Genomic DNA, 72089 nt, shown 5'->3' on the forward strand with positions numbered 1-72089 from the left:
GGGCCGGGCCGTGGCGGCCGTTGGAGGGGGCGGGGCCGCCGTCGACGGCGAGCCGGGGCCGACGGCGGCCGCGGGAGGGAGCTCGGGCGGGGGCCGTGGGAGGGAGCTCGGACGGGGGCGGGCCATGGGAGGGGGCTCGGGAGGGAAGAGGCCGCGAGAGGGGGCGAGCAGGGGCCGGCGACGGCCGCAGGAGGGAGCTCGGGCAGAGGCGAGCTGTGGTCGGCGGCGGCCGGGCCTTCTTCTTCTTCTTTTTCTTCTGAGAACGGGAGATTAGGAAGGGAAGGGGCACGGGAGGTGGCGGGGCCGCGGGATGGGGCTCGGTAGGGAGCGAGACGGCGCCGGTGGCGACCGCGGGAGGGAGCTCGGGCGGGGACGGGCCGTGGTCGGTGGCGGCTGCCCCTGTTTCTTCTTCTTCTTTTGGGAATGGGAGATCAAAAGGGGCAGGGGCATTTTAATATTCTTAGGGGGCGTTTTCGTCTCATAATAAAGTATTGAAATATGGCTGGACTGATCGTTAAACAACCAGTCAACAGGGATTAAACGTTAAAGACCGGTCAATAAATGTACCGGTGATTAATTTCCCCAAAATAGGGGAAATTAATCACCCACCCTCTTTTAGACCACCATCCATGTACCGCCCCAGGTCATGTGTCGAGCTGCATGTAATTGGAATCAAAACAGAGCGCTGTTAATACCGTTGACAAAGTGGCGATGCCGGTGGCGGCAGCACCTCACCGAGTTTTTCGCTGCAGCAAAGAGACAAAACGCCATCTACCCCACTGGCCACTGCCAAGACTTTCCCAACACTACCACAATTACCATTACCATACAATATACATGTAAAAAAGAGAGCGGAAATAAACAAACAAACAAAATCTCGTCACACTCTCCCAATAAGGACTCTCCTATCCACACCCCCATGTGACCACCCCAGCTAAGAAGAATGGCGGACTCTGTCTCTCAGCAGACTCTGCACAAGTGCAGAACGGAGAAAATAAGAGAGAGAGCATCTTCTTCCATCCCCTCCGTCGACCTCTGCTTCTGCTTTCTACTACTGCTCCCACGTCGCCTTAGCCTATAAAAGAGCGAGCACCACTGCTTAGCTAAAAGTCTTCAACTTCTTATAAAGTGCGTCTCCAGTAGTCCGTACCATCTGGGCCTCTTGGCGCTTTGCTGGTGGTTGTGGTGCTGGAGATGGCAGTGGCGATGGGGGTGGCAGCGGCGCTGGAGGAGGCCGGGTTGGTGCTGGAAGGGGGGAAGAGGAGGGTGCGGAGTCTCTATTGGAAGCTGAGGGCGGAGATCCGGAGGCTAATGGAGAGGGGGAAGGCAAGGAAGCAGCGGTTCAGCTTCCACTACGACCCCTTCAGCTACGCTCTCAATTTTGATGATGGGGGCTCCACTTTCCTCTACTCTGTCGGAGGCCAGTATTCGATCTCTCTCTCTCTCGTTTTTTTTCCTGAAGGGACCTCCTGATCTTAATCTCTTGGAAAGAAAAGAACGAAAGCTCTGTGATGTAGAAAATGGCAGTGACTACTGTGGAGCTTTCTTGGTTGTTTTGGTTAAAAAAAAAATCAACTTCTGTTAGTTTTGGGTGCATCTGTTTTTATGGAGTTAGAGAAGCAGAAATGCAGTTCGGCGCTTTCTCTTTCCAAGTCTGAAAGGATCTTTCGGACGCTCCAAAAATACTTGCCATGATCACGATTTTGACCGGCTTTTCAGACGTTCATGCATGGCCCCGGTTCATTTAGAGGTGTCTCCTTTTTTTTTTTTTTTTTTTTGCTAAAGAAGAAGGGGGTAGGGGGGAGGAAGGGACAAGCTAGCCCACCCCCGCATAGCAGCCTTCACTGGGCCCCCGCTCCGTCAAGAGAATGTTCGATGCGGGCAGAAATGGCCGTGTGTTGGGCACCCCGACCGGTTTTACTCATGCTTTCCCCACCCATGGGCCCGGCTCAGCTACTCCTCTGGGCTCTGGCTCGAGTCCCAAGTGCGAGTACATCACACCTGGCACCACTCCGGCTACTAGCGGTCCAAGAGCGGTCCTATACCTCATGTCCACTCGAACTTGGGACCATGAGGTTAGAATCTCCGCCCAATACCACTAGGCTACCACCTTGGTGGCATTTAGAGGTGTTTGGTTTTATAAATCCCTATTCTTCCCACCAAATCTATGCGAAAATGATGCCATACTTAGGCCAAATCTAACCTAATTATGCACACCCAACCCCAGGCCCGAAATTAACGAGAAAGCGAGGAACAAACCTTATGCTTCTAAAGCCAAATTACAATTTGTAATTGTACATTGCACTGCATTTGTTTGATATAGAAACCTGCATAAAATTATAATTCATAGCAAATGTAAGCACCTTGGGCTACAGTCACCTCTAATTGAAGACTTATGTCATAAAACTAGTCCACCGCCAACCGGCCTTGGGTCCTTTGGGTCTGGCGCTCTTCTCAATCGCGTGCACACTGAAAGTTTCAGTCGGATGGTGGCAATCTCACTATATTTAATTTTTTTTAAAGAAAATCTATATGACCATTTCTGGACCATGTATTAAAACAAACAGAAGCTTAGTAGCCGATGAAAAATAACAAGAAAGCAAAAGGCATTTGATGTATATGGTTCTTGCTACAGCTTATCAGAAGGTTTAACTAATTAAAACACATTATGGCGCCAAAATGTGGTAGATCAAGAGTAGCCACTAGACAGGCCCAACATCATACCGCCGAGCTTACATATCAGGAGCTCTCCATAGTTGGCCGCATCCTAACCGAGAGTTTTAACGATCATCAAGATTCCACCGATGTTACAGGCATGACATCATCCGTACACGAAACATGCACGCCCAATGTCCAAGCCGTACTCAACCTAGTTACTTTCGGTCGACCTATATGCCTTAATTCTTTGATGGTAGGTATGCTCCTCCACCATACATACACGAAAAAAAGAGACAGAGAAGATAAGAAAGAAGAATGCCATAACAGACTGAAAGACAATCTCCTTTTATTTTTGATTACGGCATTGACTATCAGCCATTGAATACGTTCCATCCAAAAAAATTCCGTTGCTCTGTACCATTTCAAATTGAAGTGCTACCATTTGATGAATACCTGGGCTGTAGCGATCAAGCGCGGCTGAGCTTCTCTAGTTCTGGACGGAGCAGGAGGCTATCAATCTTTATAACGTTATTGCGCTTCTCATCCTGGTGTTTAGAGCCAATCAGTTCTTAGTGACGTCACTTTTATTTTTTATAATTCTCCCTTCAACGCCTTTTATTTAATGAACATTCTTTTATAACGGACAATTTTAATTCCCTTCCGGCATCAATGAGTGAGGCTGCTGCAACGCTAGCAGCCGCTGCTACTAACTACAATATGGGTGCTGCTGCGTCTGGGGAAAGCAGAGGAATCCCAGCCGGGTCATAATGGTTGCTTTGATTGATTGATGTACTCGGTACTGCAGCTCTTGTTACCGTGTCTCTCAATCTACAACCACCCAATCTCTTAATCATACTAATCATATCTACGTGAGGAGGAATCTCAAAAACTATACCCCATTGCGCTCCTGCTCTAATTTGGAAGGCTGCCCTCTTAATTTTACTAGTACGGTGCTGTTTCAAAAGAATTTGGGACCGTCTATTTACGAAAAGAGATGGTGACTATGCTTCGTACCCTGCATCATCCCCATTTAATTGGTTTGCACTATACTAGCAACCACAGTAAAATATCTAATGGATTTGAGAGTGTCGCCTACTTCTGTAGGTCGGGTTTCGTTGGAGTCATTGCGTGGAGTTTTTAGAGCCTAGAAATCCTAGGCAAACCTAAAGAACAAGGGGTAGGGTAAGGATCTATTTTAGTGTAGGGGAAGGACCACAAGGTAAACTCTTCAACAACTCTCCATGAAGATCCTAAATTACTTGGTTAGAATTAGGCAATTTGGCGATTGGAGACCGGTCGGCTTGGCTAGAGCTGAGCTGCACAATGAGAGATCCGACTTGCAAAAAAAGAAGCAATCAGAGGTTGCCGGAATGTTTTCGGCAAAGAACCTTCTGATGTTTAAGCTAGGCAGAATTTTGGTGGAACAACGAAGATCCAAGATGAAGAGCAGCGAAGGTCCCATACTTAGGATCCCCTGACTTGGTTTATATAGAGAGGAGGGCGAGAGTCCATTGTGATCTGGTCATGCAATCTTCGGATGAGCTATTATACTCTTTTCTTATCTGGCTCTTTAAGAAGGTACACCCTTCCTTATTTGGTGTGCGGAGATCGTGCCAAGCTATAAACGCCTGCGCACTATTTGCTTAGAGGTTTGCTTAGCCGTCGACTCTACGTGCCACAATGCCACACCCAGTCATTAGTCGGTCGTGCTGGTAGGTGCGATTTTAGTGGGCATCGAATCTAGGACAGACAATAGTAACAAAAGTATATCCGAGTAGTTCTCAAACAATATTTTAGTAGATCCATCAAAATATAAGCTTGTAGTCTGGATAGTTCTATTTTTTATTTTTTTCCTTCTAGTTAGAGTATCCTAAGTTTCCTTCTGCACATCATGAAGTTCCCGAACTGCAAATCCTCTATAAACCTGCTTGTAGGCAAATTCCAACTCTAGGTGAAATATGCGCGGGCAGAGAATCCATGCACAGCTGGGACGTGGCAGTCAGCAGTTAAGTTTTGTCAGCATATTCCATCATCTCCGAATAAGGCCATACCAACAGAAAGATAGGCCCCACGCATGCCGTCGGTGGAGAAATTCTTACAACCGTTCCTTTTTATCTCATCGTATTCATACCTCCTTGACATTAGAATCAGCAAGGCTAGATGTGATAAGAGTATAGATTATGTTGATAAAACTAGCGAATCTTATGAGAATCCATGGAGACGTATGTTTAGAACGCTAGGGCTTAAAAGGAGAGAATATGTGAGGGTTCATGCGGGTGCGTGTTCAATCATATATCAACTATATACTAGGTAGATTTTGGTATACTTATACAGGGCGAATGAACCCAAATAACACCTTATGACTATCTTTTTTTTGTGTGAAATTATGAGCTTGATTCCTCTTGTTTTTATATTTTATGAAATGCCTCTGTTTTATGTACTCCAGAGGATGTCGAGGAATTTTCTGGATAGTACTGTTTGTAGTTTGTTAAGTAAGGTTGAATCGAAGTGCTGTCAATTTTGAACATGAAGTTGTGAACAGTCTTATAGTGGAATGCAGGTGGCTGATTCGGCCATCTCCTGCAAGGTGAGCCTAATCCACTACAACTTGTCGGCTTCTTTTCCTTGAAAAGTTCAGGGTTGCGGATGAAGGCAATGCCTTGACTGCCACATGGTGGTGGCCATTGTTTAATGGCACAATCCTCCAGTTCTGCTGCAACATGTGATGGTCACAATTGTGTGGGCCAATTCCAGCAGTAGGTTTACATACAGAACTTGAGAAAAGTAGCAGCCTAATGACTTATATATCTATGATGCACCTCCACCTCAAAACCAGGAAAATAACAGGAAAAAGATAGTTTTACAGATAAGCATAAGGGTGTATGCATTTTCTTTTCCTTTTTGTGTCCAATGAGATTCGCCTTCTTTTTGTCGGTTTTGATTCTTGGAGTAAAACAAGGAAAATGCACCGACTTTTAATGCAAGCCAGAAGTTATTGTGACGCAGGTTATCCCAAGTGTTGGGAGTATTTTTTATTACTTTACTCCTACAATTTCGCTTGCACTATTTCGATCATTATTTCGTTCTCTCTCCTTTGCATGAGAAAATAACGTTGGTTGTTTTTCTGAAGCACTTGAAGAAATATATATGTCAGCTCCTGATCCTTCAATTTGCCGGAGTCTTATCCGTTTTATTAAATAAACGGTCAAGCTATCTATCACCTCCATATCCAAAGAAGCTTCTCTTGTCAACACCAGATCTCCAAACACGTAATGAAATGCTGACTCAGTTCTGCGTGGGATGAGATCCCGACTCATTGCTGCGTCAGCCGACGTCGGTAAATGCGGTGCAAAGCTTCGAGGAACCGAAGGGAAAGAATAGAATTGGAAAGGTGGGAAAGATTATCTTATCCGTTTCTTACCTCAATCCTATGGAAGGATGGTCTTACACATCATATGGGTCCAATTCCACGCCAGCCGAAGACTTGTGGTGCATAACCCTCGACGGAAAAAGGACCCTTTTCTTGGAGAGCAAGATCCATTCTTTATCCAGATACGTGTCAGAAGTTGATCGATCAGCTGAGTTAGGTCGTGTTCATGGTTTCATCTGCGAAGTGGCTGCCTATGTACGAGGCCATCCATTTTACTGGCCTCTCTATAGACATGCTCAGCTTGGAAGGCCATTCTGCCGGAGACCATGGCTCGGATGTCACGGATTAGGAGGTGGCGCTCCTTTTCAAAGATGAACAGGACAGAGAACTTATTCACCTAACTTGGTCATTTGGTCAGTATCGAAGTTGTTGCATGATTAAGCTTCATCAGCTCCTTTGATCATGGAAAATTCTAGAAAAGGGGGATGGATGGCACAAAAGCAGGGGGAGACTTTTCTTCTCTCTTTCTTTCTGGGTTGGTTCATTACATTACAATTCTTTTATATCGGATGAGCTGATGATGACTCTGCAAGATAAAAGAGCTGATTCGGTCAGCCACTTTATTCCTGCTGAATGCATTCACCACTTCCTAGATTTCTCCACCTTATAAGGACTCTCTGCCGGGCGTTTGGAGCAGGGAGCGGCTCTCGGAGAGAAACAACCTCAAGAGTGAGTGGTCGGAGCTAAGAAGGGCTAAAGGAGCTTCACCCCCAAAAATGAAGAACCCAAGCCATGGCCATGTCCTTGGAATTCCTGTCAGCTCTGTCACATATGCAGCAGAGGAATTACCAAGCGAGCCTGCTTCTGTTGCCGAGCCTGCTAGCTTATACCTGCAATCCGATTCATATGGGTCCATGTACTGCAAACACAGTAATGATCATCTCCCTCGCATTCTCATATCAATTGTTCTGAATTTTTTGTTTTTTGTTTTTTTCATCTTTTTCATAGCATTTGAAAGACATCCTTCAGCTGTATATTAATGGGAATCGTCTGGAATTGTAGGTAAAAAGGATTCAGCTGTCGATCGGATGAGCAAGTTCAGCAAAAAAGCGGACAATTATGTGCAAGGAATCCGAGAACATGGTAACCATCCACCCCCACCTTCCTACCCAAATTTCAGTACAATGCAATTATGTTTTGTTTCCATAATCCATAGAGTATATTATAGTAAATGATAATAACTATTCCCCTACGAAATTGCAGTGACCTTGGGGCCTAAGATCACTGAAACTATGAAGGGGAAGTTGAGCTTAGGGGCAAGGATTCTTCAAGCGGGTGGCGTGGAGAGAGTTTTCAGGCAAGCTTTCTCTGTTGAAAAAGGAGAGAAATTGCTGAAGACCTTCCAGTGTTATCTGTCAACCACTGCTGGCCCTATTGCAGGGATGCTCTTTATCTCAACCGAGAAGGTTGCATTCCACAGCGACAAGTCCCTTACGCTAACTTCTTCCAAAGGAGACCTGGCCAGAGTGCCTTACAAGGTAATTTCATTTCCAAAGGCTCTCATGCACAAGATTAGAGAATAATATTCTGAATCTTATTTCAGTTTCTAACTGAATCTGGTGTCTTCGATATATAGGTTTTGATTCCGTTGAGAATGATGAAGAAAGCCACGTCGAGTGAGAATCTGGACAAGCCAAACCAGAAGTACATCCAGATGGTCACCATGGATGACTTTGAGTTTTGGTTTATGGGATTTATCAGATACCAAAGATCTTTCAGATACCTACAGCGGGCAATCTCAGAATTACGATGACCTTTCGGCAGAATATACTCATCATATGATATGTTCGAGAAATGAAAACAAGTCTTTAGTGTACAATGTCTCGTTGTAATTATCACGAAAACTGCGACACGTTTTTCCATCAGAGCATGTTCCATGCAGTCTTAAAGAAAAAAGGGTGTCGATTTTGTTTCTTCTTTTCTATGACATCATGCAAATTAAGAGCAATGCGTTCATCGTACTATGAGCGAGGCTTGTATGCCGAACTTTGACAAGGTTTCGATGTATTACTCAACAAATAAGTTGATGATTAACGAGTGACAAAATTCTATCAGTATAAAATACACTCGGCGCTGAATCCGGGTGGCTTTCAATGCTGAGATCTCCATCAAATTCATTCAAATGAGAGAGGTGGAAAGCACAACTGACCAAGAGCTGGTAACAGAACCTGAAAACAAGAAAAATCAAACCCAGGTGGTCCGAACCTCTCCGGCCTGTCCTTTTAGTTTGAGAAAGCTACTCCATTCTGACAACATAGATCCTTTGAACTCAATGTTCCTCTATGAACATTATTTCATCCTCGAACATAGCTTGTTCCAGGAAACGATGATCTTCCATGTCTTCTTGGATCTCATATACTAAAAGTATAACTTTGGCCTTCCTGATCACTCTCCAAAACTGTGAGCCACTGCCATTCCTTGTGTCCAGCATGCCTCAAACTGAAGCACTGCAGGTGTACTCAGCAAGAAGAAGCTTCCTCCATAGCTCTTCCCTGTTAGAAAAGGAATTCCGCCACCATTTACAGAGCAGAGCGATGTTCATGTTTCTAGTGTCGAGGATTCCTAGACCTCCCTCTTGTCGGGGTTTGCAAATCAACTACCAACTCCCAAAATAAAATTCCCTTGGTTCCATTCGGTCCTTTCTAAAAGGAAGCATCATGTATGGACCCAATCCCTTTAATCGCCCACGAGGAAGCCTGGTGCTAACCACAACTCATCCGCTGATTCTTCAACATCAGTCGGTTCGGATCTCTACTTAGTTTTACCCAAGCTTCATCCTGGTCATGGATAGATTACCCATGTTCGGATCCATAAGTAGTGACAATCGCCTATGAAGACTTGCTTTCGCTGCGGCTTACCTCTTGCTTCCCTTCAAAAGAAATAGGAATCGAGAAAAGGAAAGATTTGGGCTACTTGGAGGGAGCCTTCTCATTGATGTCAAAGAACTTAAATATGATTGAGTTACTAACAACCAAAGATGAGAATATAAGAACATTTTTTGATGTCAAGAGAATATAGGAACTATCTAGCAGAGAGCATGGATCCTCTACGGTGTGCAGTGTGTGCACGGCACTGTAGAGTGTTGTGCAGCCGTAGATGGCTGCCATCACAAAATGGATGACCATCAAAGAAGGTAGTTTATAAGCATGTGCATGGCGCCCATTGTTTCATAGCCATCCATCTCATGATGATGGCCATTCAGGGACGAACAATATTTTATGGTACGAGGCCGCACCATGGAGGAAAACTAGAACTACTGTTGTGAAATATTGGACGACGAACGTGTGGATCAGCAGCTAACTACAATTTTGAATGCTAGGGATCTAGTTTTCTTGAGCATTTTGAAGGGCCCATGGTACCTTCACCCTTCAAGCATTGATGATCTACCATAAAGAATGATAAGAATAAATTTTCTGACATATTTTTGAAATACTATGTTCTTCAATGTTTGGAAGATGGACAGCATGTTAAAAAGAGCAAATGGCATCACTAAAAAAGCTCATGGCGGCCATGAGGTATCTATCATCTTAAAGGCAATTTTCTCCATAGATACCCAAAGCGTGGGTCAAGGTTGGAGAAAAATTTCATCCAATAATTCATCAGTCATTGGAACTGGAAGTTTTCTTGATGGTAATTTTGTTGACGCAACGATCCAGGTGATGGCAATTTCTGTATCTCCATTGAGGTGGGATAACTGGATACGCAATAATGTCTTTCAAAAGATTGGCTCTCATGACATTAGTCTAGTGGTTGCCTAATTAGACAATGCACTGCTTACATACTGAAAACAGAATTTTAATTGACATTATTATACGTCTACATATATCCAGCAGTGTAGGCTTGAGTTAAGAAAAGAAAATCCACAGAATACTTACCGGTCAGGGTTGCTTTTTACCAAAGAATAATATAGTCTTTCTTTCAGGAAGAAAAGAAAAAAAAGAAACTTTGAAAAGAGATCCCAAAAGGCGCCCACCGTGGGGCTCGAACCCACGACCACAAGGTTAAGAGCCTTGCGCTCTACCGACTGAGCTAGACGGGCTCGATGATTGCAATGCATAAAAAAGCTATTAGACAGAGAGAAGCGTATACCCTCTTACCTTCACAAATGATATCAACCTAAAACGACGTCAAAACCCTCCCTAGCAACTCGAAGCCCTTCTAGCTGCTGGCAGCATTGATGGCGATCTGCTTGAACAACATAAAACCGGTGCTAGCAGATTCGGGACGGATCGATCCACTAAAATCAGCTTTACTGAATCCCAACGAACAAGGATGTGAAAATTCTGAGAGGTCCAAATGTACCAGAGACAAAGATTGATTTCATCTTAATAGTTTGCAAGGAAACAAACATTAGGAGATGCCAAGAACAAGACAGCCTGCTCCTAACGAGTCTGAGATATGCTGGGAGGTCTTTAAAGGCAAGTTATTCCACACAGCTGAAGTAGATGGGCACGCCGAAAACTAGTGACGAGTGACTCGATCTCTCTCAAACCCGGTCCCTCCCTCCCTCCCAAATCCCTCATCAGGTCACATCGGAGTTCAAGCTCCCGCTTGGTGCCGAATACTTTCAAACCAAAGCCGAACTCAGCTTACTTAAGGAGCCCGGCTTGGGCCAGGGACGGACCAATCATGGCCATGCTCATTTCCTGTCCTTCTTATATAGCTTTTGTTCGTCTTTTAAAAGCTGAGGCGAACAAGCCATGATCAAGTTAATATGTCAGCAAATATCATATATTTGATGTGGCACTGTAGCAATCTAACTACAAATTTTCAGCAAGTATATTATATTCTGCCCATGGTTTGTCGAGGAAATTTTAATGCACAGAGAAATCCTAAATATCAAGATTTATCGTCTCGATACCGAACCCGATACTGTGCCACACTAGTTCAGTATTGATGGAGTACAAAATATTTTCAGCCTACACTTTTTGTACCGTGTATCAATGGTATGACCTGCGCTGCCCGAGCCATGCTAAATATAATGTGGATATTTCTTATTGGTTTATGCAGATCATGATCCAATGCCGGATAAAAATCTTGTTCGTTGTAGGATAAAAAAAACCCATCTTAAAGTCGAGCAATTCATATCAGGAGTTTTAAACAGAAGCTGCATGTCACTATAATAGGCTGCACAAAAAGCAAATATTGGATCAAGGCACACTGCAGCCATCAAAACAGCCCCTCTCTTCCATGCGTCCACTGTAGAATCAGGCAATGCCCTTGAATTCTAAAGCATGATGTTCATATGTACTAGCTAGAGCCACTATGTTTATTCTCATCTATTCTAACGCATCGTCCAAGTGACATATTCATCAAAAACAGTAGTTAGCTCTGAAAGTATCAAAACATATTTACATAAATCCACTGAGGCATTTGTGTTTCAATCACAAAGATTGACAAGCAATATAAATCAATGAAACATGATACGAATTCACAGCACTGCTAAGCGTACTTACTACTCTCACTTGGCTGCTAAACAAATTGGGAAGCTGATTATGATGTGACCTTGTACATGAGCAACTTTCGGCCAAGAGCCTTCCCTTATTTTGGTCTGGCTTCAAAAGAAGCCACCAATCATAGCATCGCTCTCTGATAAGCTGCCATCAAAGTTCGTTCGACAGCGTTCTGGAAAATGCAACCCAGCTTGTTCGCAACCAAGCCTTGTAACATTTGGACAGGACCGCAGGTCAAGATACTCCATGGACTTGCAGTACTGCAATATTGTGCCTACTCCAATAACCGTGATCCGCAGGCAGTTACTGGCCTTCAAGACCTTCAAATCGGACTCAAACCCTCCCATTCCTAGTGCCTGAAATGCTGAATCTGTTACTTTATCGCAACAACCAATGTCGAGAGCCACAAGATATCTACAATTTGACAACAAGCGGCTCAAGGATAAATCGGTGATGTTTAAACACCAATCCATCCGTAAGTTCTTCAGGCTGCCACCACAGGCAAGTGCTAGGGATTTCATTGATTCATCAGAAACATCACGGCATCCACCAATAACCAGGGTCTCAAGGTTATGGCAGCAGTTAGCCAAGGTAAATATGGATTTATCACCAACCTTGTAGCAATCCAACAGCTTTAGGGTCTTCAGAGATGATGAAGAGACCTCAGCAGTTCTCGAGACTCCCAAATCACCAATCTTGCTGCATTTACTAACATCTAAAGATTTAATATAGCGACAGCCATTTGCAAGAATCGAGAGCCCAGCATCAGTTATGCTGTTGCATCCTGCTAGTCCTAGCTCTTCTAGGTGAGAGCAGCTCCTGGATAAAGCTTGCAATAGATGATCTGTTATGGATTTGCAGCCAGCAAGGTGAAACCTTTTCAAATTGCAACAACCCAGTACAAAGGCTGCCAATCCCTTGTCTGTGAGTTTTCTGCAGTACGAAACATCCAAGGACTGGAGCGACGGAAGGCCATTTCCCAGTGTTATCATCCCAGCATCAGTAACACCTGTCCAACAGTGCACACATCATTTCTATTACAGATAGAAGCAATGCATGATAGCTAGTTGCTCAAAACCATAAGAAGACCAACTCATGAATATAAACATATGTCGGCCTAGATGAAGAATTTATTCTCTTAATTTTTCAGTTAAATTACTGATTTAATATTGAGTTACATGTTAACAATGTAAGACAGTTGTGATTCTGGGTAACTTGTTAAATTCCATACCACAATCAAACAAATGTATCAAATGGATAAAAAAGTGTGTGATTGTGTGTGTGTGAGAGAGAGAGAGAGAGGAGAGAGGGAAGGGGGAGATTGAATCAGAAATGTGTTTCTCAAATACTACATTGAAGCGAAGTGGTTCTACAAAATGACTTCATGAAATAAAAGCAGAAGACCCTGCCTTAATACAATTACTGATTCCCTGTTATTAGAGCAAAATGCTAGGCTTGTAATACTCTACAGAGCAGCGTAAAAGTTTCACAAAACTAATTCTCATGGAAAAAATCAATAAAGAATTCCTCACGCTAAATCGTTCACGTGGATCCTGATCATTCAGTAAAAAGAGATTTTCATTCTACAACAACATTTTACTGTCTAAATAGACTGTCAACTTCAAATCCAAATGAATGGACTACAATTCAAAAAGCTCATTTTGAGCAATATATTTTTACTAAATTACATCAACGACCTTAAAAAAATGCAATCACGACTCAGATTCCAGAGCCCAACTAAAAACATTATATTTTCCATACAAACAGTTTCCAGAAAGCAAAGAATAAATATCATCTTATAATTCTAACCAATAACCGCATCATTTACATTTAAATAATCAACAACAACCAACAACAGATATTCAAATCATATTAGAACAAAATGCAACCAACATCATTCAACAATAACAAGCAAATTAAAGTTTCATCCTTTGTACCAAGATAATATTATAATAATGTGCAGCAACTTGGAAAAAATGCTATTCTCTTTCTTAAGTAGCCTCAAAAGGGCATAACCAAAGAAGTTTTTCGATTCTGAGTTCTGAGCTTTTTTTTTTTTCTTCAAAGAAAGTAAAAGTCCACTCGGTCGTATCACCAATTTTCACCATCATCGCCAACAAGAGTTACAAAATCTCCAAAATAAATCGAAACTTAAATGCCAAAAAAGCGACCTCAGTCCAAAGCCTAAAACTGGCCCCTTTTTTTACCGCCCAGTTGATCAACACAATCAACAAGCACGACAACAGCACAAAATTCGTAAATTCAATCAAAATTATCCGCCGAAAAACTTAGCAAAATTGGAGAGAAAAGGAAGAAAATTGAATTCCCCCCTCCAAAGTCAAAAAATCTCACCTTTACAGTTGTGGAGATTAAGAACTCGCAAGCCCCGGAACCCGTCGACGATAACCGATAGATCGGAGTCGGTGACGCCAGGGTAGAAGGACCGGGAGGCGGACTGGGAGAGGTCGAGCTCGACGAGGCCGCAGAAGCGCTGCGCCATCTGGCGGAGCATGGCGGGGCCGGCCCGGGCCCGGAGGCGCCGCCGCTCGGAGCTCTGCAGCCGGAGCCAGCGCTTGCAGACGAGGCCGAACGTGTCCTTCTCCTCCTCTCTGTCCAGCCTCGCCAGCACCGCTCGGAGCTCGTCGTCAGTGAGGGCCTCGTTGATGCAAACCCTCGCCTCCTCCTCCTCGCGCTCGGCGCTTTCCCGCCTCGCCATGGCCGTGCCGGATATACGGATTCGGGCCGGCCAAAGATGGGGACTAGGGTTTCGTCCGCCCCAGCGTCCTTATCAATAGGCCGTTGAGCTGCGACCACGTGATAGCTTTAGAATTACTTCATTATTCAGTTACGGAACCACCCGAATTCAGGATAGGCTTTAGAGTCCAGCCCCACTGCGACGATCTGAGTAACTTTTGTGAATAATAATAGAGAAATAATGGTTCCTAAAGAAATAGAATAGCCACTAATAGAGAAATTAATCATCATGAACAATTAGAAGAGCTTTCCTCCTAGTCTTTATGATGATGAGGCCAAACTTACCCATGCGATAGTATCCAGAACTACATGAAATCCTTGCGTACAGGTTTGAAACACATTTAATTCCTGCGTGCAGGTCCACAGTTCATAGATCCACGGAATCTACGGCTCTCGCTGTTGGATGTGAGGGATCTTTTCTGATAATCTGATCTATGGAATTGGTTCCCTCTTGGACCTACGTGAATGCCGGCCTGCAGAAATAAAATTTGAACCAAGTCTCACGCAATCACGTAATTGGTTCTGGTCAACGTAGCGACCATCTGGTTCAAAACGCATGGACTCTCTCTCTCTCTACTAGTTGTTGGATCCTGGATATAGAAAACCAAATTAGAGTGGGGATAGATTCCATCTATGATTTTGTCTCAAAAAAGCAAAAAATCATAGCCTACTTAAGAATCCGTTCTTTAGAGATAAAAAAACCAAAATTCTATAATTTTTTAAATAAATATTTTTCAGGCAATATTTACGTAAAAAAATAATTTATTCATGCTCTTTTGCTCGACTATCTGATGTTTCAAGTTCTATGCGGACCATAGCAGACAACAGACAAACTGTTTTATTCAAACTGGAAAATGATGAAGTGTGCATGCCCTCTTCTCTGCAACCCTACTGGTAGCTAATTAATGCAGCGTTCTCATGGTTCCCAACTAAGCAGCGAGCAGCATAAATTGTCATATATTGTGGACCCATGCAACATTGGCTTGTTGCTACCTACGGACGCTGAGTTGAGGGCTTCCCATAATAAGCAGCAGGGTGGACTATCCTCGAATGTTTTGAGCTGCACTGACATACGTGGATTCTCTCCGCAGATGGTCATCCAACAGCATGAGAGCTATAAGAAATGGTATGCATGTACGTATGTTAGAATGAGCTACATAATTTTTGTGCTGTTCAACCTTGCCCACCATTTCCTCTTTGCCTTATCTGAGCTTGCAGCACCATCAGCTTCAAGCTTGTGCGCGATTGACTTGGTCTCTCGGAGTCGCATGCTGAAATCCTTCTTCCATGATTCAAAGTTCTGCTTCAGCCTCCTCAGCTCTTTTTCTGGATTTAGATTTGCCTCTGCCTGCCCAGACTTCACCTCCACCAAGAACTTCACATCATCTGCAAAAACCTGGCTCCGCTGCTCGAATTCTTCAGCAAGGCGGCTGATAGCGCCAAGGCCTGCACTCATATCTCGGTCCAGGACGCGGGACCCCAATCGCGTATGACTCCCCTCCCGCCCTCTGGTTCCAATATGGTTTCCATTACTGTCCCAGCTTTGATCCACAGATGCATCGGATCTTCGCGCAGCATCATCGGCGGCAAGGCTTTTCTTTGCGATTGAGAGGCTCGACTGTAAGGATCTCATTTGTTTCTGCCACACCTCCTCCATGGATCTCATTTTCTGCTCATACTCCAACCATCGGCTCTCATACTGCTGGAGCCTCTGATGGAGTATGTCGTTCTCCTCTTCCTTCACTCTAAGTGCAGCCTCAGCCTTCAGAATTCTTCTTTGTAGCTCTGCAAGGAAAGATGCCTTCACCTGCACCTCATCGGATTCCTGAAGCAAAAATCTCAACGTGGATTTAACCAATCAAACCAAGTGCAGGAGCAGCATAAGATTATGAGTTGTTATTGCTAAGAAATAATTTAAACAGGTGGCAAGGACAGAGAGGCTTTTTAAATCCATCAGAAACAGGCCAAGCGTTGTTTTTCTTTCATCCTGAAAGTTGTTGATGGAATTACAAGCTTCTTGTTTAACTTGACAAAACAAGGTTGGCATGTCAAAAAAAAAAAAGTAAACGAGAAAACAATAGAATGGCAGCATAATAAAGGGCTGCACTAAAAATCACAAGACTAAGGATGGTGACTTAGAAGGCATAGGCATCTGCTTTAATGTACATGTGCAAATACATGAGTTCAACTCACATATGACCAAGTTTGAAAACTTGCATGGGCTTTTGGTCTCCCCTGGATCTTGTGGAGTTTCAATTTCTGGAGCCTCATTTTTGACAGCTTCAGAAGTTCCCCTCAGGGTTTTCGAGTTTCAATCAGAAAACCCGACAAAAATTCAAAGAATTAAAAAAAAAGAAAATTAAAAGAAGCCAAGAAACACAATCAGCCAAAACTTTAGAGCATTTTGTACTACATAGGTTCTTCATTTATGCAGTAAATTTTAGGCTGAAGTTCTATTGCATACAAGTGAAATTAATATATTGTCAATTGTAATGTGAATAAACAATTGCATGTTGTGCAAGCTTTATACCTTTTACAATTCATGTGAAGCTCATGGAATATTTCGAAAAACTACAACTAATGTTGAAGCTGGATTCTATACTTCCTATATAAGCAATTGCACCAGTCATTCCCCAAATAATGGAGCTAAGCTATGATTTTTGAAAGCTTAACTCTCACATTCCACTTCCCTCTGGACTTATCACAATGTCTTATGATGCTGCATGCGTAACAAATAGCTTGATAATAATATGCAATAAGGTTCGGTGTCACCATCCAAATCAATGTAACAGTGGCTCGGCTCTTTGATCAAATAACAAGCTTGGAAAATATCTTGATCCAGTGTTGAAACCATCACCATGTTATCCTCCAACCATTAATCCGATATCTTATTATAATCCATTCAGCATTACCAAATCATCAACCAAATGTGGAGCTAGATTCCATAACATTGACTAATTGAATCAAGATGTCTCATATTAAATATGAATCAGTGTAAATTTCATGCCCAACACTTTACTCTTTCTTGTATTATTTATTCTTTTATTATGTTTTTATTGTTTGTTACGCTTATTTTACTTCATTTGTTTCCTATAATTTTTCCTTCGTTCTAGTTTTAAAGTCATTTTGTTTTAATATTTTATTTTAATTTTGCTCTTTTCCATTTTTTACTTCATCTTCTATGCTTATTATTCCTTTTCCTTTTAATGGATAATTCTATTGCTATAGTTCTTCACCTCTTTATTCCATTAGATATAATGCTGAATCAATGGTTTGGTGATCATTGGTGGCTGTGTTGAATTGTCTATTTACTAGGAACTACATAGTCTTTAATTGTTCAATAATAGTTGCCAAATATATTTTCGCTTACCTGAATATATTGAATATGTTACTGAGGTATATTGTTGCCGATTTTTAAAACATAGTGTTGAATCTCATATTCATGAATCATGACTTCACATATAATTGTCGAGTCTATGTGATTATCTATGTAGTAATAAGAATCCACTCGAGTGATTAGGTACATTAAAAATTAAATTACCTTTTCTATTCACTAATAACTTCTCCATAAATCTATGATATGTCTATGTCAATGGTTATTAGTTCTTATGACTAGTTTCCTACTCTCATTTTTTTTTTCTTCCCACGTTATTAGATTTATACATGCTGCATTCAACCTTTTCTTCTATAGCTATTAAATATTGACCTCAGCTTTCATAAGTGTAATTTTTGTGCCAAAATCACAAAAGCAGCAATACATCATGAGAAGATACATCTTGCTCATAACGGAGCAGTGTCACTGTTTGTCAAAAGGTCACAACAAGTATTGGACAGGAATTCGTAGAATATACGGATAAGTTGTGTAAGTCAAAAGCCACAAGGATTGCTCAGTTGGTAGAAGTGGAAGGAGATTAATGAGGGAAAAGGAAGAAAATAAGGAAATGAGAGAAGGTTTCGTAGGAAGTGATAATGCAAGCATTGAGACATTCCATAAACCAAATGACTGCTAAACAGCCAAATGAAGTATCAAATATGATTCTCGATATTTTAGTTGGTCAAGCATACCTACATTGATGATACATGATAGAAGAATTTAACTAATCTCTGCAGTTGAATATTGGTGAGAGAGAAAATAAATTGAGCCAGAATTCTTATTGCAGTGAGCCAGTGACAGAATACTGCAATTTTGTATACATGTGGACAATTTGAAATTAGATTTTAGACTAGAAAGAAAAAAACAACAGATGAAATATTAGATGATGAAACAAAAGGATGCATATTACCTTTGTGCCTTCAAGTTTCTTGGCAGTGGTTAGTAAACCAACATCTCCAGAACACCTTCTAACAAGCCGTCCACGAATAACTGATTAATATAATTAAAGAATTGATAAGTTAAATATTATGATCTGCCAAACCAAGTCCACTGAAGAACCTAAAGTAGAATGTGGAGGTTCTTACCAGACTGTATTGTAACTGTAGCATTACGAACATCGATAAAACTTTTCCTAGCAGATTGGCATTTTACATATCTCTGTAAAACAATTGCAGCTCTGTGTCTCTGTAGCAAGCCTGAGTAAATCTGTCTAGTCTTCTTACCTCGAATGACTGGGAAAAGATATAAGAAAAGCTAAAACTTTCATAATTTCTTAATGATATCAATAGACAAAAATACTCCATTGTATATCTATAGCCAGATAAATAAATAATTTCCCAATATAGAACCAAACAAATAACTAAAGAGAGATGACAAAATACATGATTGCAATGTAACAATTGCTTTTCTGCGCTCCTTCACAAGACGACGAGCTTGATGGCCTCGGAAACAGCTCTGAACCCTCAAAATACCATGAAGGGTACGATTTCTTGTATCTTCAAGTGCACCGATCTATAAATTGCAACAGTTCAGAGAAGAAGAACAAGACAGTTGATATACTTGATCTAATAGGCACATAAAAGGGAGAAAATAAAAGGAATCAATGGATTAGTGACAACTTTGCCACAACTCTTGCATGTTATCCTTTGTAAAGCTGATATTACATCCTAACAGAATAGTGGCTATGGAGCAAGATAAATAAAACACAAGCAATCATTGTAGGAAAACAGAACACAAAATGACATGCCTCAAAATAATTCAATATTACAGGATTACATGAATAATTTGAGGAAGTCGATAAAGATAAGGGATGATTGAGCACTCAAGCAACTATATACATTCTATTATCTAGAGTATTTATCTCACCTGTCCAGTACGGAAGAACAATTTTGTGTAGCCAACTTGATACATCTCTGGGAGAATATTGAACTGTTGAAGAATTGCCACTGAAACACTAAGCGGGTCTTGAGATGCAACATTCTCAAGAAGAAGAAAACCATACCTGATAAAAATTAAAAAAATATATTTGTTCCCTGTCAAATTAATAGACGATATACATTCTGGTAGATGCATTGAATTACCTCCTAGCAAATTTTTGGTGAGACATTCTGGTAGGATAGCCAGATCTTGATATCCGAACAACTTCTAGAACTCCACAACATCTAAGTTGCTGGAGTACAAATCCTTGTTCATAAGTTGTAGGCAGCTGTAAGTTATTTGGCTTAATGCAGCGTATGAAATGGGGTGTGGTGTTTTCAAGTCTTTGCATCAGTTGAAATAGTTGCCCCTAAACAAAGGGAAAAATGGGAATATTAAAGAGTGCGCTAATTTACCAACACCATTCTGACATGCAAGAGAATTTTCGATAGTATATCTTAAGACACAGCTTCGGTGTATAAGTTGTCAATTAATGGACAAGAAGTAATTTTCACCTCACTATATACATTGGACCAATATCGGAAGGTAGGCTTTACATGAGCCACTACGGGTCCAATGTATAGCTTGAGGGATAAAAAATAGATATAAAGGAACCCTGCTTTCCTAAGATGAGAAGGGCTCCAATCATGATTGAAAACACTGTCAAGAGTCCCTTGAAGAGAATAATCCATACAAAAATTAATAAAAACTAAAAATGAAAGAACTTATGAAATATGAGTTTCCAGAACTCCATTTTCAAAGACCCTAAAACTTCATAATTGTTGATCACAGAAACCATAAACAATGTAAACCAACCAATACCTGTGATATGACTCTTTCATAGTGAACTACACAAAATAGGATTTTAGAACTACCAAAAATTTAGCTCCTTGAAATCAATATGGAGCTTTACGGAAAACTCAAGTAAATCTACATAACAGAATAGTGAAGGAACACATTCTTCTAGCTGACGTTTGGTTGCAGCATAGTGAAATGTAGGACTTCTATTCCTACTTCTAGTCCTCACTAAGCTTGCTTGTGGGATAAATTATGTTTGGTTGCCTTCGAATAAAATTAGCTAGAATTAGAAAATTGGATGGAAGAAATTTCCCCTTTGTTTCAGGAATAACTGCTTACACCCCACCTGAAGGAATGGCTTATCCCAAGAAGGCATCATTCACACAGAATAGAGGGAACTGACCTAAATAGTCTAATCCAGAATAAATCAAGATAATGGGATGCTATTTGGCTAATTAGGGCGTATTTGGCCACTTAATCTTCCATGTTATTGAACCAAACAGGGTATTGGGACATACCGGGTGCCCTAAATTATAAGTACTTCAAAAGAGGTAGAAGTGAGCCTGGTCAAGTAATTTATCAATTGGTTCCCCTGCTCTACAAGGAGTACAAGCTTCACTTGTATATTAGACCCACTGGCTTAAATGTATAAAGCAATGAGAAGTGTTGACTAGAGAAAAAATCAAAATGTGTTTTTTTTCCGATTATGCAGATAAAATTGTTTTAAGCAAATTCTAAGATGTAAGACTACTAATGACTTATACAGAAGAGTATGTCCCACAAGACTTAATCAAAATGTTGAAAATATATAAGGAGGAACAAACAATTGCAATTTAAATTAGAGTCTTTTCACAAAATATGCTAGTAAAGTAATGCAAGTAGAAGACAGTTGCTAACTTTCGGGCAGTAGTAATAATGTAGCATATGGTTTCTCTGCAAGATACCAGTTCACCAGGGCTCCTAAGACCCTGATGCCATGATTGGGATTTTGAACTAGGTATAGACTGCCATATTTGCAAAAGGCAGTCACCAGTGAGATAGAATTAGAAGTTTGTTTCTTAGAACACTCAAGAACCTGATACGGAAAACATTAGAAATTTTAAGCACAAAGAAAAGTTATACATCAAAATCAAAAAACAATAAATCATACTGCAATTCACTGTTTTTGGCATCATTCAAGAATAAACAACCAGAGAATGAAACACCCATGACTCCTCCAATTTGTTAAACACCACTCCATCAGCTAACCTTTATGTTTATATCATGCAAAGAAGGAGAAAACGAGAAAAGGCAGCCATATCCTGTTTAATATCTAACTGCAGAATGTATATACAGAAAAAAACTCCTTACCTTAAACTTTGTTGCAACGCTTAGCTTTTGGGAATCTCCAGCGCTGCATCTATATGGATTGCCAGCCACATTGTCAGATTGAGAGAGCATTTTGGATGCAAATGTTGGAGGAAGACGGCTTTTGCAAGAAGCAAGAAGTTGAATAGAGTCCATGTGCAATAAATCCCGATTCTTCTCCAAGAATCCCGATGTGTCATAGACCACCTGATTATAGGAGTTGAATATCAATAAATTTGAACCAAAATTTCAAAAACCATTTTGTGTAGAGTTATGAAGGATATCAGCAACAACCTCCCCAGCATAATGATGAACAGTGAAAGCTTTGCCTCTTTCCCCTCTGAAGCAAGGATTCGAATTAAGATGCTGCTTAAGCTTGTTCGCAAAAGTTAGATCAGTACCATTTGGAAAAGTGGACTCCTCATCCAGAAGAGTCAATAATCCTAATGGCTTCTGCAGTGGAGAGAAGACAGACAGGAGATATAAATTAACAATGAATTAAGATCCATACTCGAAAAAATTAAATAATAGCATTTTTAACATTGATACTACCACTATAGAAGAATCATAATATAGGTTGGTATGCTCCATAGACTCTTAGCTCTTCAGCAGTGGAGCTACCTTTTGGCCATACATGAGAATCAAGATTGGTGTCTACATTAGATTTTCTTTTTTTGTGTGTATTAGTGTATGTCTGGTGCCCAATCAATCCACAAGGGTACCACTTTGTCTTGAGGCATCCATGGCCATAAAGTAGTTAATTATCAAATAGCACAAGTGGAAGGAAGATGAACCATAACCCCTTTAGGGCCCCTGATGGAATTAGCATGCCCATATGAAGATACATGTATGTAGCGTGTATGCATGTCCAATATCTCCACAAGGTCCCTGAATATTCAACAACGAATAGCATCAGATAAGTAGGATAAGGTTGTATACTGTTTCTATGAAGTGATTCATGTCCTTAAATACTTCCATTCATTGGATGTCCATAACTCCTGTAGCTGGCCATGCTTAAGAAAATAGGATTAAACCAGGCTACCTGCGACAGCATGCAGTCTATTGAATGGGAATGATCTGTATAACAAAAATGAATGAAGTTGACTCCAAATAGATGAAATTAGGCTTGTTTTGTATGATTATGTAAGTATATGGGTTACAGAAATCACTGGGGAATGAAAGTCGAGACATATTTTCATACCAAATATGTGCAATATCTCCACCAGGTCCCCGAATATTCAACAAGGACTAGTATCAGATAAAGAGGGTAAGGTTGCCTACCAGTTCTATGGAGTGATTCATGTCCTTATATACTTCCATTCATTAGACGTCCAAAAATCTTGTAGCCTGTCCCGATTAATAAAACAGGATTTAACAAGGCTACTGTGACATTATGCAATCTTTTGAATGGGAATGAGATGTATAACACAAATGAATGAAGGTGACTCCAATAGATGACTTTAGGCTTGTTTTTTATGATTGTGTAAGTATAAAGGTTACAGAAATAATTGGGGAATGAAGGACAAGACATTTTCATGCCAAACTTCGTCCATCATTTATAGCAAAGTTAGCACAACCATTACTGTTGGAGAATAAGAGATCAATCAGACACACATGGCAAAAGATATGCCAATAATAATCAAATCTGAAGGAGTCCAATGAAATCCAATATCATGGTGATGTAACAGAAGACTAGGATCAGATCGCTCTTGTTCAATATATCACCATGAAAAAGCATACATTTCATGCTTAGCAAGATATATTAATACCTGAAGTGAAGATATGAAAACAATAGAAGATAAAGGAAGATGGATGAAGACTTCTCTAGGCACCATATAGAGTTCTCGCACCCGACAAGCCCTCCAAGAGCTACTTGGAAGTCTCCTCATCTCTTTCTTGCTTTTTTTTCCTTCTATATCTCTTTTTTGGGCAGCATTTGGAGGTCTCTTACTTGAGATATTTGTGTGAGATAACAAAACATGCACTCACAAAAATCTCTACACCCTACTCTCCTATTTATAATAGAAGGGGACAGTGCCAGGGAGAACCTATAGTGTATCAGACAGCCACCTAGGAAATCCTAAGTACGTGGCTGGTGCCCAAGCTTCCCTCTTATGGTCAGCAACCTAGAGTGAACCCTATGCGTCGATTTTGGCCTAGCATTTAAAGCCAGCTTTTGGGACCTTGCTAACCCCCATGAACCAATCCTTATACCAAAGTTTGGTCCATCTACTCAGTTTGATTGAGCTTGTATTTGGTGAGGACTCAAGAGACATTTTTTAAAAAAAATAAAAAAAGATGGCGAACAAGCATGAGATCTTGAGGTAAACTTGGGTTTCTAATTTGCCATGTCCCATCTTACTTGATAGGTGTGCACAGCCACAATGAAGCAAGCTAGACTAGGCTTACTATAATATAAAGATGTATAATTGTACTAATCTCTGATAGATAGCATGGAAAGAAAAGTCTCCCTCCATGCACAGCAACTGACATAGTGGGAAAAGGAAGAAGGGGCGATTTGATCGACGAGGTTATATTTCGAAGATCAACACGTAAATAGAAGAAAACTGGATTGAAGTATCCTTCAATCGGTCAAAGAAATTCTCTTGAAAAAGAATTTTATTAATATCTCAAAAGGTATCCCTTACAATACATTAGATGCATATTTGTAGGACATGGTCACGTAACCCTAATTCAGGTATTAAATTTGATATAAAATCATATTAGAAATAGGACTCGATAATGAAGAAACATGCTAGAGTTATTCTACTACAAATAAGAAAACCTGGCTAAAATTTGATATTGCCCCTAACGAAAAATTTATAAGAAAATCTGAAAAAAATTACTAAATCCCATTTGCTCGCACAATCACTCACAGAATGGAAATAAAACAAACATTAGCTCATTGTAGTCTTCGCCTGTGAATCCGCTAGCTCCTGCGATGCTTAGCTTGGTCTAGCTGGTCATAGTACCTGCTGGCTACACCTCATGCTGCATCAGCAACTGTTTCTACAATTCAGTCCATCTATCTCTTTATCCTTGATTGACCGTTGGGAAAACATAAGTAATGTAAAACCCATAGTTAATTGATTTCATAGCCTGTCAAACTAAAACTTGATGTACGTGCAAAAGCAATTTGAATAAAATATTTTGGTTATATCCAAAATAAATAATCTTTATATTATATGAAATAATGAAAATGATTTAATTAAATAACATCCTGATACCAAGATTTTTCAGTTAGACATGTCTTTATTCTATTAGACAATCTTTAGTTCTTAACCTTCATTGGTGACAAGACATAATAAATAATTGCGCTCCCTATCAAGGATAAATCCACATAACATATCCATGCACAGTTTGGCCCCAGATTTATTGAACCAAATCATAGTTAGTAGTTGTACCTTCAAATTAGGGAACCACAGGCATGTAATATATACGAGATCGTCATCTTCAACTTTGACAATGGTTTCGAAGAGATTGTCTCGTCTCATTGACATTTCAGTATATACCGATGTGCTAGTACAAAGTCAACTACTTCAATGATTACAAGAAAATAGCTACTCAAATCCATCATCAGACAATATATACCATGGCAGATATATGAGTATGATGCCTAGCTCACCCTTAGCTGTGAACAATTTTCAAGTGTCTAAAATGATCCAATTCTCCTTAAAGAATACACAACCAACCACTTGGTCATTCTACTGATAAGAGATAAATAAACTCTTCTAGCTCATAGGATAATGTGTGACAAAACCTTCTAACTGTTTAAGACTCTGAGTAGGAGAGATACCCATGAAATATCTTTAAATATCATGCTCAATATGCAAAAATTGCTTTTACAGCATTTCCTACTTCCGATAAGCTCCTACTTGCACTTAAAGCCATGTAAGTGCATGTTCCCAACATGTAGTAACCTACCTATGTGGCAGTAAAAAGTGTACACTCACATTGTTATAACCTCCCAAGCCACAAATATCTTCTTGTAACATTAAAGCTAGCCAAGAAAATACCATTGCCAATGCAAAGTAAGACCTTATCGTATTATATTACAATTTTATCATGATTCATTGAATGAACTGAAAGCATCTCAAGGATAATTTATATAATTTGTAAAAACATAACCACTAATTTGAGCAGAACGAGGAATCAATTATCTCAAGTTCTCCCTTACTTCATGCATACTTGTGTAGAGAACAGCAACCAACTTGTATGCACAAAACCATGAAGGGCAATTATAACTCCTACTAATGTGGATTTGCCTTTTCACATAGGAAAGTCTAACTCTCCTTTTAGATTTTTCTTATAAATTTAGAACACCCATAGAGATTCAATCTAATCTAGCCTCTTTTGGCAGAAGTGTCAATTGATAGCTATAGAATTGATCATCATCTATGAATATGGAATAACTTAGATCTGTGCTAACATATGACATCTTCTGCTAGGTGGAGATTATATCTCTCCTTCTCTAATTAAAACACTAGGAAACATTTATGGATAATTAATCTCTTTGCTCAAGATAATTAATATATATGCTTCTTAAGAAATCTTTGAGTTCAACCACCATGGACATATGAATACTAGTTGGCTATCTCCTAACTTCAATAGACATGTTAAGTAGGAAAATCTTCACTCAACATACTAACTTACTAAGTATATAAGCCAAAAGCATATGTTTTGAAGTCTGACTCATTAACACTCATAGATTCAATTCCACTCAATCCAACACTTGCACCTTAGGTATAGATGGTCATCTCATGAAGATCCCATCTTCATAATAAATCCAATCAATCCCAGCAATCATGACCATGAAAGCATGTCATTATACTGGTGAAACATGTTGCATGATACATATCATGATATCAATGTAATCAAAGGAATTTAAATTACCAACTGATTAAACCATCATTAAAAATTCCAAGGACCAACCATCCACAACTAAAAGTCATGAAATTTTAAATAAAGTCTATAATATCTTTTAGACCACTTATCCACTACCACGAATCTAAACTCCCACTACTCCAGCTGAAAGATCCCATCTTCCCATCAGCCCAAACTCGGCTTTGGAGCACTCCTTGCAAAAAAAGAATAAACAAGGACCAATCATATTCATCTGCAACCCAAGATAATGAGGTTCCACCTCAAATAAATAATGCAAAACTATTATATAAATTTTTTTAGTTCAAGGATAAATGACAACTTAATCTAGTGGAAATGTACAATAACCCTTGCATGGTTTGTTCGCAAACTTGTTAAACCAAAATCACAGTGGGTAGTCGTGCCCTCTGGTTAGGGGACAACTTACATGCTACTTTTATAGGATCATCATCTTCAACTCTGATAGTGGTTTCCAATAGGTGGTTTCATTCCATTGACAATTCGGTATGAAGCATATCTATGTAAAAGTGCAAAGTCAGCTACTATAATAACTATGAGAAAAGTCATTCCAATCGATTATTAGACACTGTACACCATGGCAGACATATGAGTGCAATGCCAAACCTCACCTGTAGTTGTAAACAATTTTCAATATTTAGAATGATCCAAATTCTTCCCATGGAAATGTACAACGTTCCACTTGGTCATTCTACCCATAAATAACAACTTGTAGCCTCTTTTCGAGCTTCTATGCTAATGTGTTACACCATTCTCTAACTATTTATGACCATGTACAGGAGATCCCCATAACATACCATGTTCAATATGGCAAATGGCTTTTAGGGCATACACTACTTCCAACATTTTTAATGCTGAAAATTAGAATAATTTAGAGGCGAAAGATAAAGCATCCTCTTTTAAGGATCATTAGTTTTAATTGGCATTTAAAATAAAAACTATAAAAAGTTAATCAAGAAGTGCAATACAGTGAAACCATAGAAAAAACTTACTTTCTCAAAAAGATTTAGACAATCCTGATTGTCTTCAAAGTCAACTTTTGCCCAGTCAATGCCATCTTGGATATATTCCTAATACAAGAAATCAAAACCATGTTTAAATGTCCAATGAATATCAAGAATTTAGGATATAAAAACAGATCGAAGAAAAATGTGGTACGATTATGCATGGAATAATAGAAATTGTTAAATTCTTAGACTAATAAGAGATAAATATAATGGATTTATATTAAAAACTAATTCATACGGCTTTGGATCCAATGATAAACAACTACAGCATCTTAATATACAGGATGAACAACCAATTAGAAAATTTACTACTAAAATGCATGTGAACATGATTACACAATGAGAGAATGTGTAGCATCAGCTAGGGGCATAAAATTGTGATGTTTGAAGCAAATTTAAAAAATAAAAAACAACAGAACATATATTTGTTCAGTTTTTGGCTTGCTTAAGACCTGTAGTAGGGATAAGGTTCATGGTAGCTAGGGTGACAATAGATAAGAATATCAAACATCTTTGAAACGAAAATAAAGACTCAAGGTATTGAATCTATATTCAAAAATTAGAAGCAGTCCTCAGACCTACTGACACAACTAACAACAGTTCGTCCAAGCAACTTCAAGGTGAACTAAAATAATCAAGTGAAATATAGATGGGGAAGCCTCATGGCTAGATTAGATTTGAAATCTGGGTAGGTCATCCATAAATGGAATCCAATGTGGCATATATCTAGTTTGGGTTGGTGATTTCATCAAGCATGATCTAGTTCTAATGCTTTTGAAAGGTTTGACAACTCATGGTTTCATTTGAGGCCCCATCCTCAGTCATGTAATCATTTCCTGCATGCTAATGGCCATGGTATCCCTAAATAATGATCACTGGTATGAAATAACAAATGAACTAAGTTATAGCATAAGCTTATGTACATGAACTCTTCCAGTAGGAGTCTAGTTATAAGATCACAGTAGGCAGTATCTTAAGCATCTTATTTGGTAGTCACTACAAGAGGAGACTTGAGTTGACTTAGGCTTTCCTATACCTCCCCTACTCATTATGGGAGTGCTCCAAGGATCTCCCCTCTATACACTTAAGACCCATTACCAAGTAATGTCTTATGCCTCAGGTTGACCAGCACTAACACAGAAATAAAGTGGACTTTACAAGTATGGAACAAAGACAAGTAGAGAAGCTAAGGGTTCGAGCAAAGAAACAGAAAGTTCGGCATTAACACATTCTCATTATTCAAGCTCAGAAGAGTCCTCTTAATCAAGTCAAGCTTCCAAATCATGCTATGGGCGAGAAGAACTTGAAAATATGGTCACGTTAATCTCATATGATTGATGTTTCAGGTGCAGCTTCAGTCATATTCATTTTCAATTTCATTGCTCATCTAGATCTAGCGCATGTAGTATTCATATTGATATAGGATTCTTGCCCCAAACACAAATGCTTGGCAAATGATAATCCAAATATCGAACCCCCAACAATTGGGACAAGGCTTGATGGTTATAATCATGGTATGCCACATCATACCGAATCGGGCGGTACGGAGCGTACTGAACTGGACGGTATTAAGCATACCATACCGTACTGGTACGGAGGGTGTACTAGACACTCAGTATGCCAAACCAGCCCCTATGTCAAGCATTCCGACACGGTGACAAGGTGGCACCGGTACAAGGCCCGGTACCGAGATAGCATACTTTGGTTATAGTTATTCATACGTTGCATGAGAGCATATTGATTCAATATGATTACATGTAGATCACAATGTTCTCATATCTACATGATGGATTTTCCCCAAAGACACTCATAGTTTAATCCCATTATGTAATATGTATCAAGCATACTATCTGGCTCTTAGGATCCAGCCGTTGTATATATTTATATTTTTCTAGTGGACCTATGCTTTGTGCAACATAAAGCAGATCAACCTTATGAGGCATCTTCAATGGAGTAATAATAAACAGAAAAAAAGTATCATATTATTCATATAGGATAAAAGAGGGTCCATGTGATACTGAAGACATGTCACGGGAGCTATTTAGAATGTGATAGAAATATAATTTACTATCACTAAAAAATATTAAAATATTCAGACTTAGCTCTCTGGAAGAAAAAAAGATTGTAAAAACAAACCAACTTTAAATAAGCACCACAAAACACTGCAAAAATGACTTATGATAATATATCACTACTTTCGGCATTCCTAAAACTGGTAAATTTTCATGATTCCTTGGTTTTATATCTGTACTCTATCACCAAGTTCAGCATTTGTAAAACAGGTAATTTTGCGTAAGTTCCTTCTTTTATGTCTGCGCATTCCCAGTGTTTCAATCAATTAAAGACTGCAGAAACTTACTTCCTGCTCCAGCTTAAACAAGTGGCGGTTAAAATGTTGTTGCAGCCTTTCATTGGCGTAATTAATACAAAACTGTTCAAAACTATTCTTCTGCAAAAACAAGAAATTTATCATGAGAGTATATCCAATATAACCAACTGGGACAACTAATTGCAGAAGAGTTTTACATCAAAAGATTCAAAGCCATAAATATCAAGAATACTGATGGATCTGCCCGTGCGGCGCTTGCCTACAGCAAGTGAGTTGTTGATCTGTTCTACAAGCCACTCAAAAAGACTAGCATATAATGATTTGGCCAATGCATCTCTTGTATCGATTGCCTAGAGAAAAGGAATTTGAATGAAAATCTTCAGAAACCAGAGATTAAAATAAATCAGTAATTCTTCTAGTTAAGAATTCTAACAAACCTGTGAAAGAGTAAGTTTTTGGACAATATTATCATTGCCAACTTTCATTTTACGAGTTGACAGAGCTAACTTTAGATTACCAATACTGCATCCAATAAGTTTTGCAACAGTATGTGCCCCTGAAACAAAATGAAATATTATTAACTGAAAAACAACTAGAATATTGAAGTTCGCTATTTATATATTTCACAAAAGATGCAAGTAGAGAATTTTTACTGACAATCTAGTTTTAAGGTTTGAAACAATTTTTGTACGAGAATTGATTTAATTTAATTTGGAAGTATAGACGACAATCAATGAATACCAAAAGTGATGGCAAAACAGACAAAAGAATGCTCAAGCGTCCGAATGGATAAACCATATCTGGCAACCCATACCTAAGCAAGAAGACACCATATAGATATCATAGATCTTTCCTATTTGATTTTCTATGCAGATATTTATTTTAAATACTGCAGTGAAAGTGTGTGCATACATGTGCGCAATTTGATATTCTATGTAGATATATTATTTTAAATACTTTAGTGAATCAGGCATGCATACGTGCAAGCATGTGAACATTCAAAAACCTGATGAATTAGACTTTTTCGAAAACTCGACATCACAGTCCAAATGTAGGAGGTCAGTGCATCAAACAGGTCATTTAGACTGCCGCCACTTGTATTTTGGGCATGCTTGCACCTCACACAAACAAGATATCTTTTTAGCATTGCCTGCATAGCAGTTGCCACATCATGATCCAAACATGTATGAGATACTCGTAGATCTGACACATTCAGAATGATGGGCACAGAGCACCCAAGGCTTATTTGTCCCTTAAAATAATCCATTTTTCATCTCTCACGGGTTTTGGGCTATCAAAAGAATATAGGCACAAATTGAAAAACCTATCATGATGAAGCATCACAAACTAGAAATGTTGTCATATGGCAATTTAACTAATTTGGATGACCATTAGTATACAGTATTAAACTCTTAATAATGCTGAACTTATTGTAAGCCCCAAGATCTTAAAAGGCAGCCACATCAAGGATCATAGCTAGAATGAGTCAGGACCATTTTTTCCAAGGATTTAAAAACTATCTAAATGGTACGGTAGGACCATCAATACCATATGATTCCAGAAAGAAACCAGCAAAAGCACTGTGGTCAGAATGCCGAAACATGTTGGTGCTGGTGCATGTCCCATTGGTACCGATAGGTGCTGGCTGGTATGCACTAGTACCAGAAATGGTTCAGCTGGCACTAAGTCCATGCCAGGGAGCAGGATTTCACAAAAAATAAGTGAGAGATAACTAGCCAGCTAGGCTGCCTTTCACTTATCTATCACAAGGAGTTTTTTGGGATCCCATTTAGTGCCTTCTTGACTGAGAGAAAGAGGGAGAGATGGAGAAGAATAGAAAGAGAGAGAGAGAAGGGAGAGAAAATAAGGGAAGGAGGAGGGTGGGTGAGGTGTTTCCACCCTAAAATCCAGGTTCCTAGATGCCGAACACCCGCTGGATCCGGTGAGAACCCAATCCCACACCCTTTTTTATTTTTTGCTCGTAAGTTGGCAATAAAAGGGAAAAATAGGGGAATTCATGCAAAATTTTTCCCTTTGGCATGAAATTTGGATATGTTGTGGGGTGGGCATTATCCTATGCACACTAATTTCATTCTTTTGCACATATTTTATTTTATAAATAATTATTACTTTTGGATTAAATTAATTATTAAAAATAAAATTAGAAGAATTTCAGGGACAGAAAGAATATGTGCATCAATAGAGTAGAGTGCACATGCTACTAATTTATTGCTAGGTTTGGATGAATTGAGGGCACATTTGGGAGCAACTGAGCCTAAATTTGAAATTATGAGAAATTTAAAATTATCCTAGTAAATAAGCTTTTGTTCATCTAATGACGAATATAGGTAGTACACCTACGGGCAAGATATGCGGTACCAATTGTAGCGACGTACCGGTGGGCATCGATACCGGTATGGTACTGAACCAAATCGAGCCGAACCGGTACTGTACCGATGGGGCTAAAAGCCAAAAAAAATTTGGAGCCGGTACGGATGGTACCGGATCGGTACGGATCGGTACAGGTCGGTTCGGGCCAGTACCGGTTCGGTACGGGATGGTACCAAATCGGTACGGGCCGGTACCGGATCGGTACGGGCCGGTACGCGCCGGTACGGGCCGGTACCCGTCGGTACGATTCGGTACCGAAATATATAGTTGTACCGTACCAGTAGGGTCCGATACCGGTATGTACCACCGGCCGGTACCGACCCGTACCGACCGGTACGGCAGACCATGCCTACGAGTGCCTATAAAAGCTCTCAAAATGATTAGTTTTTCAAATTTAATATAATTTGTATTTAATTTTCAATGAAAATTAATTAAAAATTATAGAGATTAGCCTAAATATTAGAAATAGGAATACAAGAAGCAAGATTTTCTATGCCTATCGGCTAACGACACGACTTGGTATGCCCTTGTGTCATTCCATGCCAAGTTCGTTTCGACACAGCAGAGAAGGAGGGGCAGAGAGAGAATAGGAGAGAGGAAAAAAAGAGGAGGAAGGGAAAGAGAGGGAGAGGGAAGAAGGGAGGGATAGACGATGAAAACCAATGGAGGCCTGTGGAGCATGGCTCGATGTAGCAGAGAGGGTGGGGGAGAGGAAGAACATGAGAGAGGAAGAGAGCGAGATGGAGAGGAAGAGGGAGGACAAGAGAGATGGAGGCTGCCAGAAGGCCATTAGAGGTTGTTGGAGGCTGCCGAAGGCCTGCAGAGGGCTAGAGGTGGTGCAGAGGGGTGGAGTAGGGGCTTCTCCCTTCGGATCTCTGTTTCTTTCAAAATAGGGGTCCATCGGGACTCCTTTTTTCTCTCTGGGCCCCTCCAATGGCCTCCATCTCTCTCCCTCTCTCTTCCTCCCTCCCCCCCTCTCTCTCTCTCTTTTCCTCTCTTTCCTTCTTCCTTTTTTTCTCCTTCGCTAGTTTCTTATTTTAAATGCCGGAACCATCTCGGTCCGCCGTCGGCACAGCTCGGTATACCCAGAATCAAGTAGTTCGGGATGGTTTCTGCATTCCTTGATAAGAAGATAATCTATAGATATTTTTTAAGTAATTATTATGCATTTTACTAATTTTTAAATTTTAAGAATTAAAATTATATTTTCAAGAAACTATTTAGAATTATATGAAATTTGATTAAATGTAAAAAAAAATAAGAAAATGTGTAGAGTTGAGATTTACTACTAGAAGAAAAGTGGTGGAGAATAATAAGAAGAGAGACATATTGGAAGGAAAGTGAGGATTAACAGGATGATCTTATTTTCTTTTCATTTATAATATTGTCCTTATAACATTTTTCCTTTTACAAGTCATTCCAAAAAGAGGCTATCACATAAGAAGGGAAATAACCCCTTTAGAAGTTATTAGTTGGCCATATCTTATTCCTTATTAAGCCCCAAAGTCTGCTAAACCGGTCGGAACCAACCGGTTCCGCCTGTACTGTACCGGTACCGGCCTCCACCAGTACGGTACAACCATAGAATTCGGTTTCGACCCTAAAGAGGTCGGAACCGAACGGTTTCTTGCCCGTACGAATGCGAACTGCACCGGTTCGCACCGGTACCCACGAGGAAGAAGGGAGAAGAGGACCTCTCTTGTGCTACCAGGCCTCTTTTCTTCCTCCCGAGCGCCTCGTGGGGAAGAAGACCTTCTTTGCTCGCGGGAGAAGGGGGAAAGAGAGGAGAAGAGAAGGGAAGAAGAAAGGAGGAGCTCGGAAAGAAGAAGAGGAGAAGGGGAAAAAAAAAGAAAAGAAAAAAAAGAGAGAGAGAGATGCCGCGGGGAGCACGCTTGCATGCGGGGGCATGGGCGTGAGTGGAGAAACGCGCCCCGACTCGCGCCCGACTCGCTGCACACGCACGGTTCCCCGCACGGGCTCGCTGCACAGGGCAGTGAGCCCCCGCGCTGCGCTGCGTGGGCTTTTAAATGCCACTCTGTAGCATAACGAGGATGCGCGCGTGTCCGCATGCGCGTCCGCACGGTTTGTTTCTTTTTTTTTGTCTGAACCGGTACCGAAACGGTACCGGCCTCCATTGGTACGTCGGTTCAGTCGGTTCTGCATACCTTGTTAGGCCCCATACACATATAAAAAAATCATCCCTTACATATGGAAAGGATTCGCCCAATGAAGAAAATTATCCAATAATAGAGGGGAATCAACTAATAAAGAAAATCATCCACCATGAAGATATTTTAGAAAATGTTATTAAGATAGCTATCATTCATTTTAGTAATTTCAGAATTTATATGATTTTCACTTGTTTCTCAAAAAATATTTAAAAAATCTAAAATTTTTATTAAAGGTAAAAGTATGGAACATGTGTAGATAATTTAGAAGTTGATTTTTAATAAAACAATCATGAATTTTACTAATTATCCAAATTATTTATTTCAAATCACAATTAATTATTAATAATTGTTTAAAGGCAAAAAAAGTTAGGTTAAAGTTTAAGAAAATTAACACAAAACACCACAATTTTTCAGACTATATTGGAAATTGTTTATCGAATGTATGGTAAGCATAGGTCTTTCGGTGGCCAAATAGAGTCTAGTAAGAAAAAACAAAACAAACCCGATATCGGCTAGCTTCATGGAAAGATAGGCATGGAAAGACATATTGGATATGCAACTATTGTAGGATGACAAATAAAGGAGGTGGAGTCATCAATTGGCTACAAAGATGTCTAGAAGTGTACTAAGGTGTCCAGGGAGGTCTGAAAAGCAATGAGGAACCATTTGTTCAGTTTGAATGAAGCAAAGAAACTAGCTAGAGATCAAAGGGCTCACATAAACCGCAAGGTAGACGAGAGCCATTCTCACAAAGATAATGAGAAGGACAAGGACGAGCTGTCCGATCTGGATGACATGGAGGCAGCTGAGACATGCATGGCTATACAAGAATCCAAGCAGGCGCAGTTGGCCCAATGCAAGAGAATACTTTATAGGCACAAATTGAAGCAACTATCATGATGAAGCATAACAAACCTGAAATACTGTTATATGGTATTTTAGGTGATTTGGATGGTCATTAGTTCACAGTGTATTAATGATGTTAAAACTTATGGTAAACCCCAAGATCATAAAAAGCAACCATGTCAAGGATCATAACTAGAATGAGTAAGGGCCACCTTTTGAAAATAGCATTTGGTAAGCACCTCTGCAACAACCTGGATTGTGGATGGGTCTTAGAACACCCATCAATCCTTGCCAAGATCAACATGAGTTTAAATATACAGGTATTAGACAGGTCATGACAAGGTTGCACATGTAGCCTTCTATTTTGTTTTATTTATGAGTTAAACCTAATTGTCTTAGATTACAAAATATCTGAGTAATTGTTTTTTTGATGAATGAGGGGCCCATATCACAAATAATGTATAGCTTTTCAATTTTTCTTTTTAGTTTATGGAATTCTTTTCCATTAGAAAGGGACTGAAAAGGACTTGGCCAAGGTCCGTCGAACTGGTACCAGGACCCGTACCAGTCGGCATCCGATACGGTTCGGTAGCAAACCAAATTGGTAGGGCAGTGGCAGGTGGTCCATACCCTACCCGGTTCGAAACCAGGTTGACTCAGTGCGAACTAGCCAGTTCGCACTGAGTCGGCACCGAACCAGCTGGTTCCGGATGATAAAGGACCGGTTTCGGCCAGTCCAATATCGATTCCGGCTGGTAGGAGCTAGAACCGAATCTGAATGACGAACCGACCTGGTTTTGCACTAGATCGGTTCAGTACTGCCTGAACCAGGCGGTTCGGCCCGATTCAGTAGACCTTGGACTTGGCCAACCAAAAAGTTACTAAAGAATTCCCATTACTATAGCTTTTTAGTGGGAAAAACTAACTAAACTCGTTCCTATTTTCTGATCCCTTCTATATTCATCATGGTCATCTCCATGTTATCAAATTAAGTGTCCTGAATCTTGATGTTCATGTTTGAGATTTAATCATCAAAAGATTTTTTTCCCATCGAGTAATTATTTCACCTCCATCAGAAGAATAATAATGCAGCTTCAAAAAGATGAGAGAATGACATGCCATACTCAAAAGGCAAGGATCAAAATTGTGAGGATGTACTTCTCAAAACAAAGTAAGAAGGCAGTTCTCAGATCAAGGACAAGGGATGCATTCAAGACCAAATATAGGCAGCAAAAATACCATAGGGGATAAAGGTGAGGGGTCATGGACAAGTTTTTGAATCAAGATTCTTGTGAAGAAAATCATTCTTCACAACCAGCAAGTTAAAGGGCCACAATGAACTGCAGCAATAGCAATCAATAACGCCACTATGATCAAGCTTGGTCACAAGAGAAATGTTCTCCCAAAAATCAACACATTGCTCCTAGAAAAGCACTCAGCCACTGAGCAATATTATTGCACAACTGAAGTATCAGCAATAGTTTTGATCTTGTAAACCTACTTGCATGAAATAAAATTATGTCAGCTGCATGAGGGATGTGATCCCATTCTTGAGGAGTCTTAATGAACATTTATCTTCTTAGCTATAGCATCCTTGCAATCTAGTGACAGGTTTTCCTAATGGAAATGGTTTGCATTTGTAAGATATAACATGGCCAGGACTGAAAAAATAGAGGGAGGTGTTGGAAAATCAGGATTTGCTCCTTTTTAGTCTAATATCCATACTTGACAGATTTCTACAAAAGTTTGCAATGAACATGAGAAGATTTAGGTTTTATGGTCTTAGGGATTATGATAAGTGGAAGTTCATGAAATATTACATAAAAGGGAAAAATAAAGAACAATATTGCAAGAATTGTGCTACTATTAGATATTTATCAATTTCATAAAAATCCAATGATCTGATGGAGACAAAAGAAAGAACAGGAAATATGGAAGGAAGTAAAGTGGAAAGACTTCAATAGAGACGAGGAAATCAAGTATTATGAGCAAAGTAGATGAAGAATGAAAAGGAGAGAAACTAGAACCACATTTTCTTTTACAGCATGAACAAAGAGACAGAAAAGGGGAAAAAAAGGGAAAAGAAAGAGAATTCAAAGTATAATCTTAGACATCAATCTTTTAAATGGGAAAACTCTTGAACAGCGAAACAACACCTAAATCTCTTAAATGGATCACAGTACACATGAAAGACTTTACCTTCATCTGCAACAACTTCAACATGGTTTTCATTATCTAGCACAGTAAAGGAGATGTTGCCCAACCACAAAACTGCTGCTAGCATTGCAAATACATTATCCTGATCCTCTTTGCTGATATGAACAATACTCATAGCTTCCTGGAAACAGTTGAAGTTTTTGAGCATGATAATGATAATTATGAAGATTAGTGAGAAAGGATCGTTTATTAATAAAGATATTCATGAATTTGAAAGGCCATCAGATGTACCATCACAGTACGGAACCTTTCAGCATCATCAACCCCCACAATAGAATAGCAATTGCTCTGCTTCAGATATTTGTATTCATCTGCTTTTCTCAGATTCAGTTTCTCTGTTTTCAAAAAGAATTATAAAAAGAAAAACAGCAGGTTAACAGGTAGGAAGTGGAAAAAGGAATAAACAATAGAGCTCTGCATTATACACATATCTATATGAATAAACACAAATAATTTACAAATCACAAAACCCATGAATAATGTATCATTATAATGAGAACATTACTCTTGGGAAGACAAAAGTGTCAAAAAGCTAATAAAACTTATAATTAGTAAACACAAAAAAATGACTAAATTTAGAGGCTTAACTCACCAATATGGACATAAAGGACTAAAGGAGAATTAAAGAAATCATGACTGGATACCTCTAACTTTGGAAAAGGAAGCATGCAGTGTTGTATTGATTAAAGGAGCAATAATAGTGATATTCAATTTACTCTCACTAGTTCAGTAATGATGTCAACACAAACAAACATTGCACGCCATTCGCTGGCGTTTCCCCAGGATTAATTATCTCATAGATCAGGTAAGTATCAAAAGTTTGGAGGGTTAGATGTATGTTCACCATCTTTGAATCATTGAATAACTGAGAATATATTGTATAAGCTTAACATATTATCTGAGAAGACTTTTTTAATAAAGGTTAGGTTTGTAGCTGTTCAACTAATAAACAAGTAGATGTGGTGATTTATCTCGATACATGACATAAATGCAGGCAGGAAGCTGCCAATTTATCATTGTCAATAAGTGAAAAAGATAAGCCAGGGATAGTCTATTACATTTGCCGAACAAATAAAGCATATCTACTGCCTGCATACATAACACCCTAATGAAAGCTGTCCCACGAAAGAATGAATTGTGGCTGACATCAAGTAGGTTGTCAGTCATACAACATAGTTCAAAACATAGTCTGCTGAACCGGCCCGTACTGTCCGGTTCAGCATGTACTGTACCAGTATCGGTGCCAACCGATACGGTTCAGCCGTGGAAAATGGTTCCGGCCCCTATGCGGCTGGAACCGACCAGTTTTCATTGCATACGGGTGCGAACCGGACCGGTTTGTGCCGGCCCGCGCGTGGGAAAGAGCGTGCACTTAGCTCTATCAGTACTAGTTCATACCGGTCCGAACTGGAACCGTACTGGTCCGGTAGGTGACCGGTATGCCTACCAATACCGGTGTACCTTGGTTCAAATTATGAAACAGTCAATTGAATATGGATCAAATTTCAAACAAAGATGATGTTATGATCATCTTCAGAGAAGGAGGAATGGATTGATCTTCTAGGATTCCCACAAATTCTTTGATTTCTTCCAAAAGCTGATGATTACTTGTCTTCTTCTAATGTTCTGTGAATAGCTGGTATATTGAGGAAGATCCAAAAAGGCATTTCAGAAATATAAAAGTAAAATGGGTTGGCTTTTGCTCATGTTATGGTAACCCCTCAAGTGAGATGATGTAATGAAACCCAAATGTAGTATGAAGAAAGCAAGGGCGCAAACAATAAATAGAAAGAGGGAAAGTTGATGCTAGAAGGAGAACGAATTAAAGGAGAGACATATCAAAAGAACTTTTCAAACATATTTAAGCATAACAGATATCTAACATAAAGTAACCAGCAAAACGAGTAAACTCGATGAGTACTCTGTAGAAAGAGACCCAAAATCCCCATAAACCCTACTAAAGGGAAACAATGAAGTCGGGTAGAGGAACATCAAAGGGAGCTTGCCTAGGTTGATGGATTAAAGGTGGTTTTAACCAAAAATTGAATCAGGTTAAATCAAATTGTTTTCTGGAATCTCCCCCAACCACCACCAAACTGAAGTTCGAATTCAAATGGCTTGGAAATGGTCGGTAGAGGTTACAAGGCCCTTCCACTACCAATCTCAATACATGATAACTAGATGGGATTGAATAATAAAAATTAGAAGATCACCTCTAGTCTCTAATTCTCAATTCATCAATGGCTTACAGCATGCTTCAGATTCACTTTTTCAGCAATGAACATGAGTAGACTTAAAACAACTTCGACTAGACTGTTTAAGCCTCACAGATTGATCAAATTCAAAAAATCATTCTTGTGGTACACCAACAAGCAAGTCAAATGATTAAGATTCATGTTATACTAAAATTAGCAACATCAGCACTGTAGCATTAGTCACAGTGAGAAGATCCCATCCACTAGTTAAATAAACAGCTGATAGCTCCAAGGATTGCCGAACCGATACTGGGTGTCGTATTGGTCGGGCCCGGTCCGGGTTCAAACCCGTACCGAACCGGTTGGCCTGGTTCACGCATCCGTACGTCCTAATTTTTATTTTTTTTGGAAGTTCTCTCTTTTTGAACTTTTTCTATAAATTTAAGTCTAATTTGATTTTTTTTATGTTTTCTGATGTTTCTATGATTCTGGTTTAAGCTAGATGATGCATCTTAATACTTTAAAATGATACTAATTATAAAATGAACAACATAAAATATCTTCAAATCAAGATACAATCAATTACACACTTTTAAAGCCAACAAACATACATAATGATATCTAAAATCGGGTTGAGTGGCGATGCCTCTCGTAGATATCCGGATCATCAGTATAATTAGAAGGCATATCAACCCACTTCTCTATCCAAGCGGCGTTGTAGTCTTGCATGTTCATCCCATAACACACGCACCAGGTTAAAAGCACTCTCGGATCTCTCGTTGAAGCTCTGGCTCTGAGAGGTGTCCTCTGGCTGATAATACAGCTATAGAGAGGCCCATCCTTTTATGCCGGCAGTCAAATCCGACCCATGAGATGCTCCAGGCTGCGTAGGATAGTAGCTATCGAAAGATGTCTTAGATGTACTATATCCATATGGGTCATAGGCTGCCTGTGGCTACGGATAATAGTATCCAGTATAAGACTCGGAATCTGATACGTCTATGGATCCTACTCCATGTGGGAGGTCATCTGCAGCTGCATCGTGTCCTCTTGAATGACCTCGAGGAGCCCATCTCCTATATGCAATCGGATCCTAGTGGGCTCCATCAGCTCGTGCACCGTGTTCCCGATCCTGTATAGCATGCGTAAACTGGGACTCGCCAGACCATCCTGCGACTGTCTCATGAACAGTAGTCTTCTGTCCTCCACTTTCTCCATGGCCAGCAGATTCTTAACCACCAGAACTGTCATTCGTGCAAATCCATGACTACCAAAACTGTCATTACTGCTGCTCTAGGACTCCTCCTTGACACTCTAAATTGGGGCCTTTTATTTTTCTTGTTTGGTCTGCTAGGCAACTGTCTTCTTATCCTTCGTGCCCCTCTACCTAACTATGTCGCCCTCCTGACATAGTTGACCGAATAGTGTAGTGGTCTCGTCCGAGCATCTTTCGATCATGTATTTGAGAGAATATCTTATTTGAGCAATAATGCCACAGCACCGAGTCCTGATCGAACCGGATGGAACCGCCTAGTTCCATCCGTTTCTGTCTAGTACCGATCGGTTCCGGCCGATGTTACTGTGGTTCCGGCCCCTACTCCGTAAGCAAACCGATCTGGTCAGAAGTCTTCACATAATGTCTATGAATCTGGGTTCTGATACATGAATTGAATAGCATGTGCTAGAATGAATAGGATCCCATTTGGACTTCTAGTGACAACCATTAGAAAGCAACCACAAGGGGTGCAACATGTACATAATCCATGGTATGCTGAACCGAACGGAACCGGTCAGTTCTATCACGTCCCGGACCCAGATCCGTGACACGGCCGTACTATTGCTGACTACCGCCCACCATGGAATGCCGTACCGGTCCGTACCGGCCGGTACGGGCCGGTACGTACCGGTCCGGCCGTGGACTCGTACCGGTCCGGCCGTGGACTGGTACCGGAACGGATAAAAAACCGGTATTTTCGGTTTTTTATCCAAACCGGCCGGTACGGGTGCGTACCGGCCGGTTCGGGCCCGTACCGGCCGGTTCGGAGCCCGTACCGGCCGGTACGCACCTCGTACCGGTGCGAACCGGCCGGTTCGCACCGGTACGATTTTTTTTTTTTTTTTAGAACCACAGCGCCGCGCGCTGTGGTTTTTGAAACCACCGCGTACCGGCCGGTACGGGACCGGTACCAGCCGGTACGTACCGGACCGGACCGGTACCGTACCGGTCCGGCCGGCCACCGGTACGCCGACCGGTACCGGTACGGCGGACCTTGCCGCCCACAATAGCACGAAGCCTCATACATAGGTAACAGGTAGCCAAAAGCAGTCAAACTTTTACATATTAAAATATGTGCATTACAACCTGCTGCTTGATACAAAATACAGAGCCTCTACACTGTTTATGTACACAAAAGTATATATGTTTCACTCAAAAATAAAGAAGCCCTGTTGCAAAAGAAAAATGCCTCTGACGGCGATCACTGGTGAGGATCTGAAAGAAAATATAAATAAACGGATATGAGCTACACGGCTCAGTAAGTAATCCTGCATAATCTTATCGGATCAACTATAATTCTAAATACGTTTAAACCGGGTTTGAGAAGCTGATATGTATACTATCTAATGATTCATCATGATAAAATATTTATACTAAGTAAACAAATCAGTGTTTTATGTCAACAAAAATTTTCATAAAAATATATACACATATAATGTAAAAACTATACCCCCGGCTTGCCGTGGTTCATGCTCTCGGATGCTACTGCGAAATCGTTATCGGCCACTGGCGGGGCCAGCTCAATTTTTTATCAGCCACTGGCGGGGCTGGCTCAGTCATTCTCGGCCACTAGCAAGGCTGGCTCAGTTGCATTCGATCAGTAGCATCTAAGAGCCCATTAATAGTACCTCTTGCAAGTAATACCTCTTGGATGCTAGGGCGAATTCATTAACGGTCATTGGCGGAGCCAGCTCAGTTTTTTATCAGCCACTGGCGGGGCTAGCTTAGTCATTCTCGGCCACTGGCAAGGCCGGCTCAGTTGCATTCAGCCCGTAGCATCAAGAGCCCATAATACCTCTTGCAAGCGGTACACTTAGCTAGATGCAATTGCTATATCAACTTGCATGCATGATACTTTAAAAATCAGCATAAACATGATGCATGCATAGCCATAATTTATGAGATCAAGCATATTACTTACTTTTCATAGTATGCTATACATGAAATATGTATATGAACAATACTTAAATTTTTTTAATAAATATGATGCTCACATGATCCATATTAAGATTAAAGAGCAGGCTATTTGCATATAAATAACTTATACATTGATAATTCATGTAACATAACATGATCCATAAAAGATTAGGGCAAGTTACTTACAGTAGTTCGTTATCCGAATTTCTCAAATCCAAATGATAGATCTTTAATCCCTAAAACCACATCATAAGAATCACATTATTCTCTATTTATTTATTATAGAATTTAGTTCATCTTACTATGGACTTGCTTGGATCCCATCCAAGGATCTTAGCCCAATTCAATTTACCCAATTTGAAGCCTTTGAGATTCAATTAAAGCCAATTTGGGTCCACATGGGTTAATTGGGCTTTTAATAAAATGGTTGGGCCTGATTTATAATTAAGTCTAGCCTTTTCTAGCCAATTTGGCCTTCTGTCAATTTAATTGGACTTGAACTGGGTCTAATTTACAATTAATTGGGCCTGCTGAGATTAACATAACATGAATGGGGTTCGGACCCAGCCCAATTGGGCTTAATTAGGTTCGGATTTAACCTAATTTGCTTAATTGGGTTCATCCAGGCTCATTTAGGTTCAGACCCGACGCTATTTGGGCTTGAATTTAACCTATTTTATTCAATTGGGTTCGGTTCAATTTTTATTGGGTTTACCAAACCCATTTTCTTAATTTGGGCCTAACGAGTTTCGGACCCGAATTCGGATCCGACCCGTTAGGCAGACCTATTTTAGGGTCTTTCTCGGTTCTTCCTGAGGCTTCGCCTCTTCGTCTCCCGCTCCCCTCTCTCTCTTCCAGTCTCTTCCTCTCTCTCTCTCTCCGGAACCCTAGCCGCTCTGGCCAAAACCCCTGGCCTCTTCCTCTTCCCTCGCAGCCCTCCGGCTCCTCTCCTTCCTCTCGCTGGCAACCGGGGGAGGGGTGAGACTCCCTTGATCCACTGGCCGAGGCGGTGCTTCCATCTTGGAGCAGCAGCGGACGGGAGGCCGGCCCTTCCTCTTCTCCGAAGTGATGCCGGAGAAGAGAAGAAGGGCTGGAAGGTGGGGCCGAGGCCCGATCTCCTCCGGAAGGTCCTCACCTGCTCCGACCACGGCGAGGTAAAGCCGCCGTCCGAGGATGAAGCCTCAAGGGTTCAGTAAGCCCTTCTTTTTTTTTTTATTTACCTTCTTCTGCTTCTGTTTCCCCTCTTCTCTTTTCTTTTTTATAACGATGCACCACCTCAAAGAGGTGGGGGCTCGACTGGGGCTAGCGGCCCTGTGGCCGCATCTGTTGCCGGCTCGGCCAGACCCGGCGGCCTATGGCAGCCTCTGTGCCCTGTTCACCTGCAGGGCCGAGTCCAGTAGGGCTCGGCTCGGATGAACATCGGGCCTGGGCCTGGGCCGTTCTCAGGCCGGCCCGTGGCCTGTAAGTCTGACCCGTAGTGAAGTCCAGTGGCCCTTCTCCCGTCTCCTCCATGCCAGTCTTCTCCCCTCTGTTTCACTGTTGAAACAGAGAAGAGAACAGAGGAGAACACTCCACAGAGTAGTTTTCCACCCCTTTTTACTTAGTTTAAACCCTATTTACTTAAGTACAGTAGCTCTTACCTTGCTTTGGCCGGTTGTAGCCGAGCAATACCACCTCCACAAAATCCCTCCTTCCTCTCCTAGGGCTGTAGAGCTCCTTTAGCCTCCAGCTCCAAAGGTCCGGCTTCTCTGGTGCAGTATTCTGGAGAGCTAGAGGTCAAGAGGGTATAGTAAACCGTGGGTTAGCAAGCTAAGGGTTTATATAGTGTAGCTTAAGATTTGACCCCTTGGAGAGGTGGCATCCTCTCCTTCCCCCTTGCTCCGGGAGCCACCAGCTGCCCCCCTTCCTCAGGCCAGCTAAGTCCTCCATTAACCGAGGCTGAGAGGTGGCGGGCTCCTAATTTGCATGGTTAAGGGCCAACAGCTGGCCTTCTCTCTACTAGCCAGCTGGGGCCCTGTCATATCTACCCTCAGGCGTGAGGTGGCAGCCCTCCATGGGCTGCCATCCATGGGTCCAATACAACCCACAATACCTGGCCCAAATACCCTCAAACTAGGCCTCAAAAGTATTGGGCCTAGTTAGTATTGGGCCCGGACATTACAGATTCAGACCGTACCGGACCGGTACCGACAGGCACCGGTCCGATACAACCTTTGAAATTGGTTCCAACCCTATCTGAGTCCGAACCGATCGGTTCCGACTCCGTACCGATGCGAACCGGTCCCTCTACAGCGATATTATCAACAACATGACACCTCTTAGAGCTAGAGCTTCGGCGAGAGATCTGAGAGTTCTTATGACCCGATGCGCATTCCTCAGGGATTGAGTATACAAGACTACAATGCTGCTTGATTAGAGGGATGGATTGATCTGCCTCCTTATTATGCTGATGATCAGGATATCGACGAGAAGCATCGCCACTCGATATGATTTTAGATATTCGAGAGTTTTAAATATATATAATTGATTGTATCTTAATTTGAAAATATTTTATTTTCATCTCATGATTTGAATCATTTGGAAGTAATAAGATGCATCATCTAGTTTAAACCTTAAAGCTAAACATAGAAACATCAAAAAAAGGTCCAAAAGAGAGAACTCTCCAAAAAAAAATGACGCCGAGGCCGAAACCCGATCGAACCAGCCGTACCGGTACGGTACCGGTTCGGTTCGGTACGTACCGATACGGTACCGATGCCCACTGGTACATCGGTACGGCGGACCTTAATAGAATCCATATACAAATACATGTATATGCTCGTACATTGGAAAAAAAAAACACTTCATCTACCACAAACCTTGAGAACAACAAGGTGGTCTCGAGCTTCCATAACTCATAATGTATTTGATAGACAAGCATAGTCAATTTTTGAGGACTCCTAAACAAGGGAAGTCCATGCCCTATATCTGCAACATTCCAATATAGCCAGTTTCATAATCAGTGTCCTGGCTCTTTTTCTTTCATTAAATTTATGAGAATGCAAATAAAATCTTAAGGATGAGTCTCTCTTCTAGATGCCTAGCAATAGCTCCTAAAAAAAGACAAAGTAAAAATACTGCAGGGAAGCCACCTCTAGATCCTAAAGAAAGAAAGAGAAACTGTTTTACATTTTCACCAACTTTAAGTTTTATAGATAAAAATATAATAGCAGAAGGTTCTCTTAATACGACTAACCATAAGAATGACCGAAAGAAGTTATAAGACCGAGGTTTTCACTTCTCCACCATTAGTAGTAACATAATAAAAGTGTCGAAGCTTTCTATGCAATAGCAAGTCACATTATTGTCCTTGTCGATGGGGAGTTACCAGGCAAAGTACTGCGATTGTGAATGACTCTATACCTAATTTACTAATGTGTTAACTAAATACCAATGCAAATATACGATTTTAAGAACTACATAACAAGTGTGCAGGAAAATATGATAGATCATGTGCATGTTACAAAATGCAAAGCCCACAAAATTAAGAGTTATACAGCTCACCAATGACTAAAATGCCTCAAAGATATGATCACATGCATCTAACAGAGGCAGGGGCAGATATGTTGGACAATTAATGCACAGTGTTGCATATTTATATATTACTAGCAAAAGACTCTCTCCTTAGTTATATATTTATTTACATATTACCAAGCCAAAAACTTCCTCCTTTTCCTTTCATGAAGAAGAAAAATGGAGAAAAATTTCATACATTATGATCCAAGAGATCTTAATTCTCCATAGCACTTTCTAGGTTAGCCTGAGACAGTACTTTCAGATTCAGTGTTTAAAATTTTGTTTGCTCCTGCATTTGCTATACCTGTCTGATCTCATCTTGAAATCTCTCTCCTACCCTCCCCACCCACTCCACCCCCCAACCCCCTCTCTCACTCACATTGCTTAACTGCTGATAGCGAGGTTTTAAATACAATGTACCTCTTTTTAGTCTTCCACATGTAGATGGAGGGATTCTGGGTACAACAAGATTACCCATGTGCTATCTCTTTCCAATTTGATAATTGCATGTGATCCCATGCATTATTACAGAGGTCTTGTAATACTAACTAAGCAGGAGACACATGGGGGTCATCATCATCACTATCCATGCCCTTCATGATGATTGTATGCAAGCAAAAGTCAAGAAAAGGCTATGCTGCATATGTAAATCAAGGTCATCTTACTAAGTATACCGAGCTTAACCACATTTGCGGTAGGGTCATTATAAAAGATAACTTTTCCCATTAAAAGATATTTAATCACATTTTAGTGATATTCCACATTCTTTATGGGTGAAAATTTTCAAGTGTCATGACTATAAAATTCCAACTCGAAATAGCCAGCAACAACTATAGAGACAGAGTCCAATGGAAGTCAAGAAAACTAGCCCAAGACATAGATATGAAGGGAAAAAAAAAAGAACGGAGATAACATACCTCTAAGAGATAATGAAGCACCAGCACAGAGTTGATAAAAGATATGATACGACCGTTCACCAATGGCACATTGAACTACTCTTGACTGCATATAGCATATAAAAATTAAAATACATCATGGGACAGAAAGCACAAAACTAGTAAGAATCATCTCACCAGACAGATAAAAGTACCTTCTCAAGTAAAACTGTCCACACATAGAAGTTGAGCAGGCAGAAACAATAGAAGGGTAAAGCAATCAATGTCGGATTGGAAAAAATGGAAGAAAATATATTCTGCAAGGAAAACAAAGTGATTCAAAGTACATTCCTCTTACATGTTTGAATCTTGGCACCAGAAATTTTCCCAGTCATGCTGAAATGAATTTCAATCAGCTTGCCCTGAAGTCAGACACCAGGATTTAATGAAAAAATATAAAATGGTTTCAAATTTTAACATGAATGTTCTGCACACAGAAACTAATTACTTCACAAGTCTATGAAGTGGCAGATTTCAAAAGCCATCTACCTTATTCAACATTTCAACTCCCAATATTTAAGAGAAATTGAAGGCTTGGAATAGACTGTTACAAGTATACGGTGACTAACAAGAGTAAAAATCATTGAAGCTAAATAACTCACAAAGCGACTGGAATTGTCATTTCTTGATGTTTTCGCATTGCCAAATGCTTCTAGTATAGGATTTGTCTGCAAGATTTCATATTCTATGCCACTACCCCCTCCGAGAGCAGCCAAATATTGCATTGCGATTTTTGCTGTTTCAGTTTTTCCTGCTCCACTCTCACCACTAGAAAGAAGACCACAGTTAGTGATTTAAGAGTACAAGAATTTGCTTCATTAAATTCACTTCTGAACTTGAAACATTAAACAAATACCAGACAAAGAACAGAAAGAAGATAACAGATTCTCAGAATATAATATAAATTTTTTTAGTCAGAATAAATCAATCATGGTAATACTTTTAACCAGTATGCTTGTTCTTTCATATATTTTTCTTCCCTACTTTAGAAACTAGAAAGAAGTCCTTACAGTAAAAGAAGAAAAAAAAGATCTTTGATAACCTTTTATAAATTTTATTCAACTCCAAAAGCAATTTTGATTCCACAAGGATCTCATGGCTCGATTACTGCTCAATCTCAAAGAGTGAAAAATAAAGTAACCAGGAGGTCCATTAAGTCATGATGCTGACTTTCTAGTTGTAATATTAAGCAAGCATATTTATGACGCAGGCATTACATGTGTAACATCTGCAAGTCACCTATATATTTTGAGCAACTTATATAATCACAAAATATCTAATATTTTCATCTAGGATGCATCGCACTACAATCAGTGATAGGCCATAATCTCCTCCTAGAGATGTAAGACAGAAACTGATACAGAATCTGAAATAAGGTTTAAGTTGTTATTATTTCAAGAATTGAACGAGAAATACAAATTCTGAAATGACAAATGAATCAGATGTATAAACCACCACTAAATAAATGGCTGACAGAAAAATGACAAGGACGTGATTTATAATTTGTATTAGCCTGCTGATTTTTGATCAAAGATGCTGCAGTCATGCAATATTTATCATTTTATTTGTATATTATCCAACTCTATAACCTATGTATGAAAAAAAAGTGTTGGGAAAGAACAACCATAAGGCACATAAACAAGGAAAAGATAAGATTTCAATTACAGAAAACACAACTAAGAACATCATAGAAAGAACGTCTGCTTTCTGTGTGCCCTTTTAGTTTCATATAATGAGCTATTTAATTTTCTTTCTTAGTCAGCCCACTCTTCTAGTGATATGAAAAGAATGATTTTGTTATTCTTTTTGATATATTGCTCAGTTCAATATCATGCATACAGAGGAAGAAGTTCCACCTTTCACTTGAAACAAACATCATCTTATATATGATGTAATAGCATCTATTCCAACAAAAAGCAACAGAAAAAAGTGAAAGGAGAAAAGTGCAACATTTATCTAAAGAATACTGAAAAAGTAACACCATGACCATGATCTGCAATTATCAAAGAACTGGATGAAGAACTACTGACCTTATAATAATTGATTGATTAACTTCATCTGCAATTAGGGGGGAAAAAGGAAAATCAAAGTCAAAGTTCAAGGTGGCTAAATATAATAGTAAGTTACATGTTGTAATTATGATGCAAATTGCTTACTTGAGATAAATTACCTCTTATCATTTCGCGAATGGCAGTATCTGCTATTGCATAAACATGTGGACTGTCAATAGCTTTTCGCCTATATGCTTCAATGAGATCTTTTCCATAAAGATTTACTTTTTTAAATGGGTTGATAGCAACCAAAACTGGTCCTGCTTTAGTCTAAGTTGCAAGATGAAAAGATTTTTATGTGTTAAGAAAATTTATAATGAAGCTCTCAAATCTAGAGAGAAGATGAATTAATGAAAGTACTCAGATTTCAAATCTACAGGGAGCATGACTTAGTGAAAGTACTCACGTATATCATGTCTTGGGAATATCTATATTGCAGATTGTATAATACTGATGGTTCATTTAAATAACTGAGTTGCATAAGATCATCCACACCATCAAGAATTTCAGGGTTTGCAGGTAACAGACTCTCAGTGTTCAGCCTCAAAACCTTCAAACACAAATTTAGATGACAAGCTAGAATATTGTAAAAGAGAAAACAAAGGTTCCTTAATATTTGGACTAGAATAGCTTACTTCACCCTCAGGAAGAGATATAACAGATACTGCCCCAGAAGTTGACAGAATGTTCCCCAATGCCCAATCACCATTTGCAAGTTTGCACCAGGCTTGAACCTTCTGAAACAATAAACTTTAACATGTAGGTCTTACAATCAATAGACAGTATGTGGATCATATCATACCAACTGCAGCAGTTAATTTTTTTTTAAAAAAAAATGTACTCAATATTGGTAGGAATCTAAATTAAAATATTATACAAGAAAGCAACATAAGCAACCATAACTTCCAGAAGCCATTTGCTTATCAGAAGAGTCACAAGATTATATGTAGCAGTTGACAATACAATGTTTCTTTATTCAAATATGCTGGGACAAATTTGCCCATTAAGATACGCTAAAGCAAGGTTCGTCGTCTCGGTATCGGATTCCGTACCAGTACCACACCAGCACAGTGTCGGTTGGTACGGTACGGATTTTTTTTAGCATACCGCATGTCGGTACGCTATCCGTACCGGATACCGATACCAAACCGATACAGTATGGTATGCCTTGTACCGCCCGGTTCGGGCTGGTACGGCATACCATGCGCTGAAGCAATAAGTGTAAAATTAAAGTACGAGGAGAAGCCTTATTTGTAACAACTCTAAGTAGTTATTCATATGACATGGGAGAAATAATATTTTTTCTAAGATAGAGACCAATCATGCAAGAGATTATGCAGAATAAAACCTGACAACTCTAATTTTAATGAAAGAGAATCATTGTCGAGCTTATGAAAAGTACAAGGAAAATTGGACTATCAAATAATCAAATGTGACCCTTAAATCCTTATTCAGTTGAAGATTACAAAAAAGGTCCCCACAAACATATGCAGGAAACTGATGCATAAAAATGATGGGACTACAAATGGAATAGCATGGCAAAATTGATGCATAGAACAACTAAAAGGCTTTTGAATATAGAAGGCCTTAAGGACAAATGCTTATCACTTTTGTCAGGATGCACTAATGTATGATTCCCCAGATCAGCCAAAGGACATATGAATCCGGTTGTAAAGAAGTGTATTTTACATGTATTATCCTATTATCAAGACATTGCAGCTCTATCTATATTCCATGACTTGCCTCAGAGGAAAACTTCTTGGAAAATTTGGATTTACGCAAAAGTGGTACAACCTGACCAAAATATGATACCTAAATTATGGATCATGGTAGATATTAAACAAACTTTCTCAAGTAGTTCATACATGAAGTTCTAGACTTAATACCTGATGGGAGTGGGTAGGACCTTAATCCAACTCCTAAAAGAAGTTCTGGCCTCAAAATATATTAAAGAACCACTAGGCAACTGGTCCCGAGGGATTTGAATAAAGAGTAAGAAACAAAAAGAAATATGAAAAATTTGATATAAGGATTACTCTCAAAAAGTGGGTGCACTCATTGCTAAAGCTCAGAACAGCATCTTAAGGAGAAATGCTGTTTTCTTATTTTTAAAAAGGGACTTTGACATGTTTATCCTCTTTTTCCGAACCCAAAACATTCCTCTTTTCTCCTAAAAAGAGATGGACAACTGAAAGTGACAGGCAATGCAAGAGATTAATCCAGCACACAACCTGACAATTTTAAGAAACATGACCATCACCTTGAACTTACAAAAGTTTGGATTATGAAGTTATCAAGTTCAACGTTTCACAGTCATATTAAGCTGTCAATTACAAAAACATGTTCCCGATTTAACTTTTGCAGGAAACCAATGTATAAATGTGATGAGACTATAAATGACATATCATGAGAATGCAACATTCTTGCAATTAAGAGGCTTCTGAATATGGAAAGTCTCAAGGAGAAATACTTATAACTTCTGGCAAGATGCTCTAAGTGATGCCCAAGCTAGGATTAAGGCCACACACATCCGATGGTAAAAGAAATGTATTATTACATGCTCTATCCTACTGTCAGAAAAACTTCAGGACTATCTATAACTTGCTTCCAAGAACATGAGTTGGAAAATTTAGCTCATGCACAACTTGAACAACCTGACCAATATGATTCTCAAAGCATGGATTGCAGTGGATTCTGAACAAACTGAATGGTTCTCAGGTTACTGATAAATAAATTTCCAGCCTTAAGATAATATGTAATCCAATGGGGAGGGTAAGACCTTAAACGAACTCCTAAGAGACCAAGAAGTTCTAACCTCAGAAACATATGAAAACACCACTCAGCAGCTCGTCCCATGGGATGTTAGATAAAGAGTACCAAAGCACAAAGAAATCCGAAGCATCTATTATGAGGATTTCTCTCAAAGAGTGGGTATGGTCATTGGTAGAGTTAATAAACATTATCTTAAGGAGACGTGCTGTTTTCTTATTGTTAGCAAGAAGTAGGTATGTAGAAAAACTAATCCCAGTATAATTCTCTACAGTGTCGCTTTTTTGAAAAAATGGGAAGTTTAACTGATACTTGACTAGCGGAGGCTAACAGTTACAAGAAGACAGAAAAATTCTACATGCTAGAACCCAAAATAATAAGCCTATAACACAATGCAGAAGATCACTGACGGACCACTGCGCATGGCTCACAAGGTAGAAGAGTACTAATATCCCTTTAGAGTGAAGTTAGATTAAGATTCACCGTTTCGGTACTAGATCTCGTACCTATGCCACACTACGACCATATCAGTATAGTACGGTCCGAGATTTTTTTCAGCGTACTAAGTGTCGGTACACCTTCCATACCAAATACAGATACCAAACCGGTACAGACCGATATGGTGAACCATAAATTAGATGGATGGGCGCAGTTCACAGCATAATGTGCTGTAGCTAAAAATGTGAATCCCGCAAAAAGAAAGTAGAGAAGATCAAACACGAATCAAGTCAATGGCCTGAGGAAATTTACAAATAAACTTCAACATTAAGGAAGCAGATACAGCTGAATAGGGAACAGAGCCAATGCGCATCAATAAGCTAGCAACAACGGCGACCAAGAGTGAGATACCTGATGATCTATAATTCCCCTCAACTCTGCCTAATTAAACAAAAATAAATTTCCCAATCACAAGTACAATGTAAGTACATACATAATATAAATAAGAAAAATCGTTACTGAAAATCCATGAAAATCACACATTTAACCATTTCCGAGGCAACATATAAATACCCCTGCATTTTCTGTTTGTTCTCGATAACTAAAACGTATGCTCCGAGCCCAATTTTAAGGTTGCGAGAATATATGCAGAAAAATGTAGCAATGGTGTAGATTTAATTCTTTTAAGAAAAAATAACAAAACCATCCCTGCACCTAAATCCGGTCTCGCCCTCATGAAGGAGTGATCTCTAACCAAAAGAAGAACAAAAGACTTACCTTCTTCGGGCCATAAGAGGTGGTATCGCTCCATCTGGAGTCAATCCGCAACGGAGCGACGACAGGCAACCTCGAAGTCACATCCTCGGATGCATCATCTCCCTCTCCTTCCGGAGATCTCTTCTCCCGGGAAGTCGTCCTCGAACTGTACGGCGACTCATCATTCCCCTGGAAACTCCCCATGTCCTCTTCATCCAAAGAAGGAAGATCCGTCTTCGATTCCTTCAGTTCCTTCCTGTCGCCGGCTTCCTCCAAGGAGGAAGGCATGGAGCCGCTGGTGAAACTAAAATCTTGGGGCATCGATTTCGTGGACTGGAGCCGGGGTGGCGCCCGCGGTTTCACCCTGGACCTCTCCGGCTTGGTCTTCTTCGAGCTCGGCGCCCTCCGTGACCTCATTTCAACGGACGCCATTCGATCGGACGCTCCCAATCTCTTCCCACCTGATCTCGAAACCTAGATAACCTCCCAAGATCGATTCTTTCGATTCCTCAAAACTTCTTGCCGTGTTCTACTACACTTCCTTCAAGGTTCTTATCTTCAATCCCAAGGACAAATTCAAAAAAAAAAAACCAAAAAAAGAAAAAAAAATAGAAGAATGAATGAACGTGGAGGATCTCTCGATCTAAATCACCGCCCGGAAGTAAAAATTCTCAAAAAAAAAAAGAAGAAAGGAAAAAAGCAACTTTGAGGCTGGGGGATATCAAAAAACTGCCAAAAAAATCAAGAAAGTAAAGAAAAGAGAAACCTCAAATAATTGGAGAAAGATGAGGAAAATTTTATGAGGAGGGGAGTGGGGAGGGAATTGGAAGGGATCAAAGGAGACTGGTGGAGGAGAGAAGGATCGCGCGAGTGGAGACGAAAGAAAGAAACAGGAAACCACCTTCCCTTCCACTTCTACTGTGCTTGCCTTTCTTCTTTCTCTTCTCGTTCCTGGTTTCTTTATGGTATTTAAAAAAAAAAGTTTTATGGATCGTATCGGAGAGAGAGAAAGAGAGTATAAAATGATATCAGTGATTCATTTCGTAGAGAGAAAGGTTGGGGCTCGTCGACGGTCGTCACTGCCTCTGTTCTTTTTTTATGGAAGGTTTCCCCTTAACAGGTGGTCAGGTACCGTCTCCGACCCCAAAACTTTGTTAACGGCTAGGCGTAGATGACTGATGTACCCTTACTAGTTCTCATTAATGACTGAATCTTTGGGGAGTATTTTTGGTATCATTTTCCAGATAGAGAGGGTAAAGAAGGGAATGAGAGAGATGCGGGGCGGGGAGGCCGGGGGAAATGACGCGGGCCTTTGACGAATAGGACGAGGACATGGGCCCGTTTTAAATTAGGGCCGCTAGAAAGTGATCCGACGGTTCAGAGGGGGATCCTTTTTTAATTTTATTTTCTATGGGTTTGCTGGGAAAAGCCGGCAAAAAGGATGCCTCGGTCCGACGGGTGGTGGCTGGATCACTCCTTTCTGCGAATTGGTTGATGATGAGAAATAAAGAGACCTTTCAAGCCAAACATATATTTAAAGAATAACAGGACTGCAGATTAGGTAACTGTCTATATGGCTAATCATTTTGGAGTTACCTTATGGGTCGGAGAGGGAGAGTTGACGCCGGTACTATGCAATCTTTTATTTTCCGATTTTATTGAGTATATTCGTACACATAATGTATGAAATACTTACTTTAGCACCAAAAAAAAAAAGAAAAAAAAAGAGACTTGCGAAAGCCTGTTAAAATACGTTTAAATTGCCTTCTAGGCCATGCTAGATTAGTTGGTGAGAGAGTGTGGTGCCTTCCAAATTGTGCATATGTACCAAGAGGCGATTATGGCAGCTGACTAGGCCGCCTTTTTTACTGTCCAACACTTCGAAGAGGTTCTCTAGACTTGTCATGTATCTGTTCCTCCACCGCCGAGCCATCTTCTTTCTCTTGACTCTGTTAGCTATGCTCACGTAAAATTTGTGCAAGCAGTCGGTGTACCAAAAAAAACCTACAAAAATACATTTGGCTTGTCGTGTCTTCACCATTTTGAGTCGAACCGGCCAATATCCTGGCTGATCGAAAGGTGAGTTTTCAGTCTCAAAAATCCTACAAAACGTGAAGGAATGCGTTTATAGATCTTAAAACTCGAAAATCCCACCCATAAACCTGAAAACTCATTCATCCGTCCCAAGTTTCACGTAATATTGGCCCCAAGTTTCCCATCGCATGAGCCAGCTGCAACCCCATGCACTGTTAGCCCCAAATTCATTATTATTGAAGATTGATTCTACTACCACGTGGTGCCAACTATATATTCTTCATCACCGAGGAATTACCCCTGTCACCCTCCCCACTGATCCCTGTCCTCTTATTTGGGCCTCTGATGGTGATGCAGCTAGATTCTAATGAGAAGGGACGAAACACACATATAAGATGTATGCTTGGAGCCAATTTCGGTGATGGGTGGTGGAGATTGTGAGAAGAACAAAAGACTCGGGCACTACAGTAGACAGTAGGAATCTCGAATCCTCTATAAAATAGTTGTTTTATTAAAAATAATAATAATAATTAACATTAACCATTGAGGTTATGAATGTTGATCATCTTATAACAAAATAAATGATATCTTTTGTTTCACCCTAGCTTTTGATTTGATTATATATTTATGTCTATTTTAAGGTTGCATGCAACTACCATTACAATATGTTCAATCAAGTAGCACTTGAATGACAAGATGAATTAAGGTCTGGGGCTCCGCTCAGTTGTTTGAGCATCTTGTCTCTGGATGCATGCTCCCCAACTATATGGTGCACATAGCAACCACTGCAATTGCATCCACCATGTAATTGTTATCTACCAACATATCCACAGCAAATTAACTATGCTATTCAACAAATCCCTATTTAGGTATCACAATTTTTCTTTTTACATTGTTTATGTAAATAATTATTCATTCTATAGAAAATAAGAAAAAATAAAATGATAGCCATTATTCGTATTATCTTTTAGAATTTTTCTCATTCGCCTTATAAATAGCCATATCAATGGAAATATGATTAAATAACAATTCTATTTGGTATGCATATACTATACAAAAAAGCTTCTAAATGATTATGGTGATCATTGCAACATAGGTTTGGCAATCGGGTCAAATCGGATCGGATACGGGTTAAGTTGGATGCATGTCAGATTAAAAAATTATTAACCTGAATCCTGATATTTATTAAATAGATCAAAAATTTAGATATAAACCAAACCTATTGATAAAATAGGTAACCGGTCTGATCCGAATAATCTATTTACTAAATTGGTGGAGTCAAGTCAAATAGATTAAACAAGTTAAACGGATTAAATTGATTTAAATGAGTTAAATAGGTCGAGCGAGTCAAGTTAAACATGATAAAAATAAGTTAAGCAGGTTTTAAAGAGACCCCGAGCAAGTTAAATGGGTTAGATCATGATTTGACCTAATTATTAAATAGTCAAAATGAGTAAAATGGGCCATACATCTAAACCTAAATCCGAATTGTTTAACAAACATGTCTAGATAAGTTAAATGGCTTTATTTAGAAGCAAAAAAAACTTGTTTTTCCAGATAGACTAATTGAATGCTAAAAAGATAAACTTTATTCGAACTTATTAATTTGTATTTATCGGGAACCAAATATATCTAAATAAATAAAGGATAATTATACTTGTCAAACTCGCTCACAACTTATACAAAACCATTATTTTTCTTGCTCCTTTTTTTCAAAAGATAGAAAAAAGTGTCCTCGACCAAAAATATATTTTTAAAATTATACCCAAAGTAAAATAAAATTTGTGACAGTAAGAAAATATAAAATATATAAATAAAGCTACCTCATCCTATCAACTTAAGTTTTTAGGACTAGTGGTGATTTCAACATGGTATCAGAGCAATTAGATATAGTATAATACAATAGCAAAATTATATGATTTGACATAAATATTAATTTTAAATATGACAATTAAATTCTTTAATTTTTGAAGATTGATCCGTAATATCATATCAATATTGTACATTCAATATGTGGCAGTTATGATATCATATCAAAATTATGCATGCAATATGTCGTAGCTATGATATTCAATATTCATATATATTATAATAGGCAAGATTGTATATAATTTTAAGCTATAATAAGATATATCTCACTCAGAGCTGATGAGATGTCACATGCTTCTTATACCAGTGGTTGGAACATTCCAAAGAATTGGCTGTTTTATAATATATCAGAGTAGGTTAATATATCAGAGTCGGTGCAATAAACTAATCAATGAAGGTTTCTAATTAACTGGCTGGCTTCTTGATTATTATGTCCTTTGATCGATGGAGGGGATTAAAGGGGACGAGCATGTGGAGAAGAGCAGGGAATTCGGACCCGTGCCTGCCTTCCATGAAGCCTTTACCAAGTACCTATAATGTTGCAAGCGGGGCCTTCATTCACAAGGCCAGAAGGTTTACAAAGCAAAAATGAGAGCATTCCCATCAAATTCTTGTCAGTGCCAGAGACCATTCAAGACTAGCTGCCAAGTGGCAAGTACTAGGGCTTTTGTGTGGATCCCACCGGGTTGTTTATAGTTAGGACACGGCAGTGGAGGACAGGGTCCCAAAGGTAAAGCAGTAAGTTGACAGGCAACCAAGACCCACTCAACAGCAGCCACCATCACAAACTACAGACATGGGATAAAGACGATCAACTGAAAGGACTTTATAGCTACCAGGGAGTTTCAGCTGGGTTGGAGAAATCTTTAAATACAAAAAAAAATAATATAAATTGATATAAAATTACAAAAATAATGACAAATATTACTGAGTAATACAAATTATTATGTGGCCTCTCAAAACACTCTAACAAAATTTTACTAATAAAAAAAATAATATATATCGACGCCTAATAAAAAAAATATAATAAATACTATACGTTGTTACGTGGTTTCTAAAAGCTGCTCTCTCTTAAGCAATCTAGCATGGTCATCTTAGAGACTTCGGACGAGGTCCGGGCCTAACTAGCCAGTGGGACTTTGTGAAATAAGTTAGTCGCATATTATAGCTTGCCACGTGCCCTTTCAAGATATAGATACGTAGGGCTGAATCTAGATTTGATCTGGTTATGGAAATCTAAGGAATAAATTAGTTGTAAGAAGTCATGAGGAATGCGACGCAGCATGGAGGAGCGGAAAAGAGAACCCAACCTAACGAACAAGCCTTTGTGTGGGTATATCTATAATTTAAAAAGGTGGCGGGTGGGGACTGGGGAGAGCAATGGGTATAGGAGAAAGAGAGGAATAAGATGGGGTGAGCTGACTGCATCTCTTGGCACGAGGGGCCCTTTCTCACGATGCAATAATGGAAGGAGGTGCGTCTCCCCTGATCTATGAATAAGACACCCCACCCCACCCCCTCTTAGCTTAAAAATCTTTTCTTAGTACCATTGATGGCAGGAGTTACAGTAGTGAGTTTACAACTTGGCTCGCTTAGCCCGCAATCCACTTGGTCTCATGTTGGTGCATGCACCCGGTGCCATTGCCGGGCTGCTTCTGTGTATTCGAACCAGTAGATTTCCTCTTTTGCAACACCGAGCAAGGATTTCTGAAGAAAGAGCATATACAAATAAAAATATTTAAGTAAAATATGAGATGGATAGAGTGCAATTTGGTTAGGAGATTTTTCTCTGAAAAGCATAATTAAATCTAATTTGAAAAAGAATAGAGGAGGATATAATTAAATTTACTTCTACGTGAAGATTAATTAGTATATTTTTAAGATGAGAGGCATTCTCGATCGGTATAGAGGAATATTTTTATAATATAGATAGACCATGATTAACGGTGTGAATTTTTGATTTCGATGCACCAAATAAATACCTTCTTCTCTTGATACGAGAAGATACATACATATACATATAAGGATGTATACGTGTGTATGAATTCCCTGAAATCTAAGCTTGATTCAATGAAACTTGAGGTGTGATGTTGAGATCTAGACCCAATATAATGGTTTATCGGTTCTATTTTCAGACCCAACACCCAAGCTTTACATACTGGGTTGGTATCCGATTGTAGAAGCGGCTATCGGTACTGGAAACAAGACAAGACAATGTCGAATAAGAATAACCTGGATTCGAGCCTGACCCATAGATCCTGTCCTAGATTTTTCGAAACCTGGGAGAGTTTGACCGGTCACAAGCCACCAAAACCATTGCCCACCTCCTCTCCTCCCGTCGTTTAAGAAGTTCATAGCCACGGCTGAAACCTACAAGAAAATTTTGACCTTGACCCCTCCTTGAACGGAAATGAACGATCACCATCACCGTCACTGACGCATCCACTCCCCTTGCATTTTGATAACTCCTCCCGCTCAATCCACAGTGGGACTTGAGCTGCTATCAACTGATTAATTCCAGCTTCATGCAGACCCCAGGACACGTTAGCACTCTGAGCTTCCCTATTCATTGATCCCTATCTGTAGCATTTTCTCCAACTAGGCTCCAATCTGGCCCATTGAGTTGGCGTAGTTGCTTTAGCCACGATAAAACCTCTCTATTGGTTGGGATTCTTTGTTTTCATTAATAAACTTTAGTATGCTAAGCATGAACTAGTGGATTGTGATTAATTAATGCATAAAGATCCTTCTGTTGTATGCGAAAACATCCCATCTGCATTAAAGAAAAAGGCTGAAACTGTCTTACATGACAGGAGCCAACATGCATGTATAGCGAACCTTGAGAGGTAGGATGGGAACGGGAGGTGTACGAGTTTTCAGGGAAAAGACAGTTCCACTGGTTGGAAGGTATTTTTTTGAGTCCTTTAACTCTGTATAAGTATCTAAAAACTCTTTGGATCCTCACATACTTTCTCTATTCAAGCTCTAACATCTTCGTCAGGTTATAAGGATTCAAATCCATTCAAATTTAATCACAAGCACCATGATCGACCCGTGATCAGCCTTTATGACCTCATATTGTAGTGTCCCCTAGTTCACATAAGTTATGGGACGAGTTTGCTTTAATACCATTTGTAATAACTTAGGACTTCACCTAAAATGACTGGTTGAAAGGTATTTCTTTTGGGTTTCTTAGTCCTGTATAAATACCCAAGACCTTTTCGGATTTTCACAATAATGCAAGCCACTCTTTAGTTCTATGTAGCTAACTTTCCTCTAAATGATGGAAGCTTGTGACTCTTTTGAACCTTTCTTTATAGTAGTGAGTAGAAAACTGCTGAATGGTGTGAGATTAACAAGTTGCATTTAGTTGCATCATTGATCTTGATTGTTAATCATATTTCCAATTTTGAGATGATTTCAACTGTTCCGTGGTTTTGTTTTTAATGCAACGTCCATGGTACGTAGCATTCCCTGACGCTTGCTCTATAACCTAAAGAGACACTTCTTTTTCACATCCACTATTAAAATTTTTAAGCAGAACCTTTCTAAAAAAGATCAAACAAAATAAATTATAAATGCAAAGTATTTTGATTTTTTATAATTTACTGCTTTTCTATAAATTCTGTATTCTGGAGAAATGCAATATTTTCTTTGGATGCACCCATTTGAGAGTGAGGATAAATTCTATTTCTTCTAGGAGTACATGCATATTATGAACATGAAGCAAATTATTGATGGAAGTTCGGAGTAAGGAGTTCTTAACATCTTCCTCAAAATATATTCAAATCCCCATCATATATACAAGCGTAACATGTTAGAGAGCTACTTTGTGTTTGGGCTTCGTTTTCTTTGTTTTTTCCTCTTCCTCCTTCTTTTTATGAAGAAGGATACTCTTATCAAACAAAATTTTTATTAATCTAATAAATAAAAAGCATATGTCATGTTTATTATCGATTTTTTTCATCACATTTTTTTTTGAAATGAGTTGAGGATTATATATTGATTCAGATATTGCATATCACAACTTGTTTGCAAAGAACAAAGCTACTGAGTTGGGAATAAATATGAAGAAAGATAATTTTATCAAACAAAATTCTTATAATTATAATAAATAAAAAGCATATGTCATGTTTTTTGTCGATTTCCATCATTTTTCTTGTTTGGAAAGCGAGTTGAGAATCATATATATTTTTTTCTGAAACTGGGTCACAACTTTACTTTTATGAGGTGAAAGCTCGCTTCCTTTATATTAAATATAGCCCATACCGGGCATATATTATGCAAAAAGGACCTCATGAACTTGACAGTATTGACAATATAAAGCTTGTGGGTCATGGCTGTGGCTTGGAACGGGTCTGCCAAACTTCAGCTTTAAGAAAAGTTATAAAGCAAGCTTCATGTTAGCAAAAATCCAACTGTAATCTATTATAACTGTAGTCAGTTTGAAGATTAGCTTAATAGTAACACCCAATAATGAAACAATGGTTAAAAACAATATCAATTCAAGGTGGTTTCTTTCCGTCTGATAGGATGGATGGATATCAGTTTGGTTGGAATTTAGAGAAGGCAGAAGTGCTGAAAACAAATATGATTGCATGAAAGTATGATGTCATTTGGGGACTTGCTTGTATGTACAAAAAAGAGAGGGTCCGGTGTACTTGAAGAGAGTAGGTTTTAAGTGGATCATCTAATAAACTATTAAGCTTCCTCTGTCTAATCAAATAATTTTATCTGGCCAAGATGATGGATGTCTAAAAATATATATTTTCTCACAATCAGTCAAGAGTCAATGTTAAATAATAGTATGAAGCAAGTGACCAAGTCCAAGAAGATACTGATCAATTGTATCTTTCCCGTAAAAATGGAAGTTGTAGTTGTATATTAATATAAGAGAGATTTGGTGGAGCATTATATGTGATATGGTTAAATGAAAAAGCTGTGAAAACCTGTGCAGGCGGATGTTTAGTCTTATATCGGTTATTCGCTGAAAAGATCTTACGTACATATATATATATATATATAACTAGGAAACTCAAAAAATACATTCCAACTAGCTTTTTTGGATAAGGTCTTAGGTTGTTACAAGTGGTATCAGAGCTTAGGTTTAAGATTATTAGGAATCGTGATAGAAAAACTACCAAAGCGAAGGTTCAAGATCATTTGGGATTGTAATGGGAATGATATCAGAGCATAGGTTTAAGATTATTGGGGATTGTGACAGGAAAACTATTAGAGCCTAGATATCATAGCTTAAGGTTTAAGACAGTTTGAACGAGGGGAGTATATGAGGATCTATGCGAGCGTGTGTTTAGTCACACATTGGTTATTCGTCGAAGAGTTCTTAGGTATTTATAGAACTCAAAAAATACCTTTCAACTAACCTCTTTAGATGAGGTTCTGAATTGTTACAAAAGTTCTATGATTTATCATAGATGAGAGATGGTAGGGGGAGGGAGCGAGAGAGAGATTTTGGATAAACGAAAAAGTGCATAATCCTGCCTTCTTATGCAGAAATAAAGATGAATAAGATAATAATAGATATAAAGGATTAACCATTGCAATATCACTTGTTAAAGGATTAACCATATGCTTTTTCTTTAGTTGTTCGTTTGTTGTTTCACAAGCCACTCGTTATTTGATAACTGATAATAATATAAATTTGCACTACCTCAATTAAATATTTAGCTGGAATTCTCCGCGCACTCACGTTCACATATATAGCTTTTGTACGTAACTTCTCCAACTCCTTCTTACGTACCGTATTTTAGTGACTGCCCTTGTTGCTAGGCAAGCTTTTCTTTTCTTTATCTATAATAGCATAAGTTTCAAATGTGATATAGAATTTTCTAACTCAGGTGAAGCAAAATTTGTTTGCGCTGTCTCATTCCATAAGATAATTACCCTCCTGATGAACTCTTCTCTCTTTCTAATATTCACTTATGTTTACAACAGACAAGTAGCACTCACCATACATATATGAATAGCATAAATCAAAGATATATTACATTGAATTGCTACCAATTTTGATCCATATTTTATTTACATCAAAGGAAAAACTACAACATATATACATCGTTTGTGGAATTAATTGACATTTTCATCTCACCACCAAAAGTTTTAATGAATTCCATACATATCAAACAATAGAATGAGTTTAGTAATCAGTTCTCATAAACAAAAGATACCTCATAGCAAAATAAATCTAACTTTCATTTATTAATGGAAGCCCATCCCTTTATTGCATGCTTCTTTCAGTTAAATATGTGGCCTGCATCTCATGTGCTAAGCACCAAATGTGCAGATAGCTTAATTTTGCTGATAACTTTTTTAATGTTTTGTTGCCATAGAACAACTTTTTTAGCTATCCGATTACTTGTTGCCATTTAAGTGCATATAAATAAAACTACTTAAAAACTGTGCATGGGCAGTATCTACTAAATAATGTGCGAGTCCCTGCATATATTTGTTATTTTAGTAAATACCTTAATTGATTTAAGTTTTTTTATTCTATATGACATGTCTGAACTAAAAGCTGAAAATATGAGGAGGAGAGGCATGTCGTTTGGATCACAAAGAGTACACTAATTACCATAGAAAGCAGTCGTATGGATGCCTCTTGAAATTGCGATTACAGCTGCTAGCTATTTCCACAAAGCATATATGTACTATATACAGCACACTAACACCTCAATCCAGTAATTAAGGAAGTTTACCAAGCTTTAAGAGTGAAATATCCGTCTCCACCATCCATCTCCAGCATAAACAATGCGCGAGCCTGCAGAATATATAAAGCCAAGAAGAAACTTAGTGATATCCAAACGCTGGCACATAGCTTTCCTGAAAATTTAAACTCCAACAATCTCAGCGTAAATGACTATATTTAAAAGATGCTTAAATTAAGAGAAGAGGATAAGAGGACTGCACTTCCTCTTTAATTAGATCACATTTACGAGCACTACATTAGAAAACATGTAGTAGTCGTAGTAGTAGTAGTAATCGATATATAGAATAAAGTTATTTATTTATTTATTTTTGGATGCTTTGATAGAGGTGCGGATTTGGAGGAAAGGAGGAGATCATTCGAATCTACTAGTAGATGTGGCGAAGCCTCTCCAAGAAGCGGCGCTGCTCGGACTCCTGACGCTGGATCCGGAGATGGTCGTGGTGCTTCTTGATGAGCGTCTCGACGCGCAGGAACAGCTCGTCTTGACGCACCACCAGCACATCCCTCCTCCTCCAGCCCTCCTCCTTCTTGAACGTCTTCGACTTGCTCATCTCCCGCCTGGCCACCGCTTCCTCCGCCACGTTCTGCCGCCTCTCCCACGTGCCGCTCTTCCTCAACGCCGGCTTTGCCGGCAACCCGCCGCCCTCCATGACTGCCCTCCATATCCCGTCCAATGAATTGTTGCTGCCATCATCAGGGCTCGACGCCGCCGCCTCCGTCACGGACGGCTCCGGTGGATTGACGTGTTCCGGTGGCAGCGAGGACTTGAATTCTGGTGAACTGGCGGTGGAGGTGGTGGGGGAGGAAGGGACGTCGTACCAGGTCTCCGGCGAGTCAGGAGGAGGGGCAACAGGGACCTCGGGGTGGTGGGGCTGGTCGCCGTGGGGCTTGGCATCGGAGAGCTTCCAGATAGCAACGATGATGATCTGGATGACGATCCAGAGGCTGCAGAGTAGGAGGCCGAGGGAGGAGGCAACAGCGAGGCTGGCGAAGACGACAGCGGCGGCGAAGCCTATCAGGAGGAAAGCGGTTTTGGCCGACCAGATGGCCATCTCCAGCCCACTCTTCTTCTTCATGTTCCAGAACATATCAGCCATGGATAATGGCCTCATCTCTCTCTCTCTCTCTCTCTCTCTCTCTCTCTATATATATATATATATATATATATATATATATATATATATATGTAGATCGCACCAACAAATTCTACAGAAACAACAGGCTATCAGTAGAGGGGAAGGAGTGGATGGAAGGGGCCAAAGAGAAGAACAAAGAGAGGAAAGGATGGAAGAGAGATGAAAGAGAAGAGAGGATATGGTGGGGGGGGGCGGCGCGGGCTCAGGTCATTATCGGTGATTGAGAAGCTTTTCTTTTTTGCTGGTTGGGATCCAGGAGCGAGGAGATCGTGATGTGTGTGTGTGTGTGTGTGAGAGAGAGAGAGAGGAGGAGGTTGGTTCAAATGTCGGGGCCCCTGGGGGGCACAGCCTTATTTGCAGGATAGCCTAGGCTAAATTGGTATTTAAAAGGGAGCACAAGTAGTTGAAGGGAATGAGCCGTGGAGGCGAGTATTGAGCCCATTAGATACGTTTCGGGCGCCGGCAAACAAGATAGAGGTTTGGGGAGGTACTAGAGGATCATAGTTGTATCCTTTTTCTAAGTAAATCATCACAGTTGTATTCTTCGAGATAGGATTGCATCTTTCGCGCCAATCCACCGTTGAATCATTCTCTGCACAGATCTCAGTTGATTCTAATTTATTATTCATCCGTTTGCATAGATCTCAAAATAACCATGGGACGAACCAACAATAGATTTGCATAGACAGTAGAATTATTTATGGCGATTAAGAAAACTAAATCCTTCTTCTCCTGAAAGATACAGCTCCCTTATTTATCCTTCGTACCAAAAAAAAGTTTCTCCACCCTTTGCACCTATCCAAAGTTGGATCATCAACTACTCGCTTTGAGAGTCATATAAATATATGGAAGTTTGGAGTGCTCAAAGATTTGCGCATTAGGTGATCTAATAGTGGGTTGGTGCAAAGAAAGGTGAATTTTTTTTTTTTAATTTTTTTTGTGCGTAGGATACCAGTACTTGCTCACCATACAAATGACAGCATTAAAATTATTAGCTGTCCAGCACCATATGACACGAGCCATTGCACATGCAATGTACGTGAGTGGATGTGATACCAAGGGAAGAAGCCATAGTATTTTCTTAGAGCGAAATCGTGCTCATCCATGAATGTAGTAAGAGTAGTAATTGCCAAGACTCGTGATAGAGTCAAGGAGAAGAATTATGACTGAAATATGTTGACTTATGCAAAATACTTTGATTATTTATATAAAAAAAAGCCCCCACAAAATGAATTTTTTTGGCGGCCACATCTTTGGCAACTGTAGATGTACTGCGCATGCAGACTATTTTAAGAGGCAAATATTAGTTTATTGTTATAAAAATTATCCTAAAATCTTATTTTCTTGTAAAAATGTCTGCTAAGCATAATTTTTTAAAAAATAAAATCTTGCTGTCTTTGGAAAACATAAATCTAGCAAAATGAGAATGTGTAGTTATGCATCTTCATATGGACAGATATGTAAAATTTGATGCATACTAATTTTTGCATCGATCCCTGTTCGTTTCTTGCACAGCATGACCTAGAGACTTTATAGGTGATATCATCTTAGGAAAATGCAGACAACAAACTTAGATGGTTGTAGACCTCACCGTGCAAGCATTTCCCCATGGGCTTCCTCCTTTGGACAGGGGTTGCATCTTCCTTCGCACAAATCCACCATTAATTCATGTAATGGTCTCTTCAAGATCTGTATAACAATATAAGAGGCAGATGATTGTAGAGTTTGAAGTGCATTGAGATTTATGCTGAATACAACCAAATGGTCGTCATCATAAAAGAAAATCCATCATATACATACATAACACTCTTGGCGGATGAGCTGCTCATCACATCCACCATTCGGGCCCCACAACTCGATGCTATGAAAATTTAATAAACAAGTTATAATTTATCATGCTTCCATATATATAATCTTCTTATTCCGATCCTCTCCAAATGAGTACCTGGCATAAGATTTTTTTACAAAAAACCATGACAGGAAGAAATGATTCCTCGCACTATTGTACCGATTGCATGCGCTTTCCTTTTTCTATGAGAGCCGTGCGCAGAGGCCGCGGGGAGCGCAGTGGCCACCGGCATTGAGGCCAAGAGAGGGTTCCCACAATGTCGCTGGAGCCCCCTCGGTCATCCATCATGCATGTACCAGTACTTCAACAAAGTGGTGGGCCGGCTTCTCTCTTCTTAATTTCCTACTTTCTTTCCTTTCCTTTTTCCTCAGATTCTTCGTCAAAAAAAGGATCCGGGCCACTTTGGTGGCCACGCAATAATTCATGGATGGCTGAAGGGTGCCTTAGGCTCCAAGGATGGTGCAGAGAGACATGGAAGACAAGGTTAGGTTGCAGGCTAATTAAGCAGGTCCCGGTTCAATCATAAGCTTCCTCTGCTCTTTCTTTAGCTTTAAGACTAGTTCTAAGATGTTGGAACGAATAAATTTAATCCGTGGCTGCAACCATAATCAGAAACTGAAAGGGATGCATATATGCATTTCTTCGATCTCCAGTGGTGAAGTGGCGCGGTCACAAACAAAGACTTGCATGATCAGGGGCGGCCCAATACATTTGGGGACCTTAGGCGAACTCATTAGAAGAGACCTTTTTTTTATTATTTAAATAATAATTTTTTAATAAGTATAAAAATATTTTAAAAATAATCAATTCTAAATTAATTACTGGACTAAATAAAAATTAATTGGACCAAAATTTAATTAATAAACTAGTAACTAACTCACCTGCCGGTCCTGCCTCACTGCCTGTGCCTGGGAATGGGATCAGTGGGAACTGGGCCAGCCAACCCGTGAAGTGGGAGTGTGGGACTGTGGCCTATGGCTGTGGGAACCGAGTCAACCGACCCATGAGGCCGTGACCGTGGGTGGGGGCGACTCGGAGTCGGACTGTCGGAGCAGCCGACTGCCGAGGACGGCGAGGAGAGCCGGGAGGCCTCGGTCGCCGCGGAGCCCGGAGGTCAGAGGAGCCGAGGACGGCGACTCGGCGAGGAGAGCTGGAGAGGAGAGGACGGGAGGCCGGAGCGAGGACCTCGGAGCCGAGGAGGAGGCAAGCAGGCAGCACGGACAAAAGCGGAGGAGGAGGTTCGGAGGAGGACCAGGAGGTGGACCGTGGACTTTAGAGCAGACCGTCCGAGCGGTCGAGCGGAGCCGAAGCCGAAGGATGGGAGGAGGCTGAGGAGCCGAGGACGGCGGCGTCGGCGAGCCGGCGAGGAGAGCTAGAGAGGACTGAGAGCGGAGCTTAAAATCGTTTCTTTTGCGGTCTGCAAGCCGAGCTGCCGAATGCCGATTCTGCCGAGTGCCGAGAGTCGAGAACCAGAGAAGGTTCAGGCATTAAAAAGGCAGGCCGCAGCCGCAATCTAAACTAGATCCAATAAAAAATAGGGATGAATTTTTGAAAAGGGATAAGTACAATGGAATTCAAGATAAAAAAGAAATTAAGGCGGCAGAGAAGGGGGGAGAGAAGGGGGGAGCCGGGGAGGAAATGCCCGTTGGCTCGTTGCCCGTTGCTTGTCAACGTTGTCGTAGCCGGTAGCCGTTGCCCAGGGCCTACCGTAGCTACGTTCTTAGCTTGTGACGCCGGGGAGACGCCGAAGGGACGCACTGTAGCGGCTTACGGGTGGAGCTCGTAGCTATCGCCCAGTCCCCTCCCCGTCTCAGCCGTCTGCCAGACGCCACCGCCACCGCCCAGCCCCACCCCCAGCCCCCAGTGCCTTTCACATCCGTCGTCACCCACTCTCTAATTAAACAATAATAAAAAAAAAAACGTGGCTGTCGTGCCTTGGTGGGGGCCTTTCCTGGGCCGGGGGCCTTAGGCGACCGCCTCGGTCGGCTAAGGCTCGAGCCGGCAGTGTGCATGATATCTATGGCACATCTCAAAGTATGTTTTTTTTTTTTTTTTAATTTACAACATAAATGGCTAAGAATTAGTAACATGGTTGCATGGGATCTCCCTTTTGACAATGATACATATTTTACTTTGCCACTTAGATGTAAAAGTCAGTTGTGACTTTCACCCATATCATGTTTTTCTTTTTTTTTTTTTGGAGAAAAGTGGAAGGAGTAAGGTACTCCCCGCACTCAAGGATATCATTATTTAGACATGGGTAAATAAGGACAGGCAACCTAGGCTTCTTGATGCGAGAACCACAGAATAGTCTCAAAATTGGATGGACTTAACTTGATATGCAATACGATAACCTCATACTTTTAGTGCTGCACCATAAGAATGGAATTTTATTCTGTGGAAGTATTCTGCACCGTAACCTCTTCTTTCTCTTTCAACAACTTTATGACATCAATATTGACCTATTCAGGCTAAACTATGCAATACTAATATTAACTCCAAAAAAAGAAGCTGCTACGAAACCTAGTGATTTTTGCCCCATCAATCTTATATATAGCTGCATCAAGATTGTGACCAAAGTGTTGGCGGGTCAGTTGCAGCTCTTTATGAAGAAGCTTATTGACTCGGTGCAGACGGCTTACATAAAGAAAGATCAATTATGGACAACATCTTCTATGCCACTAAGATTTTGTTTCAAACAAGAAAGGCTATTACGGATGGAATCATTTGTAAGTTAGATTTTTCCAAAGCTTTTGATAGAATTGACCCTAAATTTCTGCTAAATCTGCTTCTAGTCAGAAAATTTTCTTCAAGGTGGTGAATATAAATGGTGAGATTGGAGATTGGATCTTTTGTAGGAGAGGGCTAAGGCAAGGAGATCCTCTTTCCCCATATCTTTTTATTCTTGCTACCGACCCCCTATGTAGAATGCTCAACTACGCCGTAGCGTTTAAGATTTTTGAAGGGCTTGGTAATCCTTGGATCTATAGAAGGATGAAGATTTTGCAATATGTGGACGACACTCTGGTGTTCACTCATGCTAGGAAGGAGTATATGGCTGTTTTGAAGATCATTCTCTACTATTTTGAAATGATATATGGGCTTGCTATTAACTATCATAAAAAGCTCCATCTCAGCTATTGGATAGGACAACATGGCTACAACAAGATGTGCAGGTTGGTTGAATTATAGTTGCTCATCTCTTCCAATTAAATATCCTGTGCTTCCTCTATGTAGAGGTAAACCTACTAAAGCTAATTGGATGGTCTTGATTCAAAGAGTTGAAGCTAGATTGGCAACATTGAAAAGCAAATTCTTGTATTTTGGATGGAGGTTAACATTAATCAACTCCATACTCTCCTCTCTCCCTATCTATTTTATGTCAACTTACAAGCTTCTGGCATGGGTGATCAAGAGGATTGACAAATATTGAAAATCTTTTCTATGGTCAAGCTCTTTGAGTTGTCATGGAGTATCATATAAGATTAATTGGAGTACGGATTATCTTCAAATGGAGGATTGAGGTTCGGGAGTCAAGGATCTGGCGGAATTGAATATGTCCCTATTATCAAAATGGGGATGGAGGTATCTTTCAAATGACCAAAAAATTTGGAGAAAGCAGATACAATTTGCATACCATAGAAAAGTCAATTATCTATGAGTTAGAAATCTATTAGAAGGTGTTCTAATCTATAGTGTGACATTATTAATGCTCTCCCTGCTTTTTAGAATAGAGCTCAGTTCAAAATTGGCCATAAACATAATACATTATTTTGAAAAGATCCTTGGGTCTGTGATGCACCTCTCCAATTCCTATTTCTAGCTTTAAACAATCTTAGTAGGAAAAAAAATGGCATTGTTATCGATCACTATAACCCACATTCTATGTCTTGGAGGCTTAGGAGGCCATCCTCTGCCTCCTTGAAAGCTTGAATCTAGTTCGTTAATCTTTCGTCTCTTTTGATTTCGGTCACTCTTAATCAGGTAGAAGACCAAATATGTTGAAAATTAAGTAGCAATGGATTCTTCTCCACAAAATTACTTTACCACTTCTTGAACACCAGGGGTATCAAATGTAGATTTGCTCACTCATTGTAAAAGCTTTCAATACCACTTAAAATCAAATGCTTTCTTTGGTTGTGCTGGAAAAAGAAGCTTAACGCCAGAGACAACCTTGAAAAAAATTGGGTAAGTATCTTGGCAGTTGTGTTCTGTTCCATGATATAAATGAGACTGTTGATCATCTCTTTTGCTCCTATAAGTTCTTTTCCACTATATGGAAGACCATTTGTTCTTCTCTTAGGGTGCTTCATCCTCAACTAAGTTTTGAAAATCTATGCATTGATTGAAGGTTGAACCACAAAATGTGCTCAGACCGTCATTCTCATGCTGATTGTTGCTATATGTTGGACCTATTGGAAAGAGCGGAACTCCAGAATTTTTCTAAATAAAAGATCTTCAATTGCCTCAATTACTGTAGAGGAACTTTGAGGTTTCAATGACTGGTCGGGGCTATACGATCCTAATACGCAGAGGGAGCTGTAAAGAATGTTTTTTTTTCACGAAATGCTTTTATTTCAAATTGGTCAAGCAAAAGATTCTATTTTTTTCTTGTCAACATGGTTCTGCCTTGGTTGCATATGATGAAGTTTTAGCTAGTAACATCTTCTCTAAGTGCAGAATAGATCAGCCCCGCCTTCAACCTATACCTCAGCTATAATCAGCCTGTCCAATGACTGAGGGATGGCAACTTTGTTTCCTTTAGCTACAGCTCTTGTTCAACCTTTGTTTACTGTCATTTGCCAAGTTCGAACTTCAGCCATTATCAAGGATCTATATAGTGCTGCTAGGTTGAGAAAAATGGAAGAATATTGCTTAATAGAATCTCCTCAACAAAATGAGCTTTTCCTATGCTGGTGGTAGTAACTGTGTATTGTTGCTAGGAGGAAAGAAACTCTAGAATGTTCCTCAACAGTTTTGGAAGGTAATGCA

General features: G+C 39.8%; 4 protein-coding genes and 1 non-coding gene across 8 annotated transcripts; 1 reads left to right on the forward strand and 4 right to left on the reverse strand.

Moving 5' to 3' along the window:
- Window positions 1-6244: 6244 nt before the first annotated feature.
- On the forward strand, window positions 6245-8049 carry LOC103712462 (GEM-like protein 4). Of its 2 annotated transcripts, none has more exons than XM_039126892.1 (5): window positions 6245-6958; window positions 7091-7171; window positions 7292-7385; window positions 7469-7566; window positions 7665-8049. In XM_039126892.1, the coding sequence occupies exons 1-5, from the start codon at window positions 6805-6807 to the stop codon at window positions 7706-7708; spliced, it is 471 nt and encodes a 156-aa protein (XP_038982820.1). In that variant the 5' UTR covers window positions 6245-6804; the 3' UTR covers window positions 7709-8049. The 2 variants fall into 2 exon arrangements, with proteins under 2 accessions (XP_038982820.1, XP_038982819.1); XM_039126891.1 differs by having other exon boundaries at window positions 6253-6638; window positions 6726-6958; window positions 7292-7566.
- Window positions 8050-10054: 2005 nt separating this feature from the next.
- Window positions 10055-10127, reverse strand: TRNAK-CUU. The gene has a single exon. It is a non-coding gene; the product is annotated as a tRNA-Lys (tRNA).
- A 1236-nt stretch (window positions 10128-11363) lies between these two features.
- LOC103712461 (F-box/LRR-repeat protein 14) lies at window positions 11364-14501 on the reverse strand. Its single transcript, XM_008798988.4, has 2 exons — window positions 13894-14501; window positions 11364-12550 (listed from the first exon to the last, which is right to left on the reverse strand). Exons 1-2 carry the CDS (start codon window positions 14255-14257, stop codon window positions 11646-11648), a joined length of 1269 nt encoding a protein of 422 aa, XP_008797210.1. The 5' UTR covers window positions 14258-14501; the 3' UTR covers window positions 11364-11645.
- Window positions 14502-15039: 538 nt separating this feature from the next.
- Window positions 15040-54578, reverse strand: LOC103712460 (myosin-1-like). Of its 3 annotated transcripts, none has more exons than XM_039126893.1 (23): window positions 53504-54578; window positions 50155-50253; window positions 49926-50069; window positions 49639-49789; window positions 49499-49526; window positions 48071-48236; window positions 47767-47830; window positions 47624-47637; window positions 47451-47535; window positions 37822-37925; window positions 37573-37711; window positions 30403-30521; window positions 30163-30315; window positions 29996-30085; window positions 27622-27699; window positions 22025-22183; window positions 21734-21937; window positions 19750-19955; window positions 19535-19670; window positions 19051-19180; window positions 18754-18900; window positions 18579-18658; window positions 15040-16120 (listed from the first exon to the last, which is right to left on the reverse strand). In XM_039126893.1, exons 1-23 carry the CDS (start codon window positions 53912-53914, stop codon window positions 15449-15451), a joined length of 3579 nt encoding a protein of 1192 aa, XP_038982821.1. In that variant the 5' UTR covers window positions 53915-54578; the 3' UTR covers window positions 15040-15448. The 3 variants fall into 3 exon arrangements, with proteins under 3 accessions (XP_038982821.1, XP_008797209.2, XP_038982822.1); XM_008798987.4 differs by having other exon boundaries at window positions 50155-50256; window positions 53504-54577; XM_039126894.1 differs by having other exon boundaries at window positions 50155-50269; window positions 53504-53882.
- Window positions 54579-63921: 9343 nt separating this feature from the next.
- LOC103712489 lies at window positions 63922-65532 on the reverse strand. Its single transcript, XM_008799018.4, has 2 exons — window positions 64479-65532; window positions 63922-64163 (listed from the first exon to the last, which is right to left on the reverse strand). Coding segments are annotated over exons 1-2 (747 nt in total). The 5' UTR covers window positions 65225-65532; the 3' UTR covers window positions 63922-64162.
- Between the last annotated feature and the right edge of the window lie 6557 nt (window positions 65533-72089).

This window comes from Phoenix dactylifera, chromosome 5, assembly GCF_009389715.1.
Source record: "Phoenix dactylifera cultivar Barhee BC4 chromosome 5, palm_55x_up_171113_PBpolish2nd_filt_p, whole genome shotgun sequence".
Classification (NCBI taxonomy): domain Eukaryota; kingdom Viridiplantae; phylum Streptophyta; class Magnoliopsida; order Arecales; family Arecaceae; genus Phoenix; species Phoenix dactylifera.

What these genes read in the sequence shown, in the direction of transcription:
- LOC103712462 (XM_039126891.1), top strand. Translation starts at nt 6,805, where the DNA reads ATGAAGAACCCAAGCCATGGCCATGTCCTTGGAATTCCTGTCAGCTCT. An exon ending in GCAAGGAATCCGAGAACATG is followed by an intron (nt 7,172 to 7,291) that starts GTAACCATCCAC and finishes ACGAAATTGCAG; the next exon opens with TGACCTTGGGGCCTAAGATC. An exon ending in TGGCCAGAGTGCCTTACAAG is followed by an intron (nt 7,567 to 7,664) that starts GTAATTTCATTT and finishes TTCGATATATAG; the next exon opens with GTTTTGATTCCGTTGAGAAT.
- LOC103712461 (XM_008798988.4), bottom strand. Translation starts at nt 14,257, where the DNA reads ATGGCGAGGCGGGAAAGCGCCGAGCGCGAGGAGGAGGAGGCGAGGGTT. An exon ending in TAATCTCCACAACTGTAAAG is followed by an intron (nt 12,551 to 13,893) that starts GTGAGATTTTTT and finishes ACTGTTGGACAG; the next exon opens with GTGTTACTGATGCTGGGATG.
- LOC103712460 (XM_008798987.4), bottom strand. Translation starts at nt 53,914, where the DNA reads ATGGCGTCCGTTGAAATGAGGTCACGGAGGGCGCCGAGCTCGAAGAAG. An exon ending in ATGACAATTCCAGTCGCTTT is followed by an intron (nt 47,831 to 48,070) that starts GTGAGTTATTTA and finishes GTCTGACTTCAG; the next exon opens with GGCAAGCTGATTGAAATTCA. An exon ending in TTCATCATTATGCTGGGGAG is followed by an intron (nt 21,938 to 22,024) that starts GTTGTTGCTGAT and finishes TCCTATAATCAG; the next exon opens with GTGGTCTATGACACATCGGG.
- LOC103712489 (XM_008799018.4), bottom strand. Translation starts at nt 65,224, where the DNA reads ATGAGGCCATTATCCATGGCTGATATGTTCTGGAACATGAAGAAGAAG.